Source organism: Lathamus discolor, chromosome 1 (assembly GCF_037157495.1).
Source record: "Lathamus discolor isolate bLatDis1 chromosome 1, bLatDis1.hap1, whole genome shotgun sequence".
NCBI lineage: Eukaryota > Metazoa > Chordata > Aves > Psittaciformes > Psittacidae > Lathamus > Lathamus discolor.
In genome coordinates, this window is record NC_088884.1 from 131,188,315 (window position 1) to 131,248,917 (window position 60,603).

Consider the following 60,603-nt stretch of genomic DNA (forward strand, 5'->3'; position numbering starts at 1 on the left):
ACCACAGTCCCAGGCTTTCCCTTCTACCTACCCCAAGCCTGCCTTTCTCAAAACAAAAGTTCTTCAGATGACTCTTCTGCAAGCCCCAGGTCTCCCCAGACAGCCCCTTTCCATCCACACTACACCTGCAGCTCCCAACCCTAACCACAACAGTACCCTGATGGCCAGCCGCAGGGCAAGGAACTCACTACATGAGCCAAGGCTGGATTAAAGGGATTCATGAAGCCTTGCTTGAAATATTCAAGACTTGGTTTGAATAACCTAGTGTCCTGGGTTCAGCAGTAGCAGTCACTTTTTCTCCTTCTTAGTAGCTGGTGCAGCGCTGTGTTTTGACTTTCAGCCTGGGAACGATCCAACACTGCACACAGCCTTTCCTGGCCTGAAAGACTGTTACAAGGGGTGGAACCTGACATCATGGACTGAATGGACTCAGCAGCATTATAGGGATTGGTCCATGCACTAAGAAATGATTTCTTTCTCTCTGTGTATGTCAATGTATATATGTATGTATATATGTAAGAGCGATGGTATATTGAAAATGTGGGATCTGAGCATGACGTGAATGGTATGGAATAAGGGGTGGATACTGTCCTGGGTTTAGCAGTAGCAGTCATTTTTTCTCCTTCTTAGTAGCTGGTGCAGCGCTGTGTTTTTGACTTTCGGCCTGAGAACAGTGCTGATAACACCCATGTTTTTAGTTGCTGCTCAGTAATGTTTACCCTGACTAAGGACTTTGTGAGTCTCATGCTCTGCCAGGGACGAGGGGAGGCTGGGAGGAAGCAGAGACAGGACACCTGACCCAAGCTAGCCAAAGAGGTATTCCCTACCACAGCACGTCATGCCCAGGGAGGCAACTGGGAGTTACCCGGAAGGGCACGGGCTCTCTTCTGGGGGTAGGACTCTTTTTGGCGGGTGGTATCATATTCTCTTCCCTTGTTATTTCCCTTATCATTATTATCATTGGTGGTAGCAGTAGTGGTTTGTGTTATACCTTAGTTACTGGACTGTTCTTATCTCAACCTGTGGGAGTTACATTCTCTCGATTCTCCTCCCCATCCCTCTGGGAGCTGGGGCGGGGTGGTGGGGTCAGGGAAGGAAAGAAAGAGGGAGAAAGGGGGGGAGTGAGTGAACGAGCTGCATGGCTGGGTTTAAACCATGACACCTAGTCCAAGATCCTGCTTTCAACAGAAGGTTGGACTCAATATGCCCCAAGGGGTTCCTTCCAGCCCTGGCTTGCCTGTGACCCTATGAGGTCCCTCCCTAACAAACAAGGGCCCATCATCTTACAAGGGGATAAGAGATGCTGATCTTTGCTGGGGTTGTTTGGAAAAACTTCCAAAACCCAAAGCAGACCATGCTGAGAATATACAAAAATAAACCCAAGTGAGCCCCCAAAACAAGACACAGCAGCCGGCCACGAGCCTCATAACCCTGCTGGTGAAGGACTAGGGATGCTGGAGACTCACTGCAACAACCCTGCGTGCACACACAGGCACAAGCTCCTCGAGGGAGACCAAACCTTGTGGCCACTGGAAAGGTAAGCGCACAACCAAATGAAAGGGACAGAGAGCAGAAAGTTTACATACCATGACTGCAACCAGTACTGATCTTCAGCCTCATTTCAAACACTGCTCCTGTCTTCCTCTTCCTCCCAACCCTAACCAAAGCTCTAACCCTGCCTTCCCAGCCTACCAGGCTGTGGGCTGGCAAGACTAAATTGCAAGTTTCATACGGACTTGTGATGAAATTTGGAATCCTGGAACCAGCTTAAGAACACAGCAAAATCTGTTTGGTTTCCCTTTTCAATAGCCAGCTGTGCCAGTGATATCCCAAAGTCTACAGCACTTCACAGAGTCCATGGCACAGCCTGACTACCTCCACCATCAACCCTGCAAGCCACTGCACACCCAATTAAATACTCAACAGTTTCCCCCCAATGACCCAGAGGAATCACAGTCTGTCATCACACTGTAGATGTGAAAAGCCTTAGGGAATGTTTATCTGACCTCTGATTCATTCCACTAATAAGGAGTTATTGCTTGAGACTCTGCAAAAAGAGATTTTTCTGGACAAGGAAACTGTAAGCAAGCTAAACAGAGATCTATGAGGAATGGGGCAAGCACAGCTGAGCCTGTGTGTTGGGTGGGTGATGGACTTTCACAAGATTCCTTCCATGAGGTGACATGCTCAAAGCCCAGCCACGGAATAACAGCAGAAGAGGCACCCCAGCTCCTAGCCTCTGCACGTGAAGCCAAACTTGAGTACACCACCTTTAACCTCTTGTTCCTCTTTCTGCCTTGAGTTGCCTGGAGCACAGCACTTCCCACCCTGTTAGATGGGTACTCCAGAAGTTGTAAAGACAGCTCACACTATTGCTCACTCCAAGAGGGTCTCACTCCCCTGTCAAACCCATGCCATCTGGGGCTTCTGAAAGATTAAAAAAAGAGAGACCAACAAGAGGATTATTAAAAATTTAACTATATACCATATTTATTATCAATCCACAGGATAATCTGATTGCTACATGAGCTCATAAAAGCTATTTCACCTTTACAAAATTAAAAACAAAAAAAAAAATGTGCCACAAGGATGTAATAACTGCTGATAACCAAGGACTGAATCTGAAAATTATAAATTTGCTGTAGAAAAGATTAAAAAAAATTATATTCACTTTAGAATTTTACTTTGAATAAAATATTCCCCTGTATAAAAAATAAAAAAGCTTGCTCTGGTTAGAATTATTTTTCTTCTTCTTTTTTTAAATCTGGGAATTTGCATAATATCTCTGTAATAGGTTTCTTTTTTTTTTTCCTATTGTACCACGCGGCATTCAAGCATAGCAGATTAGAAACAAACATGATAAAAGCAGTCTTAAAACATACGAAATCCACATGGGAAGTTTTCCTTTCCTTTCCTCTATTCTTTAAAGACGCTTTAGCAAGAATAGCCTTGGAAAAGAATACAGGTGGGGAGGGACCTTCAATGTGCCATTAAGTAGAGCAAGGTAATAAAAGGCCTTTTGTAAGTGCTTTCTTAATAAGGTGCAGAAGCAGACTGCAACGTTGCTAGTACTGCACTATGTACAATATTCACAATAGATTTTTCTTTATTTAAAAATATTCCAGCTAGTTCACATTTTCTCTTCCATTCCGAGGCTTTCAGTTCCATCACAGCCTTGACAGCAAGAAGCGCAGCAGCACCACTTCCCTTGTGGTCAGTTGGTCCTCTTATGAAACACTGGAACCTGCGAGTGGGCCAAAGTTCTGGGGTTGTTTTCCTATGTAGCAACCTTGGAAATCCACCTGGGTTCAGGTGTACATACTGACGGCTGGAGTCCTGAGTTAAAAACACTCCGGCAAGCGGAGTCGGACACAGCAATGTTTTATATTGCCAAGGCTTTACCTTAGATTTGTCTTGTGTGCGTCAAGGGATGAACCTCTCCTAGAGAAACGTAAAATACAAAACCAAACAAAAGAAAGCTAAAAAATCACACTGTCAAAGGCTTAGCAGCTCTTGACTCTCGACTGGGTGATGTCTGATGTTTTCTTGATGACGCTGGCCCGTGTCTCGCGGTCTGGCCGGCTGCTGCTCGTGGAGGCTGTGGACACTACTTGCTGCAGAGGGATGTCTGGGAAAGGGGGCCAGGAGCTGTTGTAAGGCAGTGGGCAGCTTTCTTCTTTGATGGTGACTTGGAGGTCAGGCTTGTTGGCTACAAAAGTTGCCATGCTGGGAAGCATATGAGAAGTGTTCCTCATTCCCAGATTGCTGAGATACTGTTTGCCTTCAATGTTTCTCTTCTGCCAATGAAGTCGTCCCTAGAAAAGTGGGAGAAATAGAAGGGAAGACTATATGAGTAACTGCAACTTCGAGAAGCGCTCCAAGTAACAAGATGAAGACAGAAACACCCACAAATTGCACAGGAATTACCCTATCTCTAAAAGCATAAGGCTTTTAGAGCCTCTGGCCACTGGCTTTGAATGTCTTTGCTCTCAGCCACTTTCTGAAGTGTGCTTAAACCCTGCTGGCACGTCAGCACTCAAGAGGTTCTGCCACTTCTGATGCAAAATAAAGGCCTTACTCCCAGTATGCTGGACACAAAAATAGACATGGATGACCAAACACTCCAAACAAAAGTGTCTCCTTCATTACCAGAGACAGCATGCCCTTGCCAACAGGCAGGCAACAGAAACCCAAGACCTCACAAGCAGCACCACCCAAACTGTCAACGCAGTTCGGTGAGGCTGCCAGGAAAATCTCTGTCACTTGATGGTGTGTCCCCTATCACAGGGAGAGGGTCACCAAGGAAAGATATGCATCCACTCCTTTCCCCATCACATATGCCACAATGGCATGTTCTGTCAAATGAGGTTTGGGGAGTCATTACTGGCAGTCTACGTAAGGTCTTCACCCTAACCAAGGCACGAGAGACAAAGCAAGAAGGTTAGCTGTACTGTCACACAGCTGCACACAACCTGTACTTCTCCAAGAATTCAGAGGCTTTCTGAGGGCACAGCAGGACAGAGATCTGCAAGAGCCCTCCTGCAAAAATGCAGCACAGGGCTTTCAAGTGCCCTCAGGGGGCTTGTGGCATCTAAGTACTCATGGAGATCAGCAGGTCTGGTCACCTGATGGCAGCCCCAGAAGAAAAAGGTAAGTTCTGGTGTTGCAAACAAATCTTGTCCCACCGATTCCTTTCACCCAGCAATACCCAAATGAGTGCTCAGGAATGTTTTTTGCCTCACATACCTCAAACATTCAAGTTGCATTTCTATTATGCGTGTAAGCATTTCCTCTAACTGTAAGAGTTCAGGAGCCACTTAAGTAAAACAAAGTGAGCATGGTTTTAACCAAGACGAAATACTCACTATCCAGCAATGTCAGTGCATCATATTAACAAACTAGCTGGGACTGTGGATGGCTCTCCAGAACATCTTATGATGCAAATTAATCTCCTTGTAGTTTGGACAGATGAGAAGGAAAGAACTTGTACAGATTCATTCTGTGACAATCATCAAAATGTCTGTCTCCCTTGAACCTTCCTGGTTTATTTTTCTTCCCCAGCTGTTTGGAGGGGGAAGAATATCTCAGGACATTGTTCTTGAGACCTTGCTCCAAGGTGCTAAAATCCCAGAAAACTCTTACCTCTGCACTTTCTTCATCACTAGGAACGCTGTCCGTCGTTTCGCTTTCTGTCAAACAAAACAAAACAAAACCAAAAGTGAAACTTGCACTATTCTATCTACAGTAGCAAAATCCAGCTCAAGAGATCTGATCCACTTCCAACAAGTAGAAGCAAGCAGAGTCAAGTCAAACAAAGAGAAAAAAATGGAGAAGCACAGACACCCTACTGCAGCAATAGTGATCCAAGGGCTAGACAGCACAGCTGCATTGAACAACTGGGGTAAATTTACATGGTTATCACAGTTAGCATGGCTATACCCGGGACAAGACATCCATGGAGAGGGATGAAGTAGATTTGTGCATTCTGAGCAGAGGGAAGAGCCTCTGGCAAGCAGGGATGCCCCCTCTTCCTCTCTTGGCAACTTCAGGCCTGGCAAAGAGCAAAGTTCTGTCCAAATCCTTATTTTATCTCCCTGCAAAGCCAGCAACAACTCCACCCCAGAGGAGATAAGTGTGTTTTTGTTTCATGAACTGTTATCTCAGCCTGCCACCTCAAGGGCTTGTTATGACATCTGGTACTTCATTACTGTTATACTTTACTCTCATTTCGCTTCTGCCATCCATGCCTAACCCCCCCAGCTTATTTCTCAACCTTTCACCCACCACTCAAGCAAGAAGGAATGCGGCTTTCTCCAGCCCCATCACCTTCCTCCACTGTACAAGGCCTCCTTCACCGTCCTCACTTCAACCAGAGCACAAACACAGGGGCACAGCTCCAGCAGGACAGCCATTCTCCTGCTGCTGTATCCCTCGCTTGCAGAGGAGCCTGAAATCCAGGACTTCTGACTCTATTTTCAAGCCTATGTGTGTCTGAACACAGGTCTCCCAGTGCCTGAGGGTCAGGCTCCTGGCCCAAGGGCTCTTTTAGAGTGCTGTGTCTTGGATACCTCTGAGACAGGGCACAAACCCCACTTTTCACAACCAGTTTGCAGCGATGGCTGCTGCCTTCAGCACAGCTGCCCAGTGCCCAGACCCTCACCCAGAAAAGTGGAGGCTTGGACTGCAGGACCCCTTCAGCTCGTGGGGTTCTGAACACGTGTCCTCTTTTCTAGGCATGTATCAGGTTACCAAGAGCATTTGAAAAAGCACCATCAGGGCTGAACAGAGAGGGCTCATCCACACCTTAAGCCAAAACGAACACAGAAATTACAAGGTTGATGGAATAATGTGATGAGTAACTGTAGCAGGCAATGAAGCTCTCAAGTCCAATCTTCCACTCTCCATTCTGCATTACACACTTTAGCCCATGCAGACTGCTTTGCACAGCCCTGCATCCATAAACCATGATCCTGCCCTCCCAGAGAGCAACCTGATGCTCTGCACTGGACATAAGTGCTAGGGGTGCACAGACCGTGTGTCTCGTGGATTGTGCCCCTGCACATCTTCAGAGATGCTGGCAGCGCCTTGCCCTTCTCTCAGGCTAAGCATTAGGTTTAGGCAGAGAGCTGTAAATCAACAGTCAGACCTCAGGGTCTAAACTGCACCCAGTCCTTCCGAGGTGAGGAAGCAAGCAGCTTAGCTGCTCCAGACTATGACTTCCAAAGCCAGCAGCTCCCCTACGCCAGAGTCTCCACTGCAGCATGCAGTATGCAGAGGAGCAGTCTGAAATGTTGAATCTAACTGTGAAGTCATGTGAAGTTAGCACTCTACAGGGTTTCCCATTCACTGGCCCACGTAAAGAGAGATGTGCCAATGTGATTAATCTGGCTAAGTAGGCCATAATGGGAAGAGAAGAGGCAGAAATTAATCCATGTAAAGAAAAAAATGGCCCCGGAGATAGAATCAATAGGAAGAATCCACTTAGAGGCAAAAAAAAGATATTCCTTGACATGAAGAAACATGTGGCAACAAAAAAAGAGTGATGCAGCTGAAAAGGAATCTATGCTTGGTGTTTATACATAACAAAATGCTGAGCAAGAGACAGCACTATAGTTGGCACAGCCAGGGAAGCTAATCACTTGGGCATGGAAAGTTAGGTTATTTCAATCACGAAGATTATTTGAATCAGTGTCAAACACAAGAGGAGGCTGACAACAGCCTTGGTACTAAAAAAATAGCTTTCGTAGACATCAGCGGAAATATGAGAAAACTCAGAAGGGCCACTCACACCATTTGCCTGAGTAACCTCAGAAAGGAGCTAGAGGTGGTTTTGAAATAAAACAGATTCATGTAGGACAGCTGAAAACTCAGGCTACTTTTTGTTATTGTCATTTCAGAAGAGCTAAACTAACTGTTCCTGCACAGCTGCTATGGTCATACTCTTTCCTGCCATTCAGCGGTAGCACCTGACAGAGCAGGCAGCTCAACCCAGCAAAACCATGAGCCTCCTGGCATTCTCAAAAGGGTTCGTGTGGAACAAGACAAAGCCAGAAATAGTCACAAGATATCCTGTAAGTTTCAGGGTTCTAAGAAACCACAGACTCCCCTGTCCTCTCTCCTGCTTCAAGGACAAATGCATGCTTCAGAAATAAAGGTTCACAGAACTATTTGGGCTGGAAGGGACCTCAGGAAGTCTATAGCTCAACCTGTTGCTCAAAGCAAGGCCAGCTATAGGACAGGATTGGGTTATTTGTAACCTTATCCAATCAGGTCTTCAGAACCGCTAAGGATGGAGGCAGCACAGCCTCCCTGGGCATCCAGCTCCACCGCCTGTCAGTCCTTGTGCTGAAAAAAGTGACATTTTTTTCTTGTATCCAGCTGGACCAAGTTCTTTTGCTTCAGTTTATTCCTGCTATTCCTCATCATCCCACCACACACCACTATGAAGAGCCTGACTCTATCTTCTCAATAACATCCCTGAATGTAGGGCCAGGCTGCTATGAGGTCTTCAAAACCATCTCTTCTCCAGGCTGAACAAGCCTCAGTCCCTCAGTATCTCCTCATAGAGTAAGTGTTCCAGCCCTTTATTATCTGGTAGCCCTTCCCTGCACTTGCTCCCCTTTGTTTGTATCTTTCTTGGGCTGGGAGGCTCAAGACTGGACCCAATCTGAAAGTAACGTAACTACTGCTGAACTAATCACTGCCCTGGCCATGCTCCTGAAAACTGGTAGCCTTCTCTGTGGCTAAGGTGCTCTGCTATCCCACGTTCAGCTCACTGCCCACCTGCCTTGTGCAGACCTGCTCTCCATCCCACCAGCCCCAGCCTCTACTGCTGCACATGTCTCTTCCCTCCCAGGTACAGGACTTGGCATCTGTCCTTGCTGAATTTGGTAAGGCTTCTGCTGGCCCGTTCCTGCAGTTTCTCCAGATCTCTGATGGTGGCCCTACCCTTAAGCATTTCGACTGTTGTCCCCTCTTTGGTATCACCTGTAAACTTCACAAGTCTGTACACCAACACCTCTTCTGCTCATTGATACATGAAACAGGACTTACCCGAGGACTGAGCCTTGCAGTACACCACTTCTTACTGGCCTCTAGCTAGAGTAACCAGGATCAATAAGAACTGCCTTGAGATGCATTCAGAAGCAAGTCAGCGGCTTGAAATCATCTCAGTGTTAACCGAGTTATGGGCTAGCAGGTCCTGGTGCAAGTTAGGACAGCTGAAGTTCACCAGGATACTAAGACAACATAAGACGATAGCAGAAGTACTCCAGCCATGTCTCATTTTCCTTATGCAGGCTTGCTGCATTGACTTTAGGGGAGGTAGCTCATGACTTGCTCATATCAGGGTGGTTCTCCTGTCACCAGACCACCCATCTCTATCATCCCAGCCCAAGAAAACACCATGACTTCCACAAGGCCCTCTCTCCCAGCTGCTAATAAGTTAAAGCACCCTCGTTCCCTCCCTTACACTTTGCAAAGCTCTTCTAAATGCTTTGGCCATTACAGACTAAACACACTGGGAAGCATAATGGTTTATTAACATGTGAGACTAACATTGGAGGCTATTCAAAAGAACATAACATCATTCACCTGGACCCAAAGATAAAAATTACTAAATACGTAATTTATAAAATGTATCTGGAAGTAATTTCAGCCCTAATGAGTCAAAGGCAAAACCATGTGTAAAATAATAAATTGCTTGGGGAACAATTAAAACTTAAGCTTGCCTAAAAATATGACATTTGTATTTCTACCCTGTCTCCTGAGGCGTGCAAGTCAGCAACACGTTAAAAAAGGAAGGACAAGTTGGATCTGAAACAACTTGTACTTTCAAATGTGGCTTTGTCCTGCTTCCTACGGAAATAAGGCTTATATGATTGCAGGAACTCTATATAGCATGCCTACATGTGCATTTATGTCTGTTCTTCCCTAACAACTTCTGAACATACTGTTGGACTTGGATAAGGGATAAATGAGTGCCAAAGAGCCTGAGCTTCCTACCAGTTTAATGAAAATAAGGGGCCCTGGACAAAAAAGAGAAACCATTAGCACCCCCTGACTGGGAGCAGTGCAAGGGGAAAGCTTGTTATCTCACCCCTTTTTAGGTATCAGTGAAACCAGAAAGGAGGCAGACGTTGGCAGGCAGATGTCCACAGCTCTGCTGCTCACAGGACCACTTGTTATCAGCCACTACATGGCTGTTCTAGTCTGCAGACTACTTGTAACAAGACAGATCTACTCCCCCAGGGCCCTCAGCTCCATGGCTACATTATACATCATTAGTGCAGCCCTCAGCACTGTGTGTCCACTGCAGTAGGCACTGAGGAAACAAACAGTGAGAGGAAAGGCAGAGAAGACCTTTAATCCTTAGTAAGTCAGGGGCAAAGGGAACACACCGTATTTGCAGCACATAATTTGTACCACTGAAAATATCCCTCTAATAAAAGATGAGAAGACCTCTCTGCATTACATCTAAAAAGGTTCTTTTTCCATTAGTCACAGGCTAAAATCTGCAGCTTACATTTCCCACCTCAGATGTGCAGAGTTGTTTCCCCAGATGGAATGAGGACTGTGAGTTTTTGAGTTACATTAAAAATGCAGAAGGTGGATGAATATATATTTCTACCCTGGAAGAGCCTCCTTTGCCTCAGTGTCTTCCAGACAAAAAAAGAGTGTAAAGAAATGCTAGTATGCTTACCTGCATAGGAGGAGACAGGGGAGATCTGTAGGGGGTACAGCTGGCTCATGCTGAGGGGCTGTTCATCACTTTCTGTTGTCACTTCTACTACCTGGCAGACATCAGGAGGATTGGCAACTATCACCTGCTCCTCGCTGCTGCCATCAAGGTGCGGCTGTCCTACAACTCAGGGTTAGAAATAAAAATTGATTACTCATCACACCTCAATCCCACTGGATCTCTAAGAGTCTGCCCTTGGAGAACACTTGGTATTTGAGTGAGTTCAATTTTGCCTCAGCACTCTCTTCCATGCCCATCACCTGCTTTCAACGGCACTTTTAAAGGAAACTCATGTGACTGACTTAGTTTCTATCACCTTCAGAGACCTCTGTTTCCTGACTTGTGATGACTGAAAATGCCCAGCTCTCCCCTGGCTCTCACACACAACACCCATGAGCCCTCCTTGGCATGCCAGCTATCCAGAAGCTTTTGCAAGACCACAGCCACACTCCACGCATAAATGTGGTCTCACCAGGACATACGGACCACAGCAAGCTCTCCTGATCTGGGAAAGCATCCTCACCAAGCAAGCTGCCAACATCCCATGGCCTCTGGATGCTGCTCTCATGTAAATTATGCACCATAAGACCAGAACTGGCATGCAAAAGCTGGCCACATGGTCATCTAAAACATGACTCTGATCTATACATGACAGGGATCTGTGAAAATGTTCTCCTCCAATTAGATTATTACTTTCGTTCATCCTTGCAATACCATTGACAGTATGTGGAAAGACAGTTGTACCTGTAGTCTGCAATCCCCATGGTCTGTGACAGAAAGCTACAGTGTGGTTAGTTATTAAGAGAGGGTTTTCTTATTCCCCCAGGTACCTGCTATTTAATACCAAAGGAACATAATTAATTTCTACAAAGTGAAGGCACCATGGATGCTTTGCAAGTGCCCTGAAGTGCTTTGCAGACATTAATTGTGGTAAACAACACCTTTCTGAAACGGCAATAATCTAAGGCACCAAGAAGCTACTGAGTAAAAGTGTAGTGAAATCCAGAATCTCACTTCTGTGGAGCTGCTTGAGACTATTCCCTTCGTCTTGTACAACTCCCCCGTTAGCCCCAGCAATATGAACACATGACAACTGCATTAATCCAGCACAGCGCAGAAAGTCACTATTAGGTCAGAAGAGCGCATGGTGGTGGAGCCATCTCAGAGGATGGTGAACCTGAATCCACAGTTGTCCAAGAGAAAGGGAAGAACTACAGGTATTTTTTCACCGGAGCATAAAGCTTCAAAAACAACCATCTTCATAGAGACAAAATCTGTATAAACAAGGTGCTGTGCTGTTAGGAATTCAGACAGTACATTTTTCTCTAAACCCATGATTGGAAAAACGTAGGCAATGAATCCCAGTGCATCTTGAAATTCTTAAGTAATCCAAGTACTCTAATTATTAATTTTTAAAAAGTCAAAGATAGCATCTGCTCCTGGATGAACTAAGATACATATACATGAACGCACATGTATATACACACAATCATTCCTGCCTTCTACCTTTTGACAAGGCTAGAACACGACTTCTCAAAAGTGACAGGTTTTTCTCGCAGGGAAAAGCTGCCTATCATTTTACTTTGTGAACTGCTAGGTAACCACTGGAAAATCCCCCAAACCTAGGTATGTATTTTATGATGCAATTCCCGCATAAAGAAAATCACATAAATACTGGAGAGTTGTTGGTTGGTTGGTTTTTTTAAAGTTGAACCCCTACAATTAGTGCGATTTTGTTCCAGATGTTTTATTTCAACTCTATTTCACCTTTCCTGGTTCTGAAGCAATCAGTCTTTTATTGAGTGGGGTGCAGGGGCAAGAGTGCACACAAATAGAGTGAATTTTTATCTGGGTGAAGCCAATATTGTGCAACCCTGTCAGGGTATGACTAAGCCATCTGCACTGCTTTATCTTTCTCCTCAATACCTGACGAATTCTTACCCACCCCAAGAGATAACTTGCACAGCAAAAATTACTGCTCACTTGGGCAATATGCCACAACTTCCCATGAGCTGCACGTATCTCAGAAACACTACAGGTGATGTTTGCCTCTCCTCCCATCCAGCTGTCTTCCCTCCTTTCTGCAGAACAGATCTATTTTACCCTTTTCCCCCTATTTACATTAAAATCCCACTTGCAATCCTAAATAAGGACTTCTGTCTCTAGCCTGCACAAGCAGCATACTTCATAAGCCATTAAACAGCAGTGGATGACAGTTACCCACTCAAGCCTTGCTGTCCTACCCCTGAAGCTGGACTCTCTGAGTCCAGAAAAAAACCAATGCCCTCAAGATGCAAATTCAGTTCTCCTATTCTGAATCTCTTGCTTGGTTTCCACAACAGACCTCTTAGATATTGATGTTGCTACTATGAGTCCTGCCCTGTAAACTGTTGCTGAGATCTTCTAAGGCGCAACATGCATTCATCTCGTCATAAAATCATACAGGAGTTTGGGATTCACTGTACTGTAGAAAACCGAGGTGTCTGCAGCATAATGACTGTATGATGTTAGTGGGTTTTGGGGAACACCAGGTATTTTCCAAAGACTACTTTTAAGTGATCTCTGTTTAACTTTAAGACTGTAAAATAAAGCAAAAGTGTTCAAAACTTCTTCCCTGGGACTGCATAGAGGCCTTTGGGGTGTTTCAGATTTCTTAATGAGTCAGTCAGTAAATAGGAAGCACTAATAGCACTAGAGTGCTATCCCTTCAAGTTATAAAACTCTGTGACAGCCGAAGTGACGATTGTGTTCTAACACTCTTACAAAGCAACAGATGATTAAATGAACTGCCGTAAAGAGAGGAAGACTACTCACAAACTCTTCAGCCACAGAAGTACTTGAGGGGAATGACTATGCAAAGCCTTGCAACCTACGAAATGGGGATCAAAAATAGTCACTGCACATAATTTCTGCCATCTCTACAAGCAGAAGACTAACATATCTTTCAAACACTTGTTTGTCATATATAAAAGCGTAATTCTAGTAAAAATGGCAAACGGGTCGCATTTTTATGAGCCCTCACTGCTGTGACAACCTCAACCAAAAAAGAGCTGTCAAAAACCAGCCCAGTTAACTCTACTGAGAACCAATTATTCATATGCTGAGATGACAGCTAATTCCTAATGTACCAGTTTCTAATGCAGTCTCCACTGATTCTTGTTGTTAGCTCAGTGACATTAAAAATTAACTCTGCTAGTGAGGTTCCAGTAAAAAAAAAAAAATCAAATCCCTCAATCTCGTCTGCAGGTTTAATCTCCCAAATGAAACAGTACCCTGTACAAACCTTTGCTCTGAGCAATGAACCACAAGCTCACTACAGCTTAACTCCCACATGACATTGGCTACAGTCTTCTCATAGCTGAGGACTACCCTGTGGAATAGGTTCATGTCAGGAAAAGCCACCTGAGCATGTCTATAAATGTTTTACTCTGGAGGGGAATCACCACACCGCTACAGTGCTGCTCTCTGTCTCTGCAAGATGGTGGGGCTGACCTGCAACCAGGACCTCGTGTGGCTCAGACTAGTGAAAAATGGGTCAACTTGACTGCAACCACAACCTTCTCCAAAGTGCAAAATGCTGATGGCAGCTGCGTCTGGCAGAGTCAAAAGAATCCTGAAGTCACCTGTATGCTCAGCATGTAAGAAAAGCATAGAAGTACTTACCTACAAAGTTCACTGTACTGTCAACTTCATTTTTTATACTGGAGGACAGCAAATAGTCAGAAGTGACGTCATTTAACCCATTAATCCCAAAAGATGATTCAACTGGCTCTTGCTAGAATGAAAACAGTACAGTTGGGTCAGCTTTGATTTATTTTAGGAGCCTGGACTCAGTTCATGTCTTTGTTCTGTGCCAGTAATAAATCATATTGTTTCTGCCTGCCATTATACCCCCTGCTCTCTGCTAGACATGGTCTTAGAATGACTATTTTGGTTCTCTGAGAAGAAGCCAGTCTACTCATTTCCAAATCTTCTGCTTTGAGATGAAAGCTATTTTTAGCGTTCAGATTTAGAGTGAGCCTTCAGAGAGCAAGAAATCAATGTGCTATTTACTACAAGAGATTAACATTTGCAACAAACAAGGAAGAAACATTGCTTTAAAACGATGCTCTATTTAATATTCATCCTCATTCCCTTCCAAACATGCTGTATCTCTTACTGAAAGCTTCTGTACAGCAATTACTAAATCCTAACCTTAATTCTTCTCTGCAGCAAGCCTGAAAGCAAACCAAAGTGTTTACACTAAACACAGCCTTTTAGATTGCATCATAAACATTACCACAGGGCAATAGCGTTGGGAAAACACCACCTGTTCTACATAGACTGAGCTTTCCACAAGATACATCTCTGTAGGTCTGGTACACTCAAGTGGGAATCTAAAAAAACCTCTCCAGAATAGACACCAAAATGTTTAATTCCACAAACTCAGGTTTTCTTTAAAAAGCTATAAACACATCTCAAAAATTATCTACAGGTCCAACTGCCTCCCTGGTATCGGCTCCCTTACAGGGTTATTGGTTACAAAGTCTAAAGTCTTCTCTTACCCTGGTCTGGCTATGCCAGCCCTGCAAGGCAAGTTCTACCTTGCTGCTGACCCAGAGACACCCGCAGAAAGGTGCAGGGCTGCCAGTTGGATTTGATGCCACACACCATGCTCATTTTCACTGCTTTAAAGCATTTCGGCAAGAGCAGGGCAAACATGAGCCCCAGGACTTGTGGTGCCAGCCCTTCACAGTACTAGCCATATGAACTGTTATCACAGGGGAAAAAAAACTGGGGACAGCATGACAGGCCTTTCTGGATGCCACGTGCTGTGACTGTGATCCACTCAAAATGAGCTGTCACTTCTGGACAAGTTTGCACCTTCCCAGCCATCAAGTGAGGCAAACACATGCCCAGTCCAAAGGCCCCTCTGCAAATCACAAATGTGCAAAGTTAGTATTAACGGCAACTAGGTATTTGAGGAGCCGCACCGGTTGTGTCGACCCACAGGTCAAAGACCTGGAGAGTGGAAAAGATAGAATAAGCTGCTATTTATCCACTGAGGATCACAACTGAAGAGACAGCTAGGGCTGTATGCTGCAGCCCTGAGCCTCTGGTGTTGTGCAATGCCCCAGCAAATACAGCTGCCCCATGGGAATGTTGCACACGCAGAACTTCACTCAGCTTTGCTGAGGCTTGGTTTCTGTGAAGTTAATTTAGTAGCCCCTTTCGAGCTGCAGAAACAAATATGCATCTTGGAACTCGGGTGATGATGCCAGATCCACAAAGGGGCTTGGACACTGGCACAGCTGGTGCTAAATTGCCTAAATTTTCAGTGTCCAGACGCCTAGCCTAAGCTAAATACATGAGGAAGGGTGTCAGAGTTGAAAACTGTCTCAATAGGGACCTACATGCACAGTCAAAAGGATACATCTAGGATAAGGCAGGCAGCTCAGTCCTTTGAAATGTTTCAAAGGTAAGAGCTTATTTTTATCTGGGCTATTTAGACACTTATGGCTTCTTCCCATTGTCAAGAACTCATTCTTTCAATGGAGAGACACCATTTGCCCAGAAGCCTAGTGGTAAAGAGACATTTGTGAGGCAGGAAACCTGCTTGCAGCCCCCACTGCCTAATGCAGAGCAGGGATTTGGTGAGACCCAGGTCTCTCACATCCATGGGGACAAGCAGGGAGTGCTCCAAGCATGCTGCTCAAACTCAACAAGGTCTGGCAGGGCTCCTCACCCTCACCACTGTTGCTGTGGGTGCACACAGGGTGCACCAATGGCAGCAGGGGGGAGCTCAGTGTGAGACTCTTGCTATGCTCAAGTCCCTTTGCAGATCTGTACTCAATCCTCATCTTCTCCCTCTGCTGATATTACCCCATGGCAGTTACCAGGCAGATCATGGAGCAGAATCCCACTCAGCTCCACTAAAGAGACGTTTTTATGGTAACCGCAAGACATTCAATGCAAAACACACAACACAGATCTCAGGAATTCACATCACCAAGCAAAGCAATTATAAGCAGTTTTTAATGCTCAGAAACGTGCATTCGCATTAGTTTATCCACCAGCCTTCTCCACTATTAAAGCTTTCAACATTCAATAGTCAGTCTAACTGTAGCTGAGCGTGGAAGGAGCCCCTCCTTTAAAATCCAGGCGTATCTGGAGGCCAGCCCGTGTACACCTTTGTCAGAATAAGGGGAAACAGACAGGAATACTACCTGGCCCCAGCTCAAAGCCCACAAGAGCCAAGTGGCCATACCACAGTCACTGGCTGGTGAGCTGTATGCTTGTAATAGGTATCACTAGTAACTGTATGTGCTGGAGGCATGGCCAACTCAGCTCACTGCTCCCACATTACCTGGTTAATGCTTCAGTGCAGCTCAGGGCAACCAAGCAGGAGGAAAGTGCTCCCAAAAGCTGTGAGCATCACCCCACCAGCACCTACTCCCAGGTGTAATGCCACATGTACTAATCTGCCAGGCATCACTGGGACTCCCTCAGCAGTGACTATTTGTGAGATTAATCTTAATGAAGAGGACAAGATCATTCAAGCACCTCTACAGCTTTTAAATCATATAATATTATATTTCAATTGAAAGAAAGATTATGAAGGAGGAAAATTGGCAAACTGCTACTGCCAGCTTTAGCAGGCATCACACATTGCTCTGCTCTGACCAAAGGAGTTTACTGGCTCCCGATGAAGACAGGCTACCATCAGTCATGTTATAACAAGCACATGTGGCTGCATGACCCAGGTAGGATGGTTAAAAAGTGGTTTCTTCAAGGCAATTTACAAATCGCAGTATTCTGACATGCCCTTCTGCAGCAGACACAGCTGCTAGGTGCAACCCAAAGACAGCAACTTTACTGAAGGCTGAAAGCAAATCTTTGCAAAAATATAAGGCAGATGAAATCTTGCCTGTGTGTAATACTGAACACCTAGTAGAGGCGCTCGTCAGAAGTAAGAAAGCTAGAAAACACCATGCTTTGTAGGGAAAGGTAACGTCAGTCCGGGTCCACGCTCTGAACAAGCAGAAATCTCCGGCAGTGACTGAGGAGCTTTACACCTGAGGTCTTCTAACTGACAGAACAGGAACAGAAGGAGCAGCTCTGGAAGAACTCCCCTTTGCCTAAAAGAAAATGCATTTCCAATGCCCTATGCACAGCAATTAATTGCTCCAAAAGGTAGCTCCATTGTTGAGAAGCATTCCTTCCATAATTACTGTATTTCTACTTACACAGACAAACAAATGGCAAATGTATTGCTGCGGCTGCCAGTTTTCCAACCTCCAGGCATTGTAACACAAGGGCTGTGTCAACTGATGACGTCAGTCATGGCTTTAACAGCCTTCACGTTTTAAAAAGAACCCAAACATCCCATGTAACTGTAGCTACTTAACCAAACCACAAGCGTGAGAGATTTGCAAATATCCACCGCAATAAACTATTGGGGCTATTAAAAAAATTTGCAACAGATTGTTTTCACAAGCTCCGCACTATTAAACAGCCACTTCTTACCTTAATTTGTTTGAATTTGTCATCCTTCTCAGGCTTCGGTTTTTTTCCTGCAAAGACAGAGGAAGATTTCTTAAAGTTCTGTGCACTGTGAGTTATCCTTTACGCTTTCTATATTCACCAACAAATAGCCCCAAAAGGTGCCTCAAAATGGCAGCGCTTCCAAGGAAAGCGAGAACACACTTTGCTTGATTTTAAATCCCGTAAGGCCTCGGCAGTCAAAAATTCACCTTGAACATTCTGGCTCTGTGGTTTGTTTTTAAAGGGCTACAAAAAAGAACTACGATGGGACTGAGGAAATCAAGGTGAAAAATGCGGAAGAATGACAAACTAAGCAGCAAGTTCTGTTAAAAAACAGAAGGGGGGGGAAATATTTAAAAGGGGAAAAAGCTAAATGTATGTCTCATCACATTTGTGACACTCTCGCTGTAGCTATAAAAAAAAAGGGGAGATTGTTCATTGATTTAACATGAAAAGAGATCACAATAAACTTCAACAAATATTTTTGTAAATAGTTGCAATCTGGGGGGGGGCGGGGGGTGTATTATAATTCATGCACAAGTGTTTTATGCAATCATGATGACTTGAGAATCACAGAGCTTACAACCTTCATACAATGTCATGTGCCTTGGCAGACCCTCGTGTTGCTGCCCCTGCTCTGACCTGACGAGACCCTGATGTGGAAGCTCAGACTTGCTACTGCAAGCTCAGCTCTACCCCACTGTTTGCACAGACATGCCCCAGGAATTTCTCCCATCTCTACTACAAGATAGCGCTGAGAATTAGAAATGTTTGGAGCCAAATTCTTTTGCTCTCACTCACACATAAATATAGCCACACAGAAAGGGCATGTGAGAATATATACAGGGCCCAAAATATGTCAAGAGTTTTCTAATAACTGGACTTGCTACAGAACCCTTTCCTGCTACAGCCCCCATCTACAGAATCTCAGCTTTCATTATGAACTTTTCTAGTTCTCAGAACTATGAGAGGAATCTTACCACAGTGGCACAGGTTACGGTTCAGGGAAACTAACTGAACGTAGCCCATTTTTCATACAGCTGTTAGGAAGTTCTGTGGAACATCAGGACAAAAATGCTCAGCTTCACACAGAAGTAGAACTGGCACATTTTGCAGGCCCCACAATAATAACAACGTCCCCACCACCATTTTCATGTTGACAAACTCTCCCCTCTACCTTTTTTGGAAGGTCTTTCAGATAACGGCAGCATCCGGTATACCCTGAAGGCATTGTTTCCTTTCTTTATACTTTTGTCCTTTACTTCTTCTATGTCAGGCAGAGAGTTCATAGCACAACGGAAGTTTGCCTTCCATGTCTTTGGATCAGGTTTATCTACTCCTGACTGGTATTTTCCTAAGCAAGAAAAGAAAGTTAGGCACACACGACTTGCAACTGAAAACCTAAGGCAAATTAATAACAGTGTAGGTTAATGTCAAGTTGTCAGCCTTTGGTTCCCGTGACAAACATTTACACAATAGCTGAGGATGCAAGACAGTGTTGTGATCTTATTCCCATGCACATTTCTAGACCACACGATGAAGAGTTTCTGCTCAAGAAAGACCCAGGACACTGCAGCTCAGACGTGACTGCACAACAATGTGGAAAAGCTTGCACAGCATTTACCTTTATTATGCCTGGCTCAAATCCATAAAAAGGCATATAAAGCTCAAGGGCCCAAGTCTACAAAGTGCTGAGTGTGCTCACTGACTGACAATTTTGCTAACATTTAAATCAACTAAGTTTTACTGTGTTCTTCAATGCAAATGAGTTATGGCACTTCAATAAAGCTGGAGAGTATTGCAGACCTTGAAAAAAGCACTTAGCCTCCCACTTAGATTCACTTTCTGTGCGAGTATAAGACAAGAAAGAATGAAAATGTAACTTTAAAGGGAAAACAACGTGAAAATCTGTCCTGCAGAAAGAGGGTTCCAATACCTGTGTGAATTGCCCAGTTTCTAAATAAGGGAGCATCTTTTTCAACGTCCCACCCATGTCTTGCAGCATGCATCCAGGGAATCTGAAAAATCTTCTTCTCCTGGAAGGGAAAACAAACAGGAAATGCCAACACTGACTGACTTGAGGGATCTTCTGATGACTTTAAGTCACTTATTTAAAAGCACAGTTCCAGCATCTGCAAGTATTTTGCTTCCTTCTAACCCAGCGCTGCTGTCACCAAAGTCAATAGGAAAATATCCACTAGCGTCACAGAACATAGAATACAGCCCTAACTATATGAAATACTCAGAAGCCCCTTCATGAATGATGAGCCTGGCAGCTTTCCAAGCTGACACATGGATAAAGCATGCGGTGCTGCACATTTCTAAACATTCAAACAAAGGCTAGTTTTGGCAGCGCACTCTTATGATTAGAAAAATTACATCTGAAACTAAACAACAACAGGAACACAGCAAATTCAAGGGATTTAGCATTCAGCCAGTAAAACATCAGGATGGTAAAGGAAAGGGATCCCTCAAAGTTATATGCCAAGCAAATGGATACATGAATCTATCAACTGTGCACATTTCTCCAGCAGGGATAAAAAACATCAGACACGCATGTGAAGTGGTGGCGCTGAAGACAGTTGAACGAATTTTACTTTAGAAACTTTAGGCCAAAGAGATGTGCTTTTAAAGGAATCCAAAGGAAGGCTTTTTCTAGAATTATTTTTTAATACACAGCATGCAGTTAAACCAGCACATGCCTTACGTAGTGGAAGTATAAACTGATTCCCAATGGGATAAGAAAAACTCATGGAAGATAGTACACTGGTGACTTAACAATGATAGTTTTGGGATGCAGCTTCAGCTCTGGAAGACCAAGGCCTTTCACAGCCTGAACAGCATGTTTCCTATACTCCTCTCACCAGCACCTAGGATACAGAATACTGGGCCAGATGGATGCTGCATCAGATGTGCTTGTACATCATACAACACCAGAACAAATTACTGTGTGCTGATCTACAGGGCTGATTCAGAACTCTTCATGCTCCTTGCTGCAAAGCCACACAGAAGTTTGTTCCACAACACTTGTTTTTCTTCCCTGTGAAGGGGAATACATCTTATCTGGCTTCATATGCAAGCATCTTGAAGTATAAACACTGCAACTACAGGTTTAGATCCATTTCTCAGTCTGTGAAAAGCACTTCCAGGGCAAAATGCAGCCTCCTCCTGAGTTGGCCACCTAAGCCATGCCAACTGAACTGCACCCTAAACAAGCTTATTTCTCTCCAATGACAGCAAACAACTCTAGACAGGCAGCTCTCATTTAAACGACTGCACTGCAGATGTCAGTGGTCAGGTGAGATGAATCCTTTGACCTTTCCCCTTCCTCCAACAACCACTTTTCTTCCTTGTCTGTCTGGTTAATATTTCACTAATGTTAAGGTCAGATTTATTTCCTTTCCTTTCCATGTGATCTCTCCTTTTTTGATCCTGCGTTTTGTATTGTCCTTCAATACTTGTCTTCAATCCTTTCTCTCATTTACATTCACTTGTTTGGGACTGCATTTCTCCCTTCTTGACTGGCTTCATCTTTTCTTTCATTTGCTGAAAGCACAGACTTAACACATTCCTCATTGCCTTTCAAGCCCTCACACTCTCATTCCTCCTCTTAATCTATTCCCACCACTTCTTTCACGTGCCTTTTGCCTCCTTATTCTTCCCCCATTGTACAATTAAATCATCCTACAGAGATGTTCTCTTTCCCCAAGCAGATTTGGTCTAGAGAAAGCCTCAACCCCACTATCCTGTGGTCCACAGCACTATTGTATTCATCAGAGCTAGAATAACTTTGTTGCCTTTGCTCTCCCACAGAGTATAATGAATGTGGAAAAAATTCGCATTTCCAAAGAAAACTATTTCTATTAACAAGAACTTTAAGAACTGACCAGATTAAAAAGCCTTCTCATGCTTGGTGACAGGGAGAGGATTGCACAATGCTACAAAACGCTATGGAAGTTTCATCATGGGTTTCATATTCCATATGATAATTGAAAAAATCCTACAAGAACTAGCAGACCGAACAAGACTCCAGCCATAGCATCCTGCAATCAGCAGCCGTACTGACTGCTTCAAAGGAAGGCGCCAGGACACTCTCAACGGCATTTCTAAGTGTTCATGACAGTGCTTCTGGTTATTACAGAATGTTACTCCCAATCTCAGATGTCTTGAAGCGCGTGGACATTTAGCTAATTATAATATAAATAACAAAATAAGAGAATCCACGTGTATCATGATTTTATAATACATACATAATTTTACATATCTATACAGACACTACAGATTTTCTTATTAACTATCAAACATCTCATCTTCTCTGAAACCCTGCAAGACTGCTGACTGCAGTGGCTGTGTGTTCTGCTTCAGTTCATCTAGATGCTTTCAATTCAAATACTAATTTTGATTTCATACATTATCAAACATTTACCCATCTCCTTCTTCAGTTAGTGCTTTCTTGTTAGGAAAAGTCTCATCAGTGATTTCTCTTAAGCCTTGGAAAACCATGTGCTGTCTGGTAGAGAACTCCATCACTGGACATCTGTGTAGCAGTCTTGTATTTCCATTAAAAAATTAGCCACACCTAAAGCCAAAAGCACAACCCACAAAGCTTTTGCAGTGTTAACAGGAACTGCTACCAATCTCCAGTGGGGACATCAACATGGAAAAGGTGTCACATTCTTAGGAATAGCCAGGAAGTGGAAAACACTTGCAACCCTAGCATTGTAAAATGCTCCAAGCAGGTGAGTGAGCATGAGATCACATACTAGCTACAAAGACATAGGACACATTTCAAATAGCGGCATCTGTCTGGAGGGCAGTACTCCAAGCATCCATCAAAGCAGCAGGCTGCTCCTCAACTCTTGTTACAGCTACTCTGAATGCTTCCACTCTATTTTCCTTTTCCAGCTCCATGAGGAACACTGACTTCTCATTATCCCCCTCCTCACACCACCTCTGCCCTCTACTGAACCATGTAATTTCCTTCACACCTCCCAGTTCTCTCTCTCTGGGAAGGTAAAGAAATTCCCTTCCTCCCTCATGTCATCCAGCAGGATAACATTTTCATCAGTGAGGTGCACTAATATTTATTTTTTAAACCCTACAGAGAGGGGTCTGTTCTGGAGGGGGCACAAAGGAGGTATAATGTGATCAACTGAGAGTCAGGGAAGGAACTAGGTGACTCACCTGTACCCGCTTTGTCATTTTTAGCCAAGAGAGGTTTAATTCCTTTCTCAGTCTGGAAAAATTCCCCCGCGACAGCCGGTGACACACCCGGAAAGGTGATTGTTTCTATAGTATTTAAATCTTACTTCCTTAAAAGCTGTACACACACAAGTGCCATTCTCTTGCTAATCTGACCCGTTTCTGTACTGTGAGCTGTCCTTTGCCAAATTCTGTTTAAAACACACAAATCCCCAAATCCTACAGCCTCCAGAGTTTATTCTGTGGGTACAGAACAGGCTGTGATACACATGACACTGTATCACTGATTCCATGCATGGCTTTGTTTATGGTCAGGATTTACAGTAAAAATAGAAATATTTTTGGTTTAATGATTCATCGCTGGAATGAATGTTTAAACATTTTTAAACAGAAATACTCAGAAGTGCAATTAGCTTGCTGAGCACAATAAAGGCAACCCAGAATGACGCCAAATCAGAGGGTAGAAGTGGGGAATCCAAGTTTACTGAACGTCAAGGCAGGCCACTTAGCTTGGTATTCGTTTCCTGGTAGGAGCCAGGGCTTTGTTTTAGACAAAATAATAAAAAATTAAAAATACTTTATTTGTGAGAAAAGCCTTGGTCAGTACAGAGTATGCTAAAACCAAAATCTTCTACTGACTCTTGCATGCTAACAGTTTATGCCAGAAGTACAAAGCAGAAACCCCTGAAACAAGATCAGAGACCTATGAACATTATCAGCACGATGTGCCTTGCAAAATGCCTTTATGGGCTGGTGGGCTGAACTTGTCAAAATGCAGCCCTTAGCACAGTGGCAGTGTTTTCACACTGCGGAGCAAGAGAGGCAAGTACGTTCCCAGGTTGTACCGAAAGAGGTTGCATGAACATAACCTACAGACGATATAGTATTTAAGAACAGTATGCTCAAATCTGAAATACTGTGCCCTATTAAGTACAGAGAAATTACTTCAGCACTGGGCAGCAATGCTCAACAAAGGACGGCAGAGATGGACTGTCAGCAGGAGAGACCTGACACCAGAGATACTCGAGGACACAAATCCATAGGGACCTGAAATGTGGGACTCAAATTACAAAGACAACAGCAAAAACTGGTCTCTTCTTCCTCTTCGTCTGTGACCCCATTATGCAAGAACAAGGACCTACTCAAATTCACAGGGCAGCTAACTAGGGAATGGGTAAAGCAATATTTATTTACCCAGCCACAGCATGTGAGAGTTGCTGATGCAGGAAGTTCCTGAGAAACAAAATTTGTAGCTGAAATTTAAAGGGCTCCTGAAAATTTTATAGTCACAAACATTTCCAGCTTTGAAAGCAGTAACCTTAATTGCCATTTTTCAGCTCTAAAAATTAACACCTGAGCACCATAACTACTACTACAGGGAGGATACCAGAGTAACTGGGTCAGTGTCTTTACCAGAGTGGCACCTCCTGTTTCTGCACCTGATTCCGCACCCATTTTGATAATAAAGTAGCTTCTGTAGCCAAAACTGTTTCCTGCTTTTCAGTGTGGCAAATTGGTCTCCTGCATACCGCATAACACGTGCAGTACTTCCAGGGTTTATTACCGTTCAAAGTCTCAAATACACTCCCTGGTTTTATTGAGCCAACTGAAAAATCAAATTGAGCACTGACACTTTGGAGTCCACAATAGTGATCTCCAAGTGTTTAGAGCTCTCAGCTCAGGACCAGGAATATTAGGTTTGGGTCTGGCAAGGGAAAAGTCACCCCATTTTCCCCCAGGTTGAGGAATATCAGAGAAGTCACACAAGTCTGAAAGACGAGATCGTTGCTTCAACCCGCAGTCTAACACAGAACATAGCCTTCCACCTCAGAGGAGCGTTTTGTTCACATCCCTCTGACGTTACTTGGTGAGCAATCTGTTCCCAGCTTAAAAAAATAACCTAGTGGAGTCTCTAGAAATGCTCACTCCAACAACAAAGAGTTGGAAAATGCTTTCAAAGGAGCCACAGATCCACCAGGCCAAAACAGGGCGCCTCAGATCTGGCAGGCAAGGCTGGAGGAACAGGTTCAGCAGGAAGCACTCAGCTTTGCCTTTCCTCCCTGTGTTACCCCTTTGAAAACCAGGAATGAGCTGGTTTAACCATCCAAACCTCAGGCACTGCTATAAAGTCCCTCTTCAGCATACAAACACGTGCACATGCATGTAACCCCCTTACCTTATTTAGCCATTTCAGCCCCGGTATCCTGTTAGAGTTGATTTGCTCTTCCAGCCAGGGGCGCATCCGCATCCTTTCGACAGGCATTGTCACCTGGGAAGGAGCTGCAGTGAACAAGGGACAAGTTTTCCAGGCAGAACTCCCAGGCAGCTCCCCCATCTCTGCACAGTATAGACTTATCACAGCTTTGCAGGCATAAAAAAGTTGTAAATATAACAGCGGCTCTGTATCTGTGCTGGAGCCTCCCCGAAGAGCAACTGAGATGATAAAGCTTTCTCTATGGCAGAAAACACTCTTCGGCTACATCAGTATTAGGAAAACCTTCACCTGAAGAAGACGCATCATAGAGGCAAAAGCTTGTCTACTGATACAGGCAGGATACCAGAGGCCACAAAGAGAATTGCACTCCTGTAGAGACCACTTTGGACCATGTACCTGCATTTGCACAAGACCTTTTCCTGGCAAGAAAAAATCTGTAACAAAAAAAATTCACACGCAGGAGGCATCACTGTGCTAGCTAAAATGATGCACCTGCTAATGAGAGTGCTTCTAAATGGCTGATTCTGTCCAACAAACTTAACTAGTATTATGAAAAATACATTTTACATCACAGCAATTCACAGAATCACAGACTGGTTTGGGTTGGAAGGGAGATTTTCTTTAAGATTCTTTAAGAGAAAATCTAGTTCCAAGCCCACTGCCATGGGCAGGGACACCTTCCACTAGACTGGGTTGTTCAAAGCCCCATTCAACCTGGCCTTGAGCACTGCCAGGGACGGGGCAGCCACAGCTTCTCTGGGCAACCTGTGCCTGTGTCTCGCCACCCTCACAGTAAAAAAATTCTTAATATCTAACCTAAATCTCCCCTCTTTCAGCTTCAAGCCATTCTCCCTTGTCCTATCCTTTACATGCCCTTGTAAAAAGCCCCTCTCCAGATTTCTTGTAGGCCCTATTTAGGTATTCGAAGGCTGCTCTAAGGTCTCCCCAGAGCCTTCTCTTCTCCAGGCTGAACAAGCCCAACTCTCTCAGCCTGTCTCCAGAGCAGAGGTGCTTCAGCCCTCTGAGCATCTTTGTGGCCTCCTCTGGACTCGCTCCCACAGGTCCATGTCCCTCTTGTGTCGGGGGCCCCAGAGCTGAATTCAGTTTGTGGTTCTGGCTGAGTGGTTCAACCCCTTCCCTCCAGCTTTCTCTGATCAACCCGGTCACCGATTTTTTAGCTTCTACTTTACATTTTGATACTGCTTAAATAGGAAGTGAGCGCTTCACATCCCCTTCAGCTGCACCATGCCACATTATGTTATTCAGTTGATACTCGAATGGGCTTTCTCCCCCTCTCTCTCACACACACACGTGACCCTGCTGCCACTTCCCTGTTCAGAGCTGTAAATTATTGACACAAGAGTCCAAAGTCTTGAACCTGAGGCAGAAAATTTTCAAAACATTAACCTATCTCAGGCACCGCTCTGGAAGCACCAACTGCCACGAGATGCAGATTAAAGCACCGCATTAAACTCCTGTTAAGCCGCCTGCAACCCATCCTTTCTATGTTCAAGTACTTGCATTTAGGCTGCTTCTTCTCCTTTCCCCCTCCGCACCAGGCTCAGCTCCTTCCTCTCTCCTTTGTTCTTCACATCTGTGTTCTCTGCATCATTCTTGACTTCTCTGCTCTGCTATTCTTGCCACCTTTGATCTTAAAACATAAAAAATAAGAGAAAAAGAGCAGGTCATGTATTTGAAAGCATACGGCAATGACACAAATGTAAATGGGTTCTTGCTTCCTATGGGAGTACAGGCATCAGACAGACTAACAATTAGGCAGTACCAAGCCCACACCCAGCACAAGAGGAAGAAAAACGTTCAAAGTTTCCTCTCATTGCTCTGAGGACATGTATTTCCTGAAACTAATAAGGAATTAAAACCTGAGTGCAACAATAAGGCTCTTTGATGTGTTCACAGAACTTACGAGCAGCCATGCTCACACTAATCTCTTGGCAAACATACTGGCATTTTATTTACTACTGTATGGAGCTGGTCACTCGCACTCCAGCCGCAGCCCTGTCCAGTAACTATGAGTTTCTAAAATAGCTCAAAACATAGCTGCAACTGCTCAGTTCCCTTTCGGGTTCACATCAGACACGAAAACCAGCCAACCCCAAGACCCAATAGCAGCTGGGCCCTGTGCAACTCCCCTCTCTGTACAAGAGTGAGGCTGCTTCTGGGTGAGGGTGATGCGGGTACAGCTTTTTCAGCCCCCAGGACTGTGGCAAGCAGCCACCACATCACTGCAGCCCCTTCCACTTGGCACCAGTGATCCTCCTCTAGGCAGCAGAGTGAGTATAGGAGATCTGTACCATCTTCCCCTACCACATGTTGGGTCAGAGCTGCAGAATGCTAATGGCAATGTACTGAAAACATGAGCAAATTTTTATTCATCTCTCAAGGAAGAAACAAGTAGATGCAATGATTATCTTAGATGTGTTTCTTTGTAAGATATCTTTAAGTATGCATGCACTTTGACACCATTCCTGGAAGCACTGTGCATCATCTTCAGCATTCAATAGATGAGTGTTCCAATTTAGCAGCGGGAGTTGTCTTCTGGATTATGAGCCCCCTAAGACAAATTTCAAAGCCCATGTGAACGAACAAATTAGAGGGAAGGCAGAAAAGTTGTCTTGAAAGCAGCAGCAACAAATCCCTCTTGGGACAGGCAACACAGAAGAAACAGAAGCTGCCTTTGTGCAAAAGCAATGCGTTTCAGGAGACTAAAAAGCTGCCAACATTGCTACTATAAGGAAGCTCTTCTTGCCCAAAACTGTACAGTTGAGCCTGTCATCTCTTCCCTCCCATGTCCCCAGGGGCTTCCCCACTGCTCGCCCACAGATGCTGCAATGCTCGTCTCCTTTTCGGCACGCTGGGACTCCTCTGAGATTAGCACCTGCAGCTGTCAGCACACACCTTCACATCCATCACACACACCAAGGCAGATTAATCCAGGGTAGCCAGAAAAGAGGTCTGGCTTGTGAGAAAGGAGGAGTGGCTCCCAAGATCTGTTTATCTGAAAGTAAAACCAAACCCAGATAAAAATACCTTGCAGGTGGGCATCCTCTGGGGAATGTCTTTCACAGAGGGGCAAGCACAGCATACTTCTGCTCATCAAAACACACCCTGTGGTCCTCTGTGAGCACATGCTGCTGGAAATAATGCCTGATGTCTTCAGAAGACACCCCCAGATCTGTCTGCATCAGGACAGCACTGACCACAACAGTGCTAAAATACAGGGGGTTTCTTAGCAGTTGCACACCAACAACATCCTTGTGATGAAAACATCAAGTCAACTCAAGTAGTTGCCTATGGGAAATGAAGGTGCCACATCTCCCCTTCCTCCAGAGCTGTCAAATGCATGATTTAACTGTACAAAAAGAAATACCAATTTCTGCTGTGCCTTAAAAGTAGCCTCTGTCTGTCCCTAAACAGGGTTAACGGGTGTGACTGGGAGTCTTACTCTGATGGCTGCAGGTGGGAGAACCCGTAGTCCATCCATCAGGGAGTAGGAACACCTTCTGCCATTAAGTCATTCAAGTTTGTAAAGACCTTTGAAATTCTCCAAAGCAGGCAGCAAAGACATGTAAAGTTTTAAGCTTGATGTTTCACGTAACATCAAGCCAGCTTCATCCTCCATCTGAATACATTAATTAAAAAACAAACCGACAAAGCTAGAAACTAAAGTGAGCCATACAAAACAGCAGACATGCCAAGTTCCTGCTCCAGCCTCTCTCTAGTGTTTACCCAGCAGAAAGGAAAGCAGAAACAGTCAGTCCTTTTAAGGAGAACGAAACATCAACAGTTATTCTCTGAAGGAGACTGTAAAACCAGGAGCACCTATGCACCTATCTCCCATTCCTAGTCAATGTTAACACTGCACTTCTCCTGTGCATTCACTCATAAAAGCAGCTACATAAGGCTGTCTGTATTTTTTGTATCAGGACAGGTGGACTTCTACCAGCATCTTCTAAGCTACCAAGGCATCCAGATCCCACCTGGGTTCACCACCACTGTGAGCTCCTGAGCAATGGGTACCCATCTGCTGGCCTAAGAAAATCTCTCCAGGAGCTTGGTTATCTTTGACAGCCTGAGCTTTCACACTCGGGTTAACTGGGAAAAAAATTCCTTAATGCCTGCTGTGGGTCATTTGGCACCATATTCCTCCACCTTGGAAAGGCCATCAATGGACACGGCCACAGAAGAAAAGCAGAGCCAGCTGGGGCTCCAGGGAGAAAGCACAGCTCCAGCTCTACCAGTGGCAAAGAAGCACCTCCCACTCCATCACCTCCACCCTTCAGTCCCATCTAAATCTTGTTGCATGCTAACGCTACTATTTGTACACGCAGGTTTGTGAACAAGACCAGGAGTTCAGTAGGCTTACAAGTAACACCTCTTCCCGTAAGGCCTTTTCTGTCTGACCCCGGACCATGGCTCTCATCCGACTCAAAGACACGTGTGACATCACAACTGCGAGAGGAGAGCACTCCTGCATGGAAATGGGAAGGAGCAGCTGGGTAGGACAGAGAGGAACTCCTTAATCCAAAACCACTAATGAAGCTCCTGTGTTTTCAGTCCACAGTTTGAAACCTGGACAATACTGACCCCCAGCATCTCTTTGCGAGAACATAGGACAATGCTTGACACTCCCGGAGATCCACCTGGAGTCAAACTTTCTGGCATCACTTGAAAATAATCCTTGTTTTTTCTTCTGATTTTTATCACTGTCCCGTGGTGGGGGAAGGGAAGAATAATCACCAAGAAACACAGTCAACTGCTAATGAAAATGTGACCTGAGAAAGCATATTTCTGCCCTACAAGAAAAGAGGAGCTCATTTAGAGACAGAAGCAGGTCTACCTGCCAGGAACTAATTTTATGAAGACCTTTTTAAGCCAATCTTTAAGAACCACAATTTTTAACCATGCCTCCTACAGCGGCTGGTAGCTCCACAAATATCACTTCCCCCTTCTCGCTCCATTTTTATCACCTGCCTCCTTCTCAAAGGGGGCTGTAGGCAGGGGCGGTTGCCTTTTCAGTAGTAGGAGCTTAATATATCAACAGACATTAACACATCAATAAAATAATTCCCAAACAGGCGCCAAGCATGTGAGACACCAACCCCAACAGCATTTGCCAGGAGGAGGAGGCCACTGGAGCCTGCGAGGAGCTAAGCCCCACACAAGAAATGTGGCCCATGAGCTGATGCCACAGTTTATGGAGGGGACTTACTCTGACCTGCTTTAAAGTTTTATTTACTGCACTATTTGTGCTAGTCCTGCCGTCAGTTCAGCCTTTTTTTTTTTGAAACTAGATACCACAAAAACATAGTGGAGGCTACCCCTGGACAAGCTATAACCTGTCCTAACCCTGCAGACGTGACTCGGAGGAAGTGCTGCAGCGGGCAGACAGCACAGGATCCGTTGAAGCCATGGCCAGCACAATCCAGCTAGGAACACACAGACCGGGAGGAGGCCAGTCAATATCACCACTCCTGCTACTGCATGTTGCACTCGAAAATGAGCTTTCTACAAGGAAATCACACTGGCAGTCATGGCTGAAAGAAGACTCGTAAAAGCGTAAAAGAGGGAAACAGAGACATAGCAATATTTTTAGGAGTAGTCACACAAAGGGCATTGAGCAGGTAGCTGTCACCACAGCATCCTTTAGAGTCAATAAACTGTACTCAATTTCAGCTCTACACTTCTTTGGAAGATGTATTTTTCTAAGGTTCTTTATGTGACTCTTCAAAATGAAACTCACACCACTCATTTAATTTAGAGCTATTAGAAAAATATTGGTTATTTTCAAGAGCTATTCATCTTTAAAGAGACATTAGAAAAAGACAGAAGTAATGGTTGCATCTATACATACATATTTCTACCCCATAATCAATAAAGAGCTTGTAGTCCTCCCTGCTCTCTGGCAACACATTCTAGCAAGTCTGACTAGTTTTTCTCCCTGACGGAGGTAATTCTTGTGCCATACAGAAAGTGTAACCTCTGAGAATGAAAAGCTCTTCACTAGCGTTACGGCAGCTGTAGAGAGAAAGTGAAAGCAATGGCATGGCAGGCATTGAATCTGAGCAGTACGAGATGTTCTCTTCCCTTCAGTTTCACTCCCTCAGACAGGGATAACTGAAAAGGCACAAATGTGATCCTGAAAACTCAGCTACTCTGTGCCTATGGATAGTTGAGAAAAATATGTGAAAGTAAAAAAAATAAATAATCTGAAAAAACACTTCTTTCCTCATCATAGAGTACCCAGTGAAAAGATTTGTCAGTACATGGAAATACTCTAAATGGCTCTGGGAAGGTAAGGTGGGCAAGATACTTCAGGGGACATTTGTGAAGCAGGTCACAGCCTTATCCCAGAGCTGTGAAGAAACATCTGTTCCCCAGAGGACACGTGCAGAATACTGCATGGTATCTATTTCTCTTTTCTCTGCAAATACAGAACTGACAATCATTATTTTTTTAAAGTTATCTCGTACTTGTGCTTTGCTGATACACTTTTAAGTACTCCCTTTGTTTGCTAACACTGCTGCAGCTCCGAAAAGCATCAATCACCCTGTGTGACCAAACAGATATGCTGAAATGAGACCATATGCTAATTTTAGGATTCAGAGAACTGAGTTCTGTGTTTGTCCCTGTGCCAAGACTGTTCCAGGATACAAGGAAATATGATCTTTTTTTAAGGAACACTACTTGCAGCAAAATTCTGCCCCTTGGTCACAGCTCAGATTCTGCCTTCAGACAGGATCTTGCATGCAGGACCTTTTTTTTCAGCTCTGCCACTGTGGATGCCCCTTTCAAAGGTTTAATTATATATGCACTATGAGTAAAGCCCTGCTTGGAAGTCAAACTCATCAGAGGGATAAAGACTTTTCCTGGGTAAGAAAATCTATTAGCCTCACCTCTACAAGTACTTCAGAAATGTGAGGTTGACACTGAAACAAAATTGAACTGCTCTTTACTCAGGATGCCTGGAATCCCCCTCCTGCAGTCCATGGGGAGGCAGATCTCTGCCTACTGCACCCCCCTCCTGCCACAAGAAGGAGAATCTCACCACAGATGCTGTGGAAGCAGAATTAACATGCCTTGTTTCTGATAACCCCAAACTATGCAAATATCCCGATCTTTTTTGGAACCAACAGCAAACCATGTAATTAAAGTTGGATTAGTAAACAAGGAAAAGTGGGTATCACCGTTCTCAGAGGTGCAGGGGTTAAAGGTTCAAAACAAAATCCTGAGGCTGTTGGCCTGGAAAACAGGAAGCAAGAAAACACACAAAACCCTGTAAGAGACTTTCTGGATTCATGGATAGCTAGACAGCAAAACCTACCCTGGCCTTTTAATTGCATGTAATGGTGCCTCTTTTGCTCCATGAGAATGTTCTGTCTGTGACGCCCTATTGAACAAGGAGGAATGGGGGAAACATCACCATTCTGCTGGCAGATTTGCTTATCACTAATCACCTCTTGCTTTGTGCTCCCTTAGAGTGCACCCCATGGCTGACTGCTCCACAGACCCAGCTCCTGCCTTGGCTATAATGCTTGATCCACACTGCCGCAATGGAAGTATTTTTTCTGCTCTTTCCTAACACTCTGGTGGCAGCTGCAAAGATGCCATGTGCATGCTATATCCTTCCTCTCCAACACCAAGAAAAATAACTCACTGTGGGCAGGAAAGGTGGTATCTTATTTGCTCAGGTGCCTGCAGGAAGGAGGAAACTACATCAAGACAGGATGGAAAGCCAAGTATTGGAGAGCAGGCAGGGAGGGAGGTCACAGCTCTTGGGCAGACCAGAGTAAGGCACAGCCTGACCATTGGGAAGAACCTGCACAGGCAATCAACAAGCAACACTCCACATTGCTTCCCCAGGTTCCCAAACGACACATGGCAGGGCTACAACAGGAGTATGACCAGTAAGGGGACAGCTCTGTGGGGTCATGAAACACCTGGGAACCCACACTGCTGTGCCATGGATTCAAGTTAGCAACAGCTACTCAACTTCCCAAGCTTCTGCTTTGCTGTGCCCACCTCAGGCTGCAGGGAAGTGCAAGGCAGATGGATGAGGAGGCAGGCTTTCAGCATGCCCTCCTCTCATGCTGCTGTACCCAAGAAAGATACGCAAAGGTAGAGGGAAGAAAAGCCCTTTCAGGCACAGAGGGCAAAAGCCACCAATCAACCCAACATTGCCTGCAGAAGAAAAAACACAGAAACAAAGGCAGCAAATACCTCAAATGGTTATTATTCGAGGCATTACAGACTGCATGATAAACATGACCAGGAAGACGTACAATGGGAACTCATACCTTATATAGAGTCTGTTTCATCAGCCCTATAGCATTTCTGTTCCACCCAAAGGGTGTTAACATGCCCTGGCTGGGATTCAGGCATTACACATCAAAACAGACTCTTTCCTTTAGTTTCCAAGCAAAGCTTATTCTCCCTCAGCAGCAAAGACACGAGTTGTTATTTTGCAGTGATCTCAGGCATCATTAAAGGTAGCCCTTGGATTTGCAGACTAAAAGTGTAATGAAGAAAAGCCATCTTATTTTAATACAACAGAACTAGAAGGCTGGTTTTTGGCTCTGGATTTAGCCATAATAAAACAACGCCTCAACCTCTCAATATCTACAATAAAATTTCCCTTCCACTGGCTCCTATGTTGAACATTATCATGCCACTTGAACAACACAATGCCTGTGGCTGAGCCCATTCACTTCTTTGGCATCACAGTGACTTACATCAGCTGGGAACTTGGCCCAGGCTTCTAACAAATAAGTGTTAAAAATCATCTCTGCAGTATTCTGTGCCATCATCTGCACACACACCAGTGTCTGCAAGTCTGCTGACAATACAACATAATGATTGCTTTTACCTTCAACTTTAAAGGAATACTTTGTTTCCAGGGGGGTTCCTTTGTTTGTTTCCCAGGTCTCGCGTGGAGTGAAGATGAAGATGCCAGACTCTGGTAGCACTGCGATGACAATGGGTCTATGCAAGCGAGAGTCAACAGCATGTGATTACAGACAACTCTCCCCTGGACACCTCCTCCAAAAGCCTCAAAACCAGCCATAACCTGATTATTAATAACCAGTCCAATACCTGATTTACTTACTTCTCAAGATATGTGTTACATCTGATGAGTGCTCATGATTTGTCTTCATTATCTGGCATGTCTAACTATTTTTTCCCAAAATGCTGCCTAGAAAAGAGGCGTTGACTTTTCAGTAATAGAGTTGTATTTCACTCAGACAACTCTGGGAAGGGCCTGTTTACAACAAGCAAATTGCTGGCATGGTTGTCAGAGAAGACCTGACGCCTTGCATTGGGGCGCAGTTATCCCCCAATAAATCAATTTTATTCTGGAATTAAGTGCTCAAACATGAATCCACTCCTGAATACCCCACATGTAATAGCTGCTGCTGCTTAGCTGTGTCAATCAGCATCCACGGAAGCCAAACCCTGTGCGTTCTTGAAAGCTGCCAGGAAAACTCAGCACTCGACACCTGATTCATATAGAATTTTCCAGCCTGGTGAAAACCAGAAGGTTATTAAGGCTCAAACAATTAGCAAGAATCACTTCTTTTATCACACTGGTGCAACTTGAAACATTTTTTTAAGTCTCTCCATGTCTCTGACTAACACACACTTACAAGCTCTGCGTCTACCTTTACAGGAGACATCCCTACAACTTTTAATAAGCTCAACATGTTTCCTACATGTGTCCCTGTGAAAGCAGTGGAAAATCATATATGCAAGTACCTGCAAGATCTGGGCAGACTTTATCTCCATGTCCTGTTTTGCGTTCCTCTGCCTAAGGAGAGGGTCGATGCTTTATAGGGTGCTATATATAAGAAAAGCAGCCATTGTAAAACAAAAGTCCTCAAGCTCAATGTTCCCACCGTGGCGGCCTGTGAGGCTACGGCAGGATGGTAAAGACAAAGACATTTCAGAGGCACTCAGAGAAGCAGAAAAATTATTCCAGATAGCTAACACTGAGAAATGTGTTCAAGGAAGAGCTTTCACATTCCCCGGCCATGACCTGCACCTGATGTAATCCACCTTGCTTGGATTGGTCTTGTTTCTCACAGCTACCTTTGTTTGTATAACATACTGTTCTGCAACACACAGCAATAACTATTTGCACACTACACTAAAGGGCAATTTAATATTTGCTTAAAGCTTTCATTTTATTGTCTGGGCAAGGGCAGTTTCTACCACTGAAGTTAATATCTAACCCACACCTACACTTTTGCTACCAGAATTTCTAATCACACATGCAGCACCCAGAACCAAGAGCAAGACACACAAACTACCTCCACTTAGCCTCACAGTGAGCACAAAAACCAGCTCCCTCAAGAAAGCAATTTCTCCTTTACTTCCAAGAGAAGGTAGTAAAGAAAAGTATACGCTACTTCAAACTTGTAAGAAACACTCTCCTGCTTACTTAGATGCTTTCTTTACAGACCACAGCAAGCACAGACCTGGGGGCTAGGATCCTCTGAATCATCCACACTGTGAGCTGGAAACACGTCTGGCACATGCACTTATTTACAGTTACGAAAATAGCACCATGAAAGAAGCAGATGTGTAGAGCACAAAATTTAAATTGAATTAGTTATTTCAGAGATATTGTTTTACACTCTATAATTTAAGAGAAAAATGTCTTCCTTTTGTACATACACTTGAAAGGCTTGCACTTAAAGAGAACCAAGTATTAAATGCTTAATACTGACGCTTGTTGAAATGGTATGATGTAATTCTGCTTTTTATAAAAATGCTACTCTGTCCGCTGCCACATGACATAAAGGAATGTCTTAACTCATTTGCATATGAAGATATGAATAGTTAATAGGATCAGTTACAGAACGTGCTCTTCATTTTAAGATCCTGTGTTGACCACAGACCAGCAGCAGCGAGACAACCTCAATTTCTGATGTGCAGCAGCTATTTCTACCTTGGAAGTTTCCTAAAATATCACTGAGCTACAGTGTGACCACTGAATTCATCTTCACTTCTCATCTAGGCTGGATAAATATTATTACACTAAACAAAGCTAGTCTTCATCAGCTTTCCTCATCGATCTCAAATCTCCGGAACAGTTTCGGCATCCAAAGATTTTAGTTTTCATATGCTCAAATGCAATGCATGCAAATGTGTGAGAATTAACCCTCTGCAACTGAAGTCTTTCGTTTCACCCTAGTACAGCTCCAGCAGAGCAGTGACTGTCCAAGGCTCCCTTCAACACCCAACCTTTTTATCAATTTAGCCAAGATTTTCATTCAAGAGTCTACGGCAACCCAATGTTTGGCCATCTGACTATTTCACACACTAGTTCTCAAGGTCAAAAAGGGCCTTCTAAATGGCAACTGATCTGTGGAAATGGAGTGAAATCATTCACAGTCATTTCATGTCATCAGCAAAGCTGATAACAAATAATATCTTTTAGTTACTGTGGCTGACCCAGATCCCAAAGGTGAGGAACAAGAAAAAACCCACCACCTATTTTAAACCTGATCCTATTTAACGACTCAAATCTCAACAAGAATAAAATTCAAGCGCATCTACCAGCTGAATGACTCCCTTTCATCATACTGGATGTCATCACCTCCATTGTACTTTCTGTACACAATTGCCACAGCATTTCAAAATGTTACTTCCATGAGTGAAGAAAACGCCACTTCCCATACTGGGGGGCCATCACCCAGACCACTGGGTGGGAAAAGTGGAACCCAGATAAGCCAGGGAGAGAGCAACCCCTGCTCCTCCTGTGTAGTCTGCTAAAGGAATGCTGTCATGCTGAAGTCGAATTTACTGACAGATGAAATAATAAAACTGAAATAATTTTTCAAGTTCAGCTCTCATACGTCTTTGCTCTGTGTTTATTCTTTCTTTTTTGCCAACTGGGAAATGAAAACCAATGGAGTCGGTTTCACTTTTGTTTATATTTGGTTTCAATTTTATCCTCAAGTTTTGCTTTCATCTTTTTCATGTAACACTATTGGGATTTCAGATCCTGCAGGAAAGCTTTGAGTAATCTAAAAACGTGACTCTCCTATCCTGCCTTTTTTCTCACTGTGCAATTATTTGTATTTTAGGTAAACTTTTTAAGATGCTGACACAATTCTGGAATGCATTCGGGGGTGGGGAATGCTTGATTTTGATTTTACAGATTTATATGCCACATGCAATTAAATTCAGTAGTTCAGTATTTTCCACTGGATTCAACTCTCAGTTGCATATGAAGTATATTTACATGATTCAACAAAACACCTTAGAAGAAGAGTCAGTGCACCAAACGCACAAAAGCCAACACCATGCACCAGACGCATGTTATATATATGCATTAAATGCACATAAAGACCTAAACTTACTGCTGCCTTAATTCTTGAATGCAGGGCTGCCTGTAATGCTGCACATTGTGTCAAGCAACATCCAGTATCAATAGGAGTATTACAGTACACTTTGTCTTCTGTACACTCATCAAGCTCTTCAAGTCACATCAAAAAGCAGAACTTAACCACACTTCACACTTTTTGAAACAAAACCTATATGCAATCCTTCCTTTCTTCTGTACTATATCAATGTTAGGCATGTAAGTCTTTAAAAGTACTTAAAATAATTTTACAGCAAAAGGGAAAATGGTTAGACAACATGCACTGTCTAAAACTGACACTTCCGGTTTTGTCACACCTTAACCCCATTCCTAACATCAGATCTGTTGGGAGCCACAAAGCAAGCTTGCAAAGCTTAGCTAAAAAACCACCAAACCATAACCTGCTCTACTCCTTAAGGGCACAGAATATGGAAATTATTATTATTATTATTATTCCAAGCTCATCTCAAAAGCTAACAACCAGCAACAGCAACAACTGAATGTTAAAATAATTTGAAGTTAGGATTTAGTTCTGCACCTTGGGTGAAACATGCCACGTGCACCGGGTTTGCTCCTGGATGCCTGTGTCCAAGCTGCAACAAGGTAAAACGCCTGCCTTGTCCTAAAGACTGCTGTACATTTTTTGCAATCTGCACCCGAGCAAACAACGGGGTCAGAAGATTTCCAATACACACAACGCCAGACTTGCGGTATATTACACAATGAGAAACCAAACATTATTTTACTGCTTACCACTTCTTTCTTTCCTCCGTAGCTTATTGAAAAAGCAGTAATCTTTTCATCAACTCACAAGAAATTGAAAACCTATCCAGCGCTAACTGGAAGAGCAAGTTTTAAAACTCTTTTACACTCTGTCAATAATCAATGTGTGCTGTACAATATTTTATTTATGCTATACACATCTGATTTTTATGTGTATGTACCTATGCATTTGAGCATATATAAACACATACATGCAGACATTAAATTCTTAACTGTTAACATGCATTCCCTTTCACTATTAATAACTGTTAATTGCCAATTCCAGTTTTTCTTACTGACTAATCTATTTCAATCTTAACACAAGAGTTCACACATAGTCAATACAAGGAAGAGCTTTCATACAGTTCCAACAAAACTTCTAAAAAAAAGGGGGGAGGGAATTATTTAATTATAGAATCATAGAATCACAGAATAGTTAGGGTTGGAAAGGACCTCAAGATCATCCAGTTCCAACCCCCCTGCCATGGGCAGGGACACCTCACACTAAACCATCCCACACAAGGGCTTTTTTCCATAATGTTAATTCATACATGAGGAATATGCAACTTAATAAATCTCTTCCTCTCATTCACTGTACCATTTGGCTTATTTCTTGTTTCGCTTTTGCACTTGTGATTTGGAAGGACAAACCACAAAATGTTTTACACTAATCACAGTTTATAGCACCATAAGCTACAATAAAATCTCTGTAAACACTACCTTATGGTTTATGCCCTCAATATCACAGCCATGGTAGACCTTTGAAGAACAGAATTTCAAAAGGGCAATCTTTACAAATGAGTCGCAGAGATAAGTAAGAGTAACACGTGATTAGTTTTACTTTGTTACCTACAAATGGACCGTGACTTTCTATGTAAGATCCACAAAATATAAATAGAGGTTCTAATCCTGCAAATATCAGAGAAATCTTGCTATGGTACCACTCCCATGCACTCCCATGCATACAAGATACACTTAGCCTGACTGTAAATTGTGTCAGGTTAATAAGTCCAAGGATAACAAGCACAGATTAAACAGGATCGTCATAGAAACAGGTTTTTTGCTTCAAGTTTCGTAAGATCTTATGCCACAAGATTCACATAACAAAGGGCAATTCTCAGTCTGATTACTCAATTTTACCTGCAAACAGACCGTAGCTTATGCTTCTGAGTGGAGGTTTTTCTTTGCAGTTTTCAGCAATAATTCTTAATCAGCATCTGCAGTAATTCTTTGTGAGCAGTCAGTGCCCAAAACTTGATACTGAACTGTTCTGACTGCTAAGCTGCCCAGCAAGTTTTTCTCCCACAGAACGCCTAATCATTTGTGAACCCACATAAACTCCCAACACACAGGCAGTGACCATGAGCACTGCAATTTATATATTGCAGGACAAACACCTCCTGTTGTTTTGAAGCTGCCTCCCAATTGTTTTACTTGGGCCGTGTTTATCTTATCTGTTCTATAACCCATTTACTTTCTTCATGACACTAGTGATTTTAAAGAACACCCCCACATTCTCTTCAGTCACTTCTTCTCCAAGCTACTTACTCTTTTACAAAAGCTCTTTCTTACCCTTGATCATCTTTGATGTCCTTCTCTGTAGCTCATCAAATTTCACTACAACCTTTTTGCAATGGGGAACAAAAATTGTCAGCCCTATTCAAGAGAGGGAAGCAACATGGATTTATAGTGGCATGACAGGGTTTTCTATTTGTTTTTTTCACTCCTTCCTAATAACTCCTAGCCTGCCCTCTCCCTTCTTAGCCACTCCTTAGCACAGACCTTATCTGTGGATTATCTGTGTAGTATGATCTCTTCCTGAGTAAAAAGCCCTTATGTACAGAAAGTGAAGATCTGCATTCCCTTCCATGTGTGTTACACTTACACTGACGTGCTGAATTTCACCTGCAAACTCACATCTGGACTTTCAATATGAGAGCCTTCCGCAGTCTTTGTGGTTCAGCTTTCAGGATTTTTATTCTCCTAATGAGTTAATACAACCAACAAATGTGTCACATCACCACCTACCCCTTCCTCCATCTATTGAAGGCACAGACCCTGGGCAGACTTTGGAGGGGCCAACTAGCATTGAGCAAACTGACAAGGACCATACCACCCAGAGCAATCTGATCCCACTTTGAAACTGGCCCTGCTCTAAGAAGGACTGTATCAAATGGACCCCAACAACAGCTCAGCAATGCTTTTAGAGAACTCCGGAAGACTCCCAACACACCCAACAAAAGTCAGGTCTAGTCTATGTCAATGAATTATGTTTATACCTGTATTCACTAATCCCATTCACTAATCCCTGGCAAACAAACAAGCAAACAAAAATGACCACCCTGGACTTCTCAGCCTCTCTGGAAACCTTGAAAGCCTGATGGCTCATTCGTCACCTTCTATTCCCAGAGCACCAAGACAAGCCTACGCAACAAGTTACACACAACAGGCAACATATCGGCAATTTTGCATTTTAAATTCCATCAAAACTGTTCAACAAGTAACACTTGCCATTTACTTCATCCTTCTCAATGGTTCATTCTGATGCCTTCTCTTACAGACACATCAGTCTGGGAGAAATGCTCCAAAAGGCTCACCCTTTAAAACAAGAAAAAGCTTCCTGCAAGGGAATCTCCTTTAACTCTTCCTCAGTGATGCAATGGCTAAAAATTTGTTTCTCTCTTCTGCTATGACTTTATCTTCCTTGGGCACTCCATGTACGCATGGATCACACACCAGCAGGCTTCTTGCTTTTGATGCATTTCAAAGAGGATTTACTAATTGTTTTCATGCCTTTAGCAACTTGTTCCAAGACTCTTTTTGGCCTACCTCATTGTGTCTAACACAGATTTTATGTTCTTTTCCACCTTTCCCATTTGGAGCTTAAACTTCTGAAAGATGTCTTTTTACTTCTACTGAGCTCCTTTATTTTGCTTGTCAGCCTGCTCAGCTTTTTTGGCATTTCTGACAGATGCCATGCAATTGCTCTGAGGTTTTACTACAATTTGAAGAATTACACGCCACCTGCAAGTACTTTACACTTTTGGCTGCCTCTCCCCATTTTATTTCTTTTTTTTAGTTCACTTTATGAACATTTACTTCAGAAAATTAAACGCTGCCACAACCACCCTTGCCATTACTGCCCCCAAAGAAACACTGAGTCTAAGCACATTATGATCACTGTCACACCATAACTGGCTGGCATTTCTAATGTGAAATTCTGAACTTAACTCTTGCTGGCCAGGACCTTGTCCAGAGTTGCTACCCACAACGTACACTTACAAGCTACACCTAGGAACTAAGTTTTTCTGGCATCTAAAAAGTTAGTACCTTGGGAAGTTCCATGTTGGAGCATGACATAATCTAGGTAGGGGCACCTACCATGGGAAGCCTCCCATTATCATCGTATTTCCCACTTTTTTAGTTTCTCTACTCTCCCTCAATGTATGACAATAGCTGTCAGCATCCTGGTTGGGCAAACAGTCCTACAGGCCCTAATCTCTACTCTTCCTATACAGGCCTAGAACATTAATTCATGAGATCCTGTGCTACTTCCCTAAACAGTTATTTCCTCTTTAACGAAAAGTATATCACTCCATGCACGTGCAAGCCACTCTGTCCTCTCTCTGCCGTCTGTAGTCTGCCTCTACAACATCTGAGCTTCCGCAAAGTTTCTAATACTCCATGTATTACATCATGGTGATGTTTAACACAAGTTTTAATACCATCTATTCAGAGAGGATGTGTCACGGCAAACTTTACATTCTTCACCTGTCAGCTTTTCCCTACCATTTGGTTTTTAAACTTATAAAAATAAACACATAGTACACATATGTTTTAATTTAAGGTGTACATAGCCTGGCTGTGTGGTGTTTTAATGCTAATTAAAAAAAAACAACAAAAAAACCAACAGGATTTATGTAAAGCCCGTTCTTCTACTGTGTACTCTTCACTCTTCCTATTCCAAAAGTATTTCCATCTCCTCTTGAATCTTAGCTCCTTTTTTTTTCTACAGTGTTTTCTCAGCTGTGCATTAAGACTCTGCCCCCTTCTAACTCCACCTGGTCCCACATATCAAAGACCTCCACTCATTGGAGCCTACAGTCTTTAACCCCCCTTCCTAACAGCATGTATGTTACCTCTCATACCTCTTGGCTACCCTTTTCCAGGTAACGTGGCCTGCGATGAACAGCTCTTCTGGAGAGGCTAACTTGACATCTTCTGAAATCTGTCACTTTGTAGGGAGCAAGTAACCAGGTGGCACTGCAAAGATACGTGTCAAATCCAAAGGCTAACCTCTACCCACCTCTGCTGACCAGCTGGGACCCCCAGCCTCAGAGGGGTAACACCAGGGTCAGCAGACTGACACCTCCCCATGCCTGCACCCAGCTGAAGAACTGCAGTGTGGCATATCACCACAACAAAGTGATACCATGTCGAAGGAGTTACTTAGACCTCCCACCACCATTTACAAGTGAAAAGGAGCTCCTGCATACAAGGAGCAGGTGTAGGAAGCCCCCTAAGGCACATTATCAACAGGGCAGAGAAGGACACTAACGTTGCCAAAGGAGCTGGTGGCACGGAGAGATTGAGATTCAAACAGAAGCCATCCGCCTTGCAGATCAGTTCTGCTGCTTTTATAAAATTGCCATTTTTGTTTCTGTATTAGGGTGAACTTAAATGTTTCTGCTCCGCTCAACTCTCTTTTCATGGTGCTAACTCAGGCATTCTGCAAAGGTTACTATCTGCGAACCATTCAGATCTCAGTAACTATCAACTTAAACATGCTGTATTTCATCTCCAAAAACGGAGGCTGTAGTTTACAACTGCTCCTACGTTCAACCGTCTGCAAGATCTTAGCATGGTGAGCCGGGCTATAAATTATAACCATACTCTAACCGGGAACAAAGTTCTGCACTCTGAAATTCCTTTATCTGAGCTCTGTGTCTCAATAACAAACAAGCTTCAAACACTCTGCAGTTTAGGTGCTCACACTAATCTGAATCAGAATTAAAGACCCAAATATCTCTGGGAACCCGAGCCGAGGGATCAAATCCTTCGAGCACTTGCAGCTTTGCCCCCCAGACATTGTGAGACGCGTTGTGAGATGCTCGCAATTTGACCCTCCCTACTAGACACAACGAAACCCCTGTTCATGAACGTCCTCCGAGGGAAGACGTCCAGGGCTCGGCCCTCCGCTTGCTGGCGTGGAGCAGCACAGCCACGCAAGGAGCCTGTACCCACAAAAAAAGAGGCTATTCCTGCGACGAGCAGGATGAGGAGTGTGGCTCGCGGCTGCGAACGAGGCACTTCCAAAGGCTGGAGTCGCCGGGACCACACGGGCCGGCGGACAGAAGCGCTCGCTTTCTAGAGGCGTGTTTACTTTCGGATGCAGACGCAGCGGCGGAAAGGCCTGCCGCACAGGAGCGAGGAAGCACCACCGCCCATCAGCCTGCCCTGTGCGGCGCTCCGCAGGACTTCCTCCTTCCGCCGCTCCCGCACAGCCCACCCGCGGCGGCCCCACCGCTCCTCCGGCCCCGCTCCACCTTCTGCCAGCCTCCCTCCGCTGCCGTGCCCTCACAGGGGCAGGCCCCCCCTCTCGCCTCGGGGCGCCTCAGCCGCCACCGGGGGCCCTAACCCGTTAGAGACGGGACGGGGAGAGGCGGAGGCCCCGCCCGCCTCTTGTGTAACGGGCCGTCCGCGGGGCGGGGAAGGGCTCGCCGAGGCACCGCCCCCCCACCGGCCCCGAGCACCGCGGGGGCAGCGCCCCCCCCCCGCAGCGCGACCCCCGCCCGCAGCCCCGCGGCGCCGTCGCCGCTCCCCCTGCTCCTTACCGGGGACAGCGGCAGCCGCCGCGCCTGCAACAAGTGCCGGGGCCTCCGGCCCGGCCCGCGCCGCGCCCTGGCCCTCCAGATCCAGCGCCCCCGCCTTTGTCTGCGGCTGGAGCTCCCGACCCGGGGGTGGCGGGGACCCCGCTCCATCAGCGCCGAACCCCGCAGCCCTCCCGCTCCCCGCTCCCCGCCGCCCCTTCCACAGCCAGCGGCGGAACCCGACTCGGCCGCAGCCGCTGCAGCCCGACCTTTTGTTTTTAAACCGATGCGCATCTGCCCGGGAGCCCCGCACGCGAAAACAGCGGCGATGCGAACCGGAACGAGAACGGGGACGAGGTGAAAAATCAAACACACACAGCAAGAGAAACATAAAGCCATTAAAAATTACCTTGCCGGCCCGTTTTCGCGGCCCTTATATAATTCCTCAAGGTTACCGCCGTTGCCAGGGGACGCGCAATGGAAATGAAAACAGGCGCTGAGCAATCGCGGGAGCAAAACTAAAAGTTAACTGCCTCCGCCCGGGAGCAGAGCGGCGCAGAGCGAAAGCAAAACAAGGAGAGGAAGCGGCGAGGCCGCCGGCGCTTGGAAATCCCCCCGCCTCTCCGCCGGGCCGGGCCGGCCGCGCAGGCGGCGGGGGCAGGGCTGCGGCGGCGGGCGCGGAAGCGCGCTGCGCCCGTCACCGCCGCGGCACGGCACGGCAGGGCAGGGCAGGGCGAGGAGCAGCGCTCCCCCCAGCCGGTTATCCCTGTTATCCCCGTCCTCCCCGCGCCCCTCGGTCCCTGCGTTTCGGCGGTGGGTGATCTCGGTGCTAAAGGCGCTCCGGAGCTGCTGCATCTTTAAATATTTTTAATCCAAGGTTTGGCTTGCGTGTGGAAATCTTGGATTCTATTCATAGCCTGACTTGTGACTGAAATAACTCCCATGGCCAGCTCTAAACAAGCCCGGGGCTGCGGGCGGGTGGTGAGGAGGGATGTCAGCCCCAGCCACTCGTCCCGTTCAGGCTGGGATGGCTCCGGGCAGCGTGGAGCGAGCAGTCTTTACCCGGGGATGCAGAAGCCCATGGCCCAGAGCAGGCTTTCCCGGAGACCTCGGGGAATCCCTGCAGCTCAGCTCCCAAGGCACTAACCACATCACTCCTTGAGTCTCTTCCCCCCGTGCTGAGGTGGGAGCCATGGTCTCAGACTGGCACATACGTGTGCTGGAACTGCTGTTGCCTTTAGAAAAGGACTGTGTGACAGTCCTGCAACGAGGACAATTTTAGATCAGGTCCTTTGAACCCAGTGAGTCTCAAGCAGCTGGATTCTTTCGAGAGATACCTCTTGGATTTCAACAGATTTTGCAAACTGCTGTTGGTCATGGAGTCTGTGTAGAGACCAAGAGTATTCTGCAAGCAACAGCATATAAAGTCAGCTGAGGAGAGGCTGCAATACATCATGCCTAACCTTACCCATAGCTGATGAAAGAAAGGCCCCAAGCACCAGGGAGTTGAGAGAGATATGAAATGTAGTCATTACAGAAGATTGTATGTAGAGGGGGGGAGAGAGAGGTGTACACTTCTCTCACATGCTATATATATGCTATAAGTATGTACATACATCTATTCAGGTAAAGAAGCAGTACAGGTACATGTGTGGATACATGAAGCACAGGCATCAGCACTACGAGGAATGCTGGCACACAAGGGGCTGTGCAGGTGGATGGGTAAGGAGCAGTCTGCTCTCCAGTGAGATGGCAAATGGAGAGGGGGCTGTTGCGCAGGTGCTGGGTACTGAGGACCCTCTGCGGTGGCATCCCTGAACATGCAGAGGACACCAAGCTAGTGATGTGGTGGGGAGTCTGCCCCTGTGGGTGATGAGTCCTCGTGTTCCAGAGAGCGCTCTTCTTGCACTGAGGTGAGCACAATCACAGTATGATTTATACTGGAAGGGAGTCACGGATGTCAGGAACCCACCACCTTCCAAAAAATGCTGGGGCCTAGCAACTATCTATGGTCCCCAAGTGCAGCAGTGAAGTAATAAAGGGCAGAGGTTTTGGAAGCAAGATGTAGGGTGCTAGACAGGGCAGTAAAATCAAGCATCTCCAAAACTTCTCCAGAAACACTCACAGGAAGACGGAGAGGTCCACACCAGTGGAGAGGAGCACAGGTCCTCAGAGCAGCTGTGAAGGAGCAGCAAGGAAGGGTCATGTTCACATGGCAGATACTCCCAGATACGTCCAGAGTAGTAGAGAAGAAGGACTGATTTCCATGAAGCCACAGTGGAATGAAGATGAGGGACCTGGGACACCTGGCTTTGGACTGGCATGTTGACTAAATAGATGTGTTGTGAGAGGAGATAATCAGCAGGATATGATAGTGACAGGACATGGCTTGTACAGGAGGGTCGGACTAGGCTGCAGCTGGAGGGAAAGGCACCATAGACTCCATGCCAGAAGTCGGATCAGCTAACTCCAGCAACTAAAGCCAAATTTTTATACGCCTAAGTCTAACTAGGAAAACAGTATTAAGATGGTATCAATGAGTCTCTGACCAGGGTGGAGGCAGTTACTGTGCCAGGTGTGATTAGAGAGCAGTAAAGTGATTGAAAGCGAGAAATCTCTTAACCAGCTTGCTCCCATTCAGAAATAATACCTTGTAGTTGTAATAGCTCCATGGAAGGATTGGTTTGGTGCTCATGTACTGTCACAAAGCTGGTGGGCCATGCCAGGACAGAGTGTAATGGAGAACATGGGAGGGCTGCAGAGTGCCTGCCTCCAGCAGCTCTGGCCCAAATGTGACAGAAATGAAAAAGATCCTGAGAAGAGCAACAAAGATAATTAGTAATATAGAGAGACCTTGATGTTAGTTTAGAGTGCTTCAAGGATTCAAGTGATCAGGATTATTTAGGATGGAGCAGGGATAACCAACAGAAAATGATCAGATAAGAGGGAACATGCAATCAGAAGCAGAGAAGAGTAGGGTTGAATTGTTTTTTTTCTTTTCTAATATAAGAACTAGAAAGCATCAAGTGAAACTAGCAGATGGCACTTAAACAGAACGAGGTGGATTTTCATTTAGCAGATAGTTAAACAGTAGGACATCCTGCTTTGAGGTGCCAAAAGTTCACAGGGGATCCATAAAAGCGCCCATATACATTCACAGAAGAAAAAAACCCCATGAGGGTTAAAGGTAAAGACACCAAATCTGCCTCAAGCAGCCTCCTAAGCCACAAATTTCTAGGGGATAGAAGCTGTTCAGATGATGCCCTTGTCCTAAGCCTGGAAAAAGGCCTGACTGAGAATGCCTGCAAATGGCTCAGGACCAGGGGAAGTGCTCGGTGCTGCTCCAAAACCTCCTTCCGAGCAACGGGAAGAGCAGCTGGGGCTGGCTTTTACAATGCTGTTGTCATTTCTAGTATGTGCTTTTAATTTGTTTACAGAATAAGCCAGCTGTAAAAAAGACTGTAGTTTATGTATCAGCAAATATTGTGGGGCGAAAAATGCTTACAGCCGTATTAATAATTTAATATCATGTTCGGAGGACTGTTTATTCACAAGGTGGCAATGCCGTGAATGACGTTAATTGGTTTTGGTCAAATAAAACACAGTTGGCTTCCTTGAGAAAAACTAGCCAAACCATTGAGCAGAATCTGCACCTTGCTCTTGCCATTTCTTCCTTTAGCAAATCTCAACAGGCACGTTCAAAGATCTCTATTGGGCACATTCAAGGCATTAACAAAGGCATTTCCTTCCAGGCCTTCTAGCATTACAAGTTCACAGGATATATATACCAGAAGTTAAATCTTCTGTTGTGATTCTCTTTTTTTTGATGTTGAAAGGTAAAGGGAATGGGCAGCTTTAGTTTTCTAAACTTAACTTTCAGCGGTGACTCATTCCCTCCAAAATGAGACTTTTACCTCGAGTGGCTTTGCTGTTTCAGTAAGACCTGGCAGCTTTAACATCAGGAAATTTAACCCATAAGCATCAAATATTCACAGCTTTTTCTCTGCAGAATTGCCAAAGTTTGCAACTTTTTAAATCACCTTCCTTCGGGATCCAGCTACTGGAATCGGTTGTTTCCATTAGCATCCCGCCTTCCCTTCACAAAAGAGTCACTATTCTGGCCTGGCCTGAATTTCTGTGAGAAAACCTTGAAGCTGGGAATCCCTTAACTTCCAGAAGATAAATAAGCCATGCAGCTTATTTTTAAAGTTTAGTAATGTCTTTGAGAAGTTTAACAATATTTATGAATTTTTCTCTTGTTGTGGGGCTTCATCCTGTCTTGTTGTGGAGCTGACTGTACCATCATTTTCGTTCTCAATTATTAACAGAAAGGTAATTTCTGGATAACGAATTCCATCTGCTGACTGCCCGCCTGCATTCAGGCTGGCAGCACCAATCCATAGGGAGCTTCTCCATAGCCTCTGAGCACCCAACTGAGCATCCTCCCAAAGCAGGAGCAGATGCAGCTTCTTCTGAACACACTGAACTAAGTGAAGCTGAGCTGCTCTGTTGGCCCTTTGGTGCTAGCCCATCGAGTCCAGCAAGTTCGTGTTCTGAAAGGCAGCAGCTGGCCCTGCTGAGCTGTTTCTGGAGCGCAGCTCACCCGTGATTCACGTCTCCTGCAACCCATCTCACTGCACTTCTCTCTTGACAAGTCATCTCTGTCGCTCTGGCCGTTGCTCCGCTCTCAGGTTTGCTAAGCCCATGTAACCAAGGAGAGGCTCTTTCAGAGGCAGCATCAGGGCTGAACAAGAAACCTGTCATGTCGTAGGAAAAGCCAACATCACTTTTAAGTCATCAATTCCCAGAATTTGCTATCGCTACTAAGGTCTTGATGGGGTTGCCAGGGTATCAATGGGGCATGTTTCCCAGGAAGCTGCCTTTGGGGAATGCCACTGCAAAGATGATGAGTTGGTATTTGAGTGCAAGGGATCTCAAACCCCTGGACAGGGTTGCTTTAAAAGAAAGAGGTGTAGGAGGAGAGGGAGGAGGAAAGCTGGTGGCTATTAATAGAGAATATGAGTAGGAGCTTTATTCTGAATGGCTTCTTTAATTAGTGCCATGCAGAGTAGAGGCAGGGCTCGTAATGCTTTCTACTTGTTGACTTCCCAAGCACAGATCAGAGAGAGGCAGAGAGATAAAAAACCATCGCCATGCAGGGCCGAGCTAAAATACCCAGATCAGAAAACAATCAGGAGATTATTCAATGTTGATCTTCAGAGGGACAGTCTCTGGATGGAGGCTGGTGGAGTCAGTGCAGCTCAGGCTCAGCAAATGCAAGTTACCTTCCCAGCCTCACCTGCCCTCCGTGAGGTTTCCCCACTACTCTTATTCTCTCAGGCTGTGTGTTTTATGTCTGTGTGGACGACAGTCTCCCTGAGATAACAGCTGTCTCGTCTTACTCAGTCTTTCACAGTGTCTGGCACAAACATGTCTCCATTTGTCAGGAGCCCTGCTTTTATTCAGTGCTAGAAGAAATAATAGCGCTCCTTACAGCAGTTCTCCCGTAGCTCAGTATATTTGTATTTGTGTTTTCTGTATCTCAAGGAAATAAACAACAACCAGAAGCAGTTATTTAGGCGACTTAAAGCTGGGATAAGGCTTGCTTCCTTAGCTCTGTAAGACATGGCAAGACACCTAGACCCATGAACCCAGCTGGACTCAGTTGTACATTAAATTAGTGGGACTGTTTTGAAAAACACAACTCAGATGCCTGTGGTTACTATTTGCCCGTTTGCACCTTGCTTTAAACAATTACATGTGGGATGAGATGAAATCATGAGATGAAATATCTCCTTCTAATGAAAGCAGAAAGGAGTACTCCACAGGTATGCATGTTATGGCGCTGATAAGCAGCAAGCAGCCCTGCAGGGAAGTTCAAGTACGCAGATACCAAAAGCAGAGGCAAGGGCAGACAGCTGCCAGGCCGAGGCAGAGCTCCTCCTTTCCCAGTAAAGCAGTTCTATGGGAATGCTGACTCACCTGCTCACTGTATAATAGAGGTGGAGACAAAGCAATTATATGTAATTTCACTGCATTTCTTTTCCTCCCGCACCACCATTTCACTTGTGGAGTGGATCTGGCTGAAAAGTCAAGAGTTCTCTGTGTGGGAAAGCCTTATAAAATTACACCTTGGGCTAGATACGTAAAAGCCTGATAAGCAGGTGTTAATAGTTCTCTGTCAGCTTCAAATAAAGGGTAATGTTTCACTGTTTGGCAAGCCAATGCTTAATGCACATAAACCAGTTGTAAATAATTTGTGGAACGTTTGCAGAGGACATATACACAAAAGCTGGTAGCAGCTCTGCTGGTGGTGTTTGCACAGGCTTCCCTCTTTCTTCTGGCTGTGTATTTAAAGTTTGTATCACATTATCTCCCTTCTTTTCCCAACCAGGGGAATCTTGTTCCTTGAAAAGAACATTTCAGCCCATCTGCCAATACTTGCTTGGCAGCAGGTGCTGGTCCATGGCCCGTCGTCCGGAGTGGTGCGATATTTAGCCCCTGTCTCTCTCATCAGCAACATCTCTCTCACTTCTCCAAGCAGGAAGTCACAGCCTGTCTCACTGAACAGCTTCTCCCTTTTGGCCAAAGCTAAATGCTGCTGCATTACATGGTTTCATGTGCAAAAGGGAACACTGAAGGTAGCTCTGAGAAGGTGAGACAATTGTCCCATCTGATCACTCGTGTCAAGCACTTCACTGTTCCTCTTCAGTCCCTTGCCCTGACAGCATGTCTAAACCAGATTATCAGTGATAAAAAAAAGAAGACCAGGATGCACTATTGTTTTTCTCCTGAAGTCACAGGCTCTCGGTTGTGGTATTCCTGATGAGCTGAGAGCACTGAGAAAGGCAAAAGAAGACAGGTTGCTCAAAATGCTCCTTTCTCCCACTTTATTAGTGGTGCCGGTGAAAGACATGGCCTCTCTCTAAAAGCCCAGCCCTGCGAGGTTGCTCCTCATCTCATCTCCCATCTCCCACCAGAACTCAGATGCTGTTGCTTGCACACAAAGCTGACGGTTATTTTGCTAACCTAAGGAAATGCCTGAAGGACAAAAGCCACGGGGGTTGGAGGGTTCGTGGGGTGTCCATCATCACAAGGCTTCTGTCCACAGGCCACCTCTGTTATTCCGTGTTTATGGTAAACTGGGAATGGCAGAGGTGCAGCCCTGACCCGACATGGCTGTCTTAATTTTGGCAGGCCAAAGCCGGCTAATCCTGCCTAGAAATTAAACTCCCAGAATGCTGCAAGCCCCAGTGCACTGCCAGGAGCTCCAGCTAAGGTGGGGCATGCAGGTGAGACCTCACTGCCCATCACAATGCTGATGAGGTTAGCAGGGCGCCTGTGCTTCGAAACAACACTGAAAATCCAGGGATAAATTCTCCTTGATGTTTTTTTGCCCCTTCATCTCACTTCAGTCTCATTAGATCTGAGTTTCAGTTTTCCCATTTCCCAACCAAATTGCCTGTGGGATCTCAGTGGGTTGAGTTTTGTTGTGGCCGTGCTACTGTCCGTTGGACGGCTCCAAGACATGGAGTAAATACAGCCTGGAAATGGGCAGCACCTGCCCTGCTGTTGACTTGCACCTGCAATCAGTGCTCGGGGTATTTTGCAACATTTTGCAAGATGGCAAAACAAACGATCCTCTGTTCTAGAAAGGAGGTAAATGGTGAACTCCACTGCAGACACCTTATCTCCTACAGTTACGCAGAGATCCGGACACAGCCAGAGCAGCTCAGAGGGGGGAGGCTTGCCTCTCTATTTTCACACTTTTTCAACTCATACCTTTGTGTTCCAGAGGTTTGTGGCGTTTTGCTTGGATCTTCTGCAGGGCCCTTGCACAGGACTGCCTTCTCGCTCAGTGCCAGCATCTGCATCTACGGCTATGCTGCAGTCTTGTTCCTCACCTTAAGCTTGATACTACCATGGTTTTATTCCCCTATTATCGTGATTCAGCTGCACATCTGATTATAAGCAGTATGGCTTTTTTAGTCCTGAGTAAAGCCACTGGGCGAATTGGCTCCCCATGAAGCTCCCCAGTGCTTCGTGCTTGTAACATATATGCTAGATGGCAAAGGAAAGGTGCTTGGTTTACTGGGGTTATTATCAACCCTGTGAAATGTAGAGTGGGTTTTATTTTCAAATCACCTCCGGCAATAAAACGAATGGCTCCTAGAAGGTCATGCTCTCTTTGCACTGCCTTCACTCTGCTCCCCTGTGCGCAGGTTCCCACACCACATCGATCTCTGGGGTGCTGGAGCCCCACTTGATAGTCAGTGCAAGAACAAATCACCCATGGCAGCTGTCACTGCCCCTCTTCCCCAGAGAAGTGACGTGCACAGGAGTCAATTGTTCTGATGAGGGCTTTGATTCTGCTTTTATTGCTGTTTCTCAGGCAGGTTTCCTAAAGAAAAGAGGCCGCGTTTTGTCAGTGCCCCTTCTCCCCGGCCCTCACCTCTGCTGCCTGGAGAAGAGGTGCAGAGGAGCTGCGGTGCTGGGGGGCCAGGACTGTACAAAGCACCCAGAAAGCCCTGAAGGGAGCTCACCCTTTGTACACGTGGCATGAAAGGAACATAAACAGGAAGCATAAAGCCACAGGAAATTTGATGACTGACGTTTCACTGTTCATAGAAGCATTATTTTTACCAGCTCTATTGCCTTGCTTTATGTCAGTAAAGAGCATTCATTTTCTCACTCTGCTCAGACCTTGGGAAGGAAAAATATGGCTCCTTCAGGTTATGGATTGCTTTACAACCTGGTAATGCTGAGCCTTAAAATTTCTCAGCAAGGGATGCTCAAGTCCAGCCATAGGGGCACAGCACCAGCCAGAGCTTGGGAAGACTGGATCAATGGGAATATTGTGTTGATTTAAATTGGTTTATAGAGCCTGGCATCTGTGAAAGTTGCTGCTGTTATGTTGTGCATGAATTCAAGTATCAGCAATAAGACATCTCTCAGTTGCTCTATATGTTTCGGTCACCAGGAAAAGGCTGATAATTCCTACTTTGTTTAAAGTAGGGGGAAGAAAATAATGTGCTGTGTAGCATCTCTGAGAGCACCCCTCTGAATCCTTCAGAACATTGGTTTTGATGCTTCTGTCATCAAAATTCCTCCGTCTATTAATTATACAGATGAGCAGTTTTTCTCCCAAATCCTCCAGCTTTCAGCAGTGAATGAGGGATGCTTCACACTGGTTTCTTCCTCTCATTCTGACACACTTCTTGGGGATTACTTCATCCACAGACACAAACCCCTCTCCATTCCCTGTGCTGCTGACTGATGGATCCACTCCCTGCTTTAGCACTGTTCTCCTGTCAAACTAAAATCCATGTGGCCCTCAGAGGCAGGACAGAGAGCAACCTGGAGCTTCCAGGTCCGTCTGTTCTCAGTAATACCTGTCTGTAGATCTGCCTGCACCATGAGCTGGCGGGGACCAGCACCTCTGCAATTGGGGACGCCGGCAGAGCTCACCTCACCTACACATTCACCTGCGAAGTATCCCATGGCCTGGCCTTTCCAGGGCTGGATACATGGATCCACAGCTACAATTCTTGCTCAAGAGCTCCACGTTTTGGCCATCACCAGTACTCTTCTGGGGCCTTACACAGGTGGTTTCTCCCATGGACAGCAGCTTCCCGGAGGTGACTGTACCGGTGGCTTTCCCAGCCCTCCACTGGTCATCGCCCTGTTCCTCTGGCATCTTCTGCGGCTTCGCTGTGCTCTTCCAAATACGGATTTCTGACACACCCTGCCTGTCTTTGCTTTCAAGGTCGTTCCTGGTCCCCCACTGCCCACCAAAGCCATCCTTGCCCTGCTGTCCAACAAGTGATCCTCTGCTTCCTTCCCACCTGCCCTCCCATTTGGATAACACTAAAGCAGCATCCTACTCAGCTCCTGACACCTCTCTATTTTATCCTTCAAACTCTTCACAGCAACTGCAGAAAGCCCCACAGCAGGTTGATACGGCTGCCTTTTACACTGCCCAGCACCAGCTCCTTGCCTCCTTTTCCTGCCACACTTGACCTGCTTGCATGTTCCTTCCTAGTCATTTGCTTGTGAAGTCTTTGAGGTTGTGAAGTTTGGGGCTTTCCAGGAGGCAGTGGCTTTCCTCCACTCACCAAGGCAGCACAGGTCTGGCAGCAGCTCCTGCCCAGACTTGTGGCTGATGCAACCACTGTACCACAGGATACAACCACGGCCATTCCCGGGACATTCTGTGCCCATCTCACGGTGCGCCCACAGCTCTCGGCTAGAGCAGGTGCCCTGACCTCCTGGGCCACCCACCTCTTGCGCTTCTTACCGCACCTCCTTTTCCTTCTCTTTCTCCCAAGCTCCATCACACTCTGCCATCTGAACATGAATTAGCACCGATGGTTCAGCTGGAGCTTTTTAGTTCTGCCATTCAGGGCATTCCGCTGAGTTTTAGGGTTTTGCTGATTCCCTCACCATGACTGACCTCCCTCCTCCTTAATTTTCTCTTCTCCCTGCCCTGTTTCCCCTTGCCCCTCACCCCAGTTTTGTAAGCCAGGCTGCTTCCTCTTTCCCCCCCCCTCCCTGGGACCATTTGTTGAGCCACTTCCCCTTTTTCAGGCCTGCCATGCAGCCGTAGATGACGAGGGTGCAGCATCCCGGGCACACACTGGAGTAACCCTCTGCTTTGAACCGCCTGCCACAGCACATTTTAATCGCATCAACAACTGTGCAAACTATTTATAATCAGCTCTCTGATTACATTCCTAAGGTCAACTTCCAAGTTAAATGAGAGTAGCTGACACACTGCTACAAAGCCTCTTCTGCTCCAGAGGTTTCCAGAGCTGCTGGGCAGTATTGAAAGGCGGCAGTCAAAGGTGCCACCTCCCATTGGGGTCTCCCACCTCCCTGCTGCCCCTCTCTCATCCCCTGCCCTCCCTGCTCCCTCCCACAGAGGTACCCTTGGGAAAAATTGATCAAAAAGTGCCTGCATTTGATCAAAAGAAGCCCCAGCAGGTCAAGCCTGCACACCATAGACCACAGCAGGGTCTCCCCAGCTCACCCAGCCTGCATCTGGCCCCAGGGCATACAGCCCTCGCAGCACCCAGCTGGGGACCACGCATGTAGGTGATGCTTGGAGGGCTCCTGTCACTCCCTGCTGCTGGGGGTTTCAGCAATAGGTGGCTGTTGTCTTGCTGTCATCACAGACCCTGACACTCTGTGCAGCTAAACCACTTGTCATTTTTTAAGTGGTTTCAGCACAACCAAACCCCACTCCTTCTTCCATCACTTACAAAGGGAAGACAGGGCCACCCCTTGGGTTTGCCTGCAGGAACCCAGAGTCCTGCAGACCACTAAGCCCTGCGCAGCACTGGCCCTTAGAGCTACAGGGCGACCGGGATTCCCCGCTACAGCAGCGTGCGGGCCAGTGAGGCTTATACATCACATACAACCCCTAGGAGGACTGCAGGCATGAAATATGGGGAAGAGTCTGTTTTTCATTTCATTCCTAGATACTTTTGCTCAGTACAAGCACCAACTACAAAGCATAACACAAGAGAAGTGGTACCACCTCCTAGTGTGCCACTGGAAGCTCAGTAAAGCTGTTTCCTGCTTCTGATACTTTTCCTATCTTCCATAGATCTCAGGAGACGTTTTTTATCATAATAGATGTAATCTTGTAATCTTATATAGACCCTATCCTGGGCAAGAAAAGGTTAACCAAGAATTATGGACTTTTGGGTCACCTGTGCCTGCTTTCAATGTCAAGCCTGAAAGGCAGAGAGATCACAGCTCACTTGGGGTTATTTATTGCCTTCCTGAGGTCTTAATAATAGGCAGGCTGAATGGAGAATGCCACACACATGGGGTCACTGGTCTACCAGCAGTCTGGACAATGGGCCCAGGCATCAGGTGAGGAAGCCATGGTCCCTGAGTGCACATCTGGGCTCAGGACCTCCTGCAGCAGTGGTAGCACCAGCAGCAGCATCCCTATCCCGTGAAGGTCAGCCCTCACCCAGAAATCTCACAGCCTCAGCAGAGGTGAAGTGGGAGAGCAGAGCAGAGAGAACCAGCTAGGGATGAGGAGGCAAAGAAGGATGAAGGGGCTGTGCAAGAGAACCACTCTATACACTGGGGTTACATCTGCCTTTAGCTAGCCTTTTGCATTGCATCATGCAGAGGTGAGGGCTCTGTGTTTGAGGAAGCTGCTTTTAGCTGAATGGAATAAAAGGGAACCCAAAATGTTCTGGATTTAGTACCAGAAGTAGACAGAGAGCGAAAGAGGAAATGTTTGTTTCTCTTAAGAAGGATCCTACAAATTTAAATCTGCCTGTAAGTCAGTGTTTAGCATTAATCATGGTTTTGTACAGAAGAGTGTAAATTGCACAGTGCTGGTTGCTTCCACTGCTCTCTGTAAATGTCTTGTGGTTAAATAAATGGAACCAGTATTTTCTTAAGGGTCATGGAGCACTATGGTACCACCCTTCATCCATAGAAGTGCTCTTCATCCACAGATACATATTTGCATCAGATACTCTCAAACCCCTCTGACAGTAACACTATAGCTTTATGCATATGCAGGAAAGCCTGTTATCTGGTCCTCCTTTAGAAGTAGTGAGACAGTTTTGTGTGGCCCCTTTCTGTATATAATTTGAAGCCAGGAGGACCTATCAAATCATCTAGGTCGGTCTTCTACACACCCCATGCTACTGAATTTCACTGGGTAAGTCCCTGTGCCGCTCACCATGTTCAGCCGGACAGAAGCATTTTAGTCTTGTGCACAGCAGGAAGAGGCAGAGCACCGCCAGGGTCAGCAGCGGTGAACTATTGAATCTGAGGCCAAATCTTGCCTGCAAACACTAAACAAAACCACGCTGGAAAACAACAGCTGTGCACCTTGTTTCCTTTCGAGGCGCTTTAATTATGTGACCTTTCCATGACAGAATGTCTTGGTCTGCAGCAAGAATAAATCATGTTTCATTTGGCTGGAAAAGGCAGGTCTTTTTTTGTGATTATCCAGGAAAATCCCAACTTCAGAATTTGATCGTTAAGATATAAAAATAAAATTTAAGAGTCAAGTTCTTCTGCTTCCAGTCGTCTCCTTTCACAATGCAGCAAAGCAAGCTTTTGCACCATCCTTCTGCTTAAAGGCAGTCACCACAGGTACGGCAGAAGTTTCATGGGGGTGCTGCGGGGTTTTTTTCACTACACATCACAGGAATCAGTGGTATGGCAGGGGACTGCAGGGAAGAATCCTGCATGGCTGGAAGTGTTCTCTAGGTAGGTCTAGAACAGCAAAGACAATGCTTTTTGCCTCAAAAACGAGCAGATCCTGGTTTACTCTGATACGCACTGAGACATGGAGGCAGCAACACGATGCTCTCACGTAGTTCAGGATGCATGGCCCAGGATGTAATAAACACTGAAGCTGAGACACAGCAACCAGCCCTTGAGAGCTGTGACGGGGTTGCTTCACTCAGGAGGATCCTGGTTTTGCTTTTGAATGGTTCATTAATGCGAGCTTGGCCACTACTGTGCTATCTGCAGTGACACCCTGTGGTGATGAAGCAGTAGTTGGTCTCCGGCCCTGCTACCTCGAGGAAACAGTGGAATGCTGCTGTAACTGGCTTGCAGCCTGCAGCCAGTAGCAGGAGGAAATACACGGCTGCAAGGTACTTCTCACTGGTAATGAGTAGCATTCCTTATAGGAATGTATTTTGCCATTACTGTTATGATTCAGCCATTATTACTCATGCTGCTAATATCTCTAAAAGTGATTTCATATGCATACTGCCAGGCTTCAGCAGAAAATAAAGAAATGTGAGATTATAGGTAAAAATATAAATTGCATATAAATGCATAGTAATCTAGTTTAAAATGAAGGAGAAACCATATATACTTCCAAGAGGAATACATTATATATATAAAAGGACCTAATAACTAGCTAACGCATCATAGAATGGTTTGGGCTGGAAGAGACCTCTAAAGCTTCTCTAGTTTCAACCCCTGCAATAAGCGGGGACATCTTCAACTAGATCAGGTTGCTCAGAGCCTCTCCCAACCTGACCTTGAATGTTTCCAGCAATGGGACATCTACCAAGTCTCTGGGCAACCTGTTCCCGTGTTTCACCACCCTCAGGGTAAGAAATTCCTGCCCTATATCTAATCCAAATTTACCCTCTTTCAGTTTAAAACCATTACCCCTTATCCTATTGTAACAGGCCCTGGTAAAAAGCCTCTCTCCATCTTTCTTTTAGGCCCCCCCTTTAAGTATTGGGAGGCCACAATAAGGTCTCCCCAGAACCTTCTCCTCTCCAATCTGAACACCACAAAAATTGCATTTTCGAGTAATCTGCATGGGGTTTCTTCTGTTATGGAGCGTCCTGGTTTCAGCTGGGATAGCAGAGCACCAGAAGTGTGGGTTCTGTTCTCAAGGACAGACTGTTTCCATGGGACTTCCTAGCATCAGTGCTTGACATGCCTTTTTTTTTCCCTTTCCACAAAACTAGATTTGAAATATGCACTCTCAGAGGCTACTGTGGGAAGGGGGTGGACTGACTGCACTCAGCATAAGGATTTGCATAGCCAGAAGGGATCATTTGACCTGGTATAAACCAAGCAGCATGAATTGCCCCCCAGGTTTTAGCCTTGGTCTTTATTTTCTTCATCCTTCCATTTCTTAGCATCAAATGCATTAGAAATAAATAAAATTGATCTTTTAGAAAAGTTTTGCCAGAAGAGCAAACAGTAAAAATCACGAAGTGCATCATATGCCATCTTTGTTAATCCATCATTGATTTAGGAAAGGTTTGTGGGTCTCATGGTTTTTTGAATCAGCAAAATACTAGTCAGGCTTTTTGAAAGCCGTTTGATTTAACTGATGATCCAGTTAGCTGTGCAAGTTGACATGAAAAACACAGGTGTGTGCTTCCCAGCTCAGCCTGGAAACTGCAGCCACAGTTGGCATGAAAGCCTTCCCCAGGGAAGCCATGAACTGTTCCCATCAGTTAGTATATTCAACTGTGTACCACTTTCATGCAAGTGTTTTTACTCAGCCTTTCATCCTTGGTCTCTGTGAAGGTCTCCATATTTAACATTTATTCATAGAATCAGACTAATTTGGGTTGGAAGGGACCTTAAATGTCACCTAGTTCCAACCCCCCTACCCCTGTTGCCACCAGGTTGCTCCTGGTCTAGTGGAAGGTGTCCCATCAACCTGGCCTTGAACACTTCCAGTGATGGGGCATCCACAACTTCTCTGAGCAGCCTGTGCCAGTGCCTCACCACCCTCACAGTGAATTTCTTCCTAATGTCTAAACTAACTCTTCCAGCTTCAAACTTGTCCTGTCACTACATACCCTCGTGAAAAGTCCCTCTTTCAGATTTCTTGCAGTCCCTCTTTAGGCACTGGAAGCTGCTCTAAGGTCTCCCCAGAGCCTTCTCTTCTCCAGGCTGAACAAGCCCAGTCCGCTCAGCCTCTCACCATAGGAAAAGTGGTACTGCCCTTCACTTTCTGGGAAAACTAAAAAGTGGCCTCCCTCACATTTCAGAAGTGTGTTGGACAGTGCTGTCCCAACGCTTTGCTTGGGTTTTTTGTTTGTTTGTTTGTTTTTGGTTTGGTTTTTTGCCCCCCCTTTTTTTTTTTCAGGAGATACATTAAGGAAAAAACATCAAGCCGTATCTTACCAGCCTCAGGTAAGGTTCCTGCAACTTCGCATCCCCTGGTCAAACCAGTAGCAAGGCTGATATGTTCCCAGCAGGCACACACAGAGAGCATGTATACAGTATGTATATACATGTTACCATGTGTGTAATCACACATACTTAGACACTCAAGAGTGCTCCCACAAACAACACAGCATCAACAGCCTCATCCTGCTCCCCTCTGACACGTGTTTTCTGCTGGGTATTTAGCATGAATCACCTGTTGCTTCTCTCAAAGGCAGCTTCCTCTTTCTCATTACATTTTACAGTTCCTCCTTTCACTTTGCTTCCACTCCTCCAGCTTAATGTTCCACCAGCTTAATGTTCCAATTTTCTGGGATTTATTCAGCCAAAACCTTACTGCAGTGATTAACTGGCAATTGTGCCTCTATACTGTGGCCTTCATCCATTTCTGTGTGGTGCTCACACACCAAGCATCACCCTATAGGTAACCATTTAAATTGTCCTGTTTTCCTCATGTCTTTCCTAAACGCTTACTCTATTACTATCTCGCACCCCACTGCCTCTTTCCCGAATTCAACTTTTCGACTAGATCCCATTTTCCCAACTACCATGAACTAGGCTCGCCAGCTCAAGTCAGACATCCTTGCCAAAAGGAGAGAGCATACAAGGACACTGTTGCTTTCCTTTCTCCAGCACACTCTGTCTCCACCCAAAGGTCCCACTGACTGAACAGCAGCCCTCTTGTCACTGAGAAGGAATTTACTGGCAGGTCTTGTCCTGAGAGGAAGGGATCGTCAGGCGTACTACCTCTTTCCCTAAGCCCTACCTC

General features: G+C 45.3%; 1 protein-coding gene across 5 annotated transcripts; it reads right to left on the reverse strand.

The window, feature by feature from the left end:
- Nucleotides 1-2,462: 2,462 nt before the first annotated feature.
- IRF2 (interferon regulatory factor 2) lies at nt 2,463-44,807 on the reverse strand. Of its 5 annotated transcripts, none has more exons than XM_065695423.1 (10): nt 44,548-44,807; nt 26,703-26,832; nt 25,143-25,235; nt 19,701-19,800; nt 18,942-19,118; nt 17,747-17,793; nt 13,904-14,015; nt 10,202-10,366; nt 5,143-5,189; nt 2,463-3,815 (listed from the first exon to the last, which is right to left on the reverse strand). In XM_065695423.1, the coding sequence occupies exons 3-10, from the start codon at nt 25,227-25,229 to the stop codon at nt 3,504-3,506; spliced, it is 1,047 nt and encodes a 348-aa protein (XP_065551495.1). In that variant the 5' UTR covers nt 25,230-25,235; nt 26,703-26,832; nt 44,548-44,807; the 3' UTR covers nt 2,463-3,503. The 5 variants fall into 5 exon arrangements, with proteins under 5 accessions (XP_065551495.1, XP_065551504.1, XP_065551481.1 ...); XM_065695432.1 differs by having other exon boundaries at nt 25,143-25,246; nt 26,738-26,832; nt 44,548-44,806; XM_065695409.1 differs by having other exon boundaries at nt 25,143-25,246; nt 44,548-44,806.
- Nucleotides 44,808-60,603: the final 15,796 nt, after the last annotated feature.

Excerpts from the sequence above, each read along its gene's own strand:
- IRF2 (XM_065695423.1), bottom strand. The coding sequence starts at position 25,229 with ATGCCTGTCGAAAGGATGCGGATGCGCCCCTGGCTGGAAGAGCAAATC. Across the intron at positions 5,190-10,201 it reads CCCTGTCTCCTCCTATGCAG|AAAGCGAAACGACGGACAGC; the intron begins GTAAGCATACTA and ends TTTGTTTGACAG. Across the intron at positions 3,816-5,142 it reads GTGATGAAGAAAGTGCAGAG|GGACGACTTCATTGGCAGAA; the intron begins GTAAGAGTTTTC and ends CCACTTTTCTAG.